The sequence below is a fragment of the Rhea pennata genome, chromosome 4 (assembly GCF_028389875.1).
Source record: "Rhea pennata isolate bPtePen1 chromosome 4, bPtePen1.pri, whole genome shotgun sequence".
Taxonomy (NCBI): domain Eukaryota; kingdom Metazoa; phylum Chordata; class Aves; order Rheiformes; family Rheidae; genus Rhea; species Rhea pennata.
In genome coordinates, this window is record NC_084666.1 from 45,323,081 (window position 1) to 45,395,169 (window position 72,089).

Here is a 72,089-nt window from a genome sequence, read left to right on the forward strand (position 1 = left end):
CAAACTTTTTCTAAGAGGTTTTAATGGTATGGAAAAGGGGCTCTATGGTAAATAGCTGAACATGGAAGTCAACACATCTAAAGTTTAATAAGCGTTTGTCCAACTCTTTGTTTTTAGTTATTGATCACAGATTAGTGATGGTAATTTGAGTTTTTTATTAAGCATGTGGCTTAAAAGGAGAAAAAACAATTATTTTTTCATCCCTAGTTAACACCCCTAATGAGTTTGCAGTAAAAATGGAATTTTCTCTGCACTTTAATGTCTGGTAGATTACTTACTTATGAAAACTTGCTACCCAGAAACTCTGCTCTTTTGTGCTTCTGATTGGTATGCCTGAATGAAAGCTAAAAATAAATCTAAGCTTTTCTTTCTTCCTTCTGTTCTAACAGGCATCCTTTTATAACCGACATTCAAAGCTCAGCATCTCTGAGTAACTCTCATCACACTTCATACCTTCTCTTCATACTTGCAGAAACATAAATGCTCTTAAGCATTGTGAAATCACTGTTATAATCTGTAGAACATGACAGCAGTTTGGGGAGGAGAATTACAGAGTATTGGGGAAACAAGCACACAAGCATCTCACAAAGAAGCAACGGGTCTCTTCTGGTTCAGGTTTTCCTATTTTGAGGCATTTTTTACGAAAGAGAGAATGGGATAGTGGAACAAGGATAGTGTAATGGGCATAACTGTTGGTAGCAATAGCTCATTTTCTTCTTAGATGTCAAAGTCAAAATTGTTTTTTTTTTATTGGTGGGATGGTTTAGAATTATTTTAAAATTACAGGAAAAATGGTGCACTGCTGTATCAGTGTAAATCCAGGGAAAGTCCACGTGTAAACTAGCATAACAAGCTAATTCTCAGAAAGAGTCACTAAAAGCACAGTGAAGCTGCAAGACTGAACTAGATCTACTAGAGACGAGGAGTGGCCTTTCCGGGATGGCTCAGGCACTTGCTGAGGCTCCAGAGCTGCAGACGCACTGCAATCACAAAACTAACATTAGCGCAGACAGGATGCATGAGTCAAGGATATTGAAGTGAAATGAAAAACATGGTATTCAGGCATCTGCCACTCGCCAATTGCTGGGCACTAGTTGTGGTTCATGCTGTTGATCAGAGCATACTGGAAAAGAAACAAAAATAGTTTAAATTGGGTTGACAGCTAACGTCCACCATGTGACTTACTGAAAGAGAGAACTGTTTAGCTGCAAGGGCATGACCGAAGGGGGCAGTAAGTGAAAAGCTCACAGTAATGCATTTCTTTTCTTTCCCCAACCCCATTCCCCCCAGATACCTTCCTCTCAGCTGACAAGGTCTATCGATCTGAAATGCTGAGTATAACCTGACAAGCAAAGTTTGTGTGGTCACAAAAACTGCAGCCCAGGTTTTGCTGCTTTCTTTTAGAACAGCTTTCCTGAATTAACACCCAGAATCTGTAGGTACTCAAAACAGAGGCATCATAACATGGCTCATTTATCTGGTTTCTTCTTGGCTGGAATCAAAAGAGTCTCATAACCTTGGCCACGACTAATAATAGTCATTCCTCTTTCAGAACATGCTCTGCTTTAACAATAACCCAGGTATTTGTGCGAGTGACTTAGTCGAACAGTTCGACAGCACATGTAAAGGTTCAAGAGCATGAACCTTTACATACAACATATGCCAACTACTGCAGGTTTGCTGTGAGCTTTAGACTGACGTTATTTTAGTAGTGAGATGCAACTACTCAGGCATGAATCTATTTTGAACAACTGGTTCAGATAAACACAGTATCTCTTGCTCTCTACCTTCCTGACCCCCAATTCTCTGCCTAAGCTATAGTTCCAACTCTGATATATATATATATATATATATATATATATATATATATTCTAATTGATGTTTGAGATAATTTTATGCTCTTTGTTCAAATATCTTTGTTTCCCTGTATTTCTGGGATCCGTCAGACAAGGTATCTGACTCTGCTACATTGTTTTTATATCAAGAATAAATTCATTCATTCTTTTGCTTGTGACCTGTGTAAGCTGTTTTGGCATCTCTGGCATTTTCCAGGAGCAAGATGTTCTGGAACTCTTGCGAGATTGTTTTATTTCCGTGACATTTTTAACTTACTTAAATCCTCTTGGATATGTATGTATTTATAAAATGATAACCTGATACTCTGAATATGCTGAGGCTTGTCCATTGTTATTGAAAAGACCATGCAATGGTGAAAATGTCTTTTGTTGTGATTGAAATGTGTTCAGTTTGTATATAGAGAAGGCAGATTTCAAAAGTTTCCAAACTAGTTTGGAAAAACTCCAAAGTAAAACTGTCAGTTATTTTAAGGCCTTCTGCATGCATCTGTCTAGAAACAGTCTTTGTGTCTGCTGTCCAAAATTCTGAGTTTCCTGTTTTAGCTTTTCTAAAACCTAAAGCTATTTATAGTTTGGATTCTGAATTGTAGCATTTTCTTCTAGTTTACTTTGTTTCCCCCTTACCTTACAGTAAATGAATGCACTGCTTGCACTTATTTGGCCAACAAAACTTGAGTCTAGAGGGTAGGACCGATTGACTGTGTGTACCTGGAGACCATCTGAGTCCACGTATACTGTCTCGAATTTATACGTAGACTCATAGTTCCTCAGAGCAGCTCTGGCCTATTGGTTGTGTAGAAAAGGCTTAGCTGACCTTTGTGTTTACACAGCATAATGGATTTGCCTTTTAAGCACTGATCAGCAATGGAGGTTATCTTTGATCTCCCTAACTATAACAAATTTTTAACTTGTGAATGAATTCACCAGTTCTATTGATAAATTCCCTGACTGGGAGCATCACATTAACACACTTGTAGGGATTAACTGTCTTGGTTAAGCCAAGCAAAACTTCACAAATACTGTCTAAAAAAATGCTAACTTTTAGCAGGATCACATTTATCATGTTCACTTCATCTCAAAAACAAAATCTAATAGTGTGTGTTTGTTCCTTCTTGCATAACTCAAAGTATTTTTTTTGCCTTATAAGGTAGCTTTCAGTCAATAACTGTCCAGCACTTAAATAAAAAGTAGGTTGGTGCAGCCAAAGGGTATTGCCAAATTACAATTAGGACATCTACTGTCCAGAATATTTATTGTAGTGCAGCTCAGTTATGTGAAAAACAACTTTTAAATGATGTGACTGTGACTGTTTTATAGTGCTGTTTTACGTTTGGTAGTAGCAGTGTTTCTTTGAAGACTTCTAAGGTTTCCTTTTCATTTCTTCTAAAGGATTTTTTTTAAAGCACCCGAACATCAACCCTTCAAATGAATAAACACAGAAAATGTGTAAAACATTATCCCCTACAGTTCTTTCAATAACACAGTAATTTGTGAGACACTTCAAGGTTCTGAAGGTCTTTCTGTCTGATTTCTAGGTATAGGCAGTTGTTGCTATACACAGTAATTAATTTGCTAAATCTGAAAATAACTTTTGGGAGGATCAGTCTTCGGCTGCGTCACAGTGCGACCTGGTGCGCATGAGGAAAGCACGAAGGCAAAAGCCACGTATTCAGCTAGCCGTTCATCCCTCCAGTGAGGAGACGAGCGTGTTGTGCTGTCTGCAGCAGAGTTCAGTGGGCTCTGTACACCAGCTGACAGTCCCCAGGTAGTAGCATTGGTTCAACGTGCTTTTTTTCATTCTGAACTTGTTTCCATCTCCTATTTTGAAGGCTCCAGCTATGGACTGTTATGGAACCCTGTATTTTCTTAAATTCACAACTGACAGTGAGTTATACTGACTTTTGTTTCAGAGGGTGAAAATACACATGGGTGTCAGAGGAGAAGATCTGGAAGAAGCGTGAAATTCAGGACTACCTCTTTTTGCAGGAGAGTAAATTGAGGTAATGCAATTCACAGAGTAAGGGCTTATAGGTGTTACCCACCCTTGTCTTGTGTCAATGCTAGGCTAAAAATAGAAGCTATTGCTGCTTCACGGTTCTTCTGTGTAGCCTATGGCCACCTTAGCTGACAAGCAGATGCACCTTGGGGTTTTGACCTGTGTTTGGCGTGGACCATCTACTCTGGGTTTTATAAGTGACTACTGAAAAGGTCTCTTCCTGGATATACCTCCTCCCCTGCCAAATGCCCTCTGGGACTGTGGTGATGAGCCCAGCACAAAGCTTAGGGGCAAGTGTCAATGGCATCCTCGAGGAAGAGCTGGCTGCAGACAGTGCTGGAGCCGGTGCTGAGCTGTGCACGACACCACCGCTCTCAGAGCTGTAGCCTGAAAACACAGTCAGTGGGGCTGTACAGGAATTTCGGCCTAATACTTTGTCGCTTGTCAAATGTTTTTTTTTTTTTTTTCTTTTTTTTTCTTTGCACAGGGTGCCTATAGAAATGGTTTTGTGATTCATGTCATTAGAGGCTGTTCTTCAAAAACTACTTTTGAACTGATACTGCACTAGAAAACTTTGGGATAATGTGTGGGTTTTTTCAGTTAGCTCTGCTAGGAAAAAAAAAACAAAACAAAATTGTGCAAAGATGTGCCTGTGCTGTTATTACTACTAGTTAGTTTAATTTTAAAATCAAATTGTTTAAGGCTTACATATTTAATAAGCATTGTCTAAAAAGAAAAAGAAATTGATAGGAGGTACATATTTCAGTGAATCTGTTCAAATATTTAGAGGTCTGTTCACTATTACCATTTCAGCTGATCACTTGTATTCTTTCTTTATTTATTTATTGTTACGGAGCCAAGTTCTTTCTCAGTCTCTCTCTAATTTGGAAATGCAATATCCCTGTTTGACATTTTTTTTGCTGTAAAAGGTCTGAAGCTAATGACTCTGGCAGATTGACTAGCCAAAATGCAAAAGTGAGCATTTGCAAAGAAGAATAACAACTGGATATTTGGATTCCAAAAGTGCTACCACAGTGATTAAAAAATAAAATAAAAAGCGCAAGTCCTTCATTTGATCTGAAACATGAATACAAGTTCATTTTGAGTTTACAAAGCTGAGAACACTGGCATCCTTCAACCTTCTTTGGAAAAGCAGCCAATTCAAACTTCCTGAGAGTGAAGTTTGTGGGAAGTGGCTTAACATATTAGAAAAGTGTTTTGAACTCCAAACAGAATAAGGTATTATGTGGAAAGATGAACTTAAGCTTAGCAAAGAAAACTACAAATTGTGAAACATACAGAGTAGGGTTTGACATATGCCACTGTTGCAGCAATGTGTGCAACGCTTCAAAATATTCTCTTTGTGGGGGAATACCTCATTAAAAGATTTTTTTTTCCTGGGTAAATAAGGAAATGGGAAAGAGTTTTCAAACATTGTAGTCAAACATTCATCTTTATAGACTCTTTGCAACAAAGTAAACTTCAAGTATTGCCCTGATCAAACGAAGTCTAAAAAGAAAAGAAAAAAGTACAACTATGTATGTCCTTGAAGCCTTACACATGAGCAACATAAAGGCCTACTGTATGAAATATGCTCTACAGGGACATGTAATATATGCAGAGCTGAAGAGTAGGGCAGGCCCGAGGAGTAATTTTTACTTCAAACAAACAAGCATGAAGTGACTCCAGGGTGCCATCAATCAGACAATCAGTTTTTAATCTTGCAAGTTCTTTTCTTTTCTTTTTTTTTCTTTTTTTTTTGGGGGGGGGGGGCTTTTTAAAGGTTTGTTTTTGATTTTTGGTGGTATAAATTAGTTGTTGTTATGCAGTAAATGATTGGCCACAGATATTCTACCCACAGAAGTGCTGCTCTGAGGCTGTAGGTGTGATGTTACTATATATTTCTGCGTAGACAGACCGCCTTTCCACACTAAATCATTATAAATATCCTTAATTTGAGCTGAGTAAATCTTCAGTTAAGTCTCAGATAGTTTCGGTTCTCTTCCCCCAAAATATATTTAAAAATATATTTTAAAAGTATACTGTGGGAACGGAATTTTTGGAGTCTATTTCAAAACCAAAAATTGAGAATTCACTCAGACTTGTGCACCTGCGTATGTGCACAAACTTCTCAAGCATAGATGAGGTCTCTCATATATTTTTTTTTTTTTTGAATACTGATGGACCTTAATACATCAGGTTCATCACCAAAAGCTGTTGTCTGTTTCCATTTTTTACTTTTCTCCTGAATGACAGCTTTCATTCTGCCTCAAGTGCAGGTATGGTGTTCCACCAAGGCCCCAAGCCTGGAAGTTGGCCCGTCCCTCTCCAGCAAAGTAAGTGATGAAAGGTGTGCAGAAAATATGGGATGGCTGAGGGTGTAAGGTGTAAGGCTGCTATCAATTCTCTGTGTCGTATCAGTTTCTTTGGATATTATTGGTTCAGAAGGTGAAGCTCTATCTCACCAATGTTTGCTATTCAAAGGTGCAAAAGGCGTTTTGTATCATTCATCTGTCTATAAAAGTGTCCAAAAAGTGATGATTACAAGCAAGCATCTCATAACTAATAACAGTATTGATTTAAATGTTCAGAACCTATCATCACATGTAGCATTCAAATAGTTCTTTGCGTTGGCAATTAAAAAAAAAGTACATAAGAAAGCTAGAATGCATCCAAGTTTGTAAAGTTTTATTGGTTGTTTGGTTGACGGCTGTTTAGGTTTTGTGTTTTGTTTTGTTTTTCTTTCCAGTTCTTTGTCAGTAGCTAGGGGAGTTGTCTTTATTTTTACAACAAATTACCCAGATGATGTGTAGCAGATTTTCTTTAGTAAATACAAAAGATAGTGGAAAATAAAACTGTTCCCCCTTTTCTATAGTTAAGAGATGATGGCAGCAGGGCAAGAAATACAAATTTCTCAGCTCACTGAATGAAAGGAGGGCTCTAACGTAGTGAATGAGAATACATTCTCTGCTAGCGTGGGAGCAAGATGACCAGCATGTAAAAACGCAACCATCCCTGTCATGCTTCGCCTTCTGTATTGTGTTTTGTTCAGAATCAAATCTGTACGAGAGTTTTGATTTCTTGTTTTACTAAATCTATGAGAGGAAAATCGTTTGTTTTGTGTTCAGAGCTGTTCAAAAGAGTGTTTTTTTTTTCCTGACGCTTTCTCCTCACATTTTGTTGCTTCTACCAGCTTCACTGGAAGTGCAATGTCATTGCATGGAAAGAAATCAGATAATGGTATTTTGTACTCTGATATTTAATGGATGCAAAGGGAAGATTTACCATTGTTTTTATAACTCCCTCCACAAAAGTTCTTAAAACAAGAAAGCCCTTTCCAGCACCTCCTCTACTGAAAGCAATGTGAGTATGTTCTGTTGCTTTTCAAGTAACAGAATTTATGAGGCTTTGAATGTGGTGAAGCTTTATTGGAACAATATCAAAGTGTTCTGTGACTTTGTTTTCCATCCATGGTGTAAAGGCCCTTCATGGATATTGAGCAAGGGACTACAGCAATCCCCTACTGTATCAGAATATCAGTAATGCACTTTATCAGCTTCCCAGAATTACTTAATTATGATCTGAAATTACAGTTTAGCAGTGCTGAAAAATCTGTTGTGACAGTTTCTCATCAACACGCAGTAGATTAGCTTAGCTGTTTGTTGTTTGACTGACTTAACAGAAATAGGCTAGGAAAGAAATTTTACAGAAATCAAGAGTATTGCAAAATTACACGTTCCTTTAGCCTGAGCCACAAATGAGTGCAGAAGTTCAAGCGGAAGTTGGCAGTTCCAAGACCTTCTGAAGCACTATAACGAAGACTAAATGGATGTACTGATTAGCCAGTCTATGTTTTAGAAAATGCCGACAGCAGTAGGACTTGTGCCTGTTAAAAGGGATACGAGTTCCTCCCGCTCTCTCAGTAGCCAGGAACTCAAGAGTTGTGGCAATCCTCGCTTTGGGGAGATGCAGCTTCACCTACTCTTCTCCATAAGATCTTTCACCTTCCAGGGAAACATCTTAAGCTTTGAATGGTAAGATGCTCTAAGCTAGATGTTTTGTCAGCATCTCCTGCTGGTGATGGAAATAGCTCCTGGGATATGTATGTGTATATGATAACTATTAACTCAGTGCAGTCTTAATGCCTCCTGCTAGAAAAGTATGACTTCCCATTGAACTAATTCAGTCTTTCAGGAAATTAACTGAGAATTCAAAGACTAAATAAGAATCTAGTATTTCAAAATCAGAAGGATCTGAGCAAAAGCTGGTTGTGTGGGTGAGGTATAAGGCTTCACTTGATGTGTTTCCATCTTCCCTGCCTGGATGTGTTTGGCTCTGAATACATAAACACATTTTCTATGCGACACTTCCCTCTCCCTTTCCAGCCCCAGGGAGTCACTAGTACTTGCCTGCCCATGCCTTGCTGGCCAGGGGTTGTCGCACACTGGGAAGCCCTCAGAGCTGCTCATAGTGCATCTCTCCTCCTCCCCAAGCAGTGAGGAGGCTGGGGAAGGAAGGCACTGGACTCGCAGCCTTTCCTAGGTGTCACAGCATTAGCCAGTTCTAAGGGTGGTGTGCTCATCGCCAAATACAGTTTGTAATCTCACTTTGGGCACCCATGTGCCCATTATCAAAATCTGTCCTATTATATGCTGTAAACTGAAAGTTCAGGGTCTGTATCTGTGGCCAAACATAACAAATGAGACAGAAAAAGCCAAAGAAAGAACAACAGAAGAAACAGAATATTATTTTTGTTAAAAACTAATGCATTTAAATGCAAAAATCTTTCATTGAAAGAAATATTTATAATCCTGGCTGACACACATTCACGTAAGAGGAAGAGTATTTTCTGTATTAAACAGCAAAAAAAATTATTTCCCCCTCTGTCCCTGTTATTACAGGGGACAGATTGTTATTACAATACCAAGTAAGTCTTGAATGCAGTAAGTAGGCTGCATTTCCACTTGAAGGAATCACTTCTTGAGTGGTTCTCACAGGGTCAAATCTTCCATAGTCTAATATTTTTCTGTCTGCATATGTATACTCAAAATAACCTGTTCTGACACTTGTTTCTACTTGCTCTTGGACTATGCTGCACCTAGAAGAGTAGTGTTAAGAAAGGTGCAGCAAAACGCATTTCTACATTATCCCATAGCCCCATAACACTTAAGTCAGTCAGTCAGTCTTCCATTTCACCTGCACAAAGCCACAAACACTTCTCAAGTGGCACAGTGTCCTGATTACCACAGCCAGTGCATATACAAATATTGGCTGGGACTTTCCTCACTCACTATTTTTCTAACTTAACTATATTCTTTGTTTAAGGTTGGCTTTCCCTTATGTTATGAGCTTCATGACCAAGGTAGATATTTTAAGAAAAAAATCTTCCCAAAGAGCATCACTTCCCAAAAATCCTAGTGAGGCTGAGTGGGAAAGGGCAGCCAAGTGCCAACACAAATACCATTTGAAAAGCTGGGACTTTCAAAGGACAAAAATACCAGGCTGTAACAACATTTCTAAACAAAATTGTGATGGCAGTCACTCCTTCTTTTGGTACATCTTCCTACTCAGCACCATCTCTAATGGTCTGGATTCTTCTGCGTTTAATCCTATTTGAATAATTTGGGCTTTGTATTTCAGTAACAGTGTGAATATTTACCAATGGTGTTATTGTTAGTTGTAACAATTGCCCAGTTGCAACTATCTCTGGTTTATGCTTTCAGTGGCTAAATTAAGGCTGAAGCTTTTTCCCTTTGTCCCACTTCATGAGGTGGATGAACAAGCCTCCATTTTAGCAGCAAAACTGGCCAAACAGTAGACCACAGGTTAACGTTTTATCATATACGGTCAGAATGATCCCTAATAAATGACTGTATAGCCCTGAGGCAAGATGCAAGTGGGAGCTGAGACACATGGACTCTAGTAGAGGTTCTTCTTGTTAAACTGACATTGGATAAAAAGCACTCTCAAGAGGTGAGTGACTAGGTTGCTCACCTAATTTTTACCTGCTTTTTTTCCCCCCCTGTTCTCCCTCTCCCTTTTAATGAGAATTACACATCAGCCAAAGTCACTAATTTGCAGGGATTTCAAAGTGTATGGATGACTATTTATTTGTAGTGCTGCTGGTTTACTTGAGCTTTGATTTCAAAAAAAAAAAAAAAAGGTAGTAGCGTCATATTTTGTAGCATTGCTCATGATTATGTGTACATGTAACCAATAGCCATAATTAAATGCTGGAGGAAATGCTGCATGCACTGTTGACTGATGCACAGTTTTTATTATGCAAAGTCTACAGTAAATATGTCTGCATTTTTTTTTCTTTCCTTTAGGTGCTCATAAGACTGAATCAGTTAAGGGTTTTTTTGTGTTTTTAAGTAATTTATACATTTTAAGATAATTTTATACTTCATTTTATAGTTCTACTGTTTTATATGCTACAGAGGCTTTTTGCTCTCAGCTACATAGTGGAGCTTTCCTTTAACAAAATGTATTATAATGCCCAGTGTAAATTCATTTATCCTGGTTTCTCTTTTATTAAGTATTATGGCTTACAAACCATTAGCAGTAGTAGAAGAAAAACCTTAGAAGTGAATGAATGAAGTTTCCTAAAATATTGCTTGAGTAGGAATTACATTTAATGGTCTTCCCTCACTAGCAAAAAGATGAGAGGATTTATAATGTTTAGGCTTTAAAATTAGACTTGTTTTTCTTTTTGAATTAGTAGAATGCCGATGCACTAGTCATAGCAAAGCCAGCAACTCTGAGCAATTACTAGAGCACTTGCTGATGTGGAACTTGGGGTAGCTGCAGACTAAAGCTATGTACACACAGGGACTTAGGTGCCTTGGTACTCAGGCATCAAAGAGGGCCTCAAGCCATGCACAGCTATTTTCTGGTGCCAGAAGACCTGAGCTCCTGCCTTTATCCATCAGCAACCTGCTCCACTGCCCTCCACCACCCACCAGCAAAGGGAAGCTTCTCAGGCCGTATATGGGTGGCCAAGTACTCATGTGCTGCTTTGTCCAGTAGCCAACTGGGCTGATTTGAGCTAAGAAATGAGGGATTCTGATACCTTAGCTCTGAGCGATTTACTTAAACTCCTCAATAAGTGCCTGTCCACGGGTGCTAACATAAGGCTGTGAGTAATGCTGACAAGGGTGAGGTGGCCTAGGTACTTCTAGAGAGGAAAGGAGAGAGCCTAATCCCAAGTTAGGGGATCTGATAGCTGTATTCAGTTTAGCATGATTTTTGAGACAGCATTTTCTTTAATCCTTCTGTAAAATAAGGATCACTTCCCAGTGACTGTGAAATGTGCAGATTCTCTAGGCATGGTTGTTATCCGGCTTTCCAGACTGAAAATCCTGCCCCTCCTGGATTTCCTTTTAGAAATTTAGATGTTGGTAAGTAAGTAAGTAGAGCATAAAATTGATGCTAAACTGAGTTCCCCTTGTGGACAAGGTTTTAACAGTTCTTCTACTGTCAGTCTTGACTGTTGTTCAAAGCTGATGTAAAATTGTTACAGGTGTTAATCACACTTCTGCAGAGGGATTTAAGAACAGATATCTTCCTTCATCTAGCTTGTAATTAGACAAAGTTACCACGTTGCTCAGTAAAATACTGAGTTAATACGAATAACACGCATGTTCACAGTAGTTTTAATGCATCTATCATTAATACTAAGAATTGATTAACAACAATTACAAAAAGGACTTCAGAATAAAACGCTGGAATGCTGCTCCTTTAGAAAGAGTACCTATAATTGTATATTTACCCTGCCTCAGAGGATTGCAGTGGAGCTTGGCATACAAACAGTCTTTATTACTGAATTCAGTACCCAGGCTTCTGTAGGAGATTTTTGCTTTTGCTAATTGTTTGCCAGACCTACAATTATAAGCTAGCCATCAATTGAAACATTCATGTTTAAGAACCACTTATTTCAGAAAGAATTTAACATGCAGTAATATTGAAAGGCTATATCTAAGATGAAGACTAATTATTCTCTGCTCACCTAGCTTTCTGACAAGTAACTGCATTTTTGAGCCACAATTTTTGTTCAAACAAATTAAAAATTGACGTTAAAACTTGTAACAATGCTTTCATCACAGCTGCATTTCCCCACAAAGCACAAAAGATGTTGACTTTAATATTCAGAAGCAAGTTTGTTGTTTATTAAATACATTTATCCAGAGGAATGTGTAGTATCATATTAGGTGTTCTGGCTAACAGGACACTGTTACAAGACTTGAATTCAAGCATCTGTCCCTTCTCTTTGTGTATCAGTGAGAGAACAGGCAGAAATCCACACCTGCCTTATGCTATATTGAGGTCTGAACATGGAGAATGATTAATTCACATCATCTTTGAAAACACTCAGTTCCTGCAAATGGCTCAAAGCAAGCATGATCTAACCCACTCCAAAATACTTCATTCCAGTAAGCTAAGGAACTTTTTTTTTTCATATTAACATGGTCCTACTTATTTTCTCCTAGATTTGCAGTGGAAACAGACCTTTGGAATTGAGTTAAATCTATCTACATATCAGTACAACATTCTAATCAGAAACAGCTACTTATCTTCTAAGAATGATAGAAGTCATATTAAACATGAAATAGATTTTCTAGATGTTTTTGCAGTATGTAATGAGTCTTCTAGGAAATTGGGTCACTAGTAACTAGCAGTGTGGTTAAATTTGACTTTCCTGTTTTCTTGGGTTATTGTGTGTTACTGAAACAGAAAAGAGAAAGAGGAGTTAATTTTTGTTTGGAAAACTAACTACAGGCTATCTTTAATGCACTATGGTGATTTTCATTTAAGACAGTTATTTATAAATAAATAGTGTGTCACTTCCAAAGTGATTCAAAATAGAAGTCGTTGTTAGGTAATGAGATGACAGAACAAGGATCAGAAATGGCACTGGCTTATTTACTATCCCTAGAGCCATAAAAACATTGGATAAAAAAGAGCAGGTTCCCTGGGAAGAACACTCAGGTTCTTCTCTGGGTGAGTTTTGCCGTGTTGCTAACCATTATCCAGACTTAAATTTAGAAATAAATCCATGCCAGATTTTTTCTGTGCACATTTATCATTCTGAATAGTCATGCTGCTGATGCTAATATGACCCTCTTGAACAGTACAACTGTATAATGCTGCTCTGCAGAGAAGCCTCAGATAATGATCCCACAGTCAAGGAGTTGCCAAATATATTTAAGCCTGAGAATTAGCTAGATGATGCAGTACTCACTCTAAGGGCAGCAAGCAGCTGAATGGAGCATCTCTCTTCTCTGCTCTTCTATCTCAGGTGGTAGTAACTTCCTTCCAGTTTCTTTTTTAAAAAGAGAGAGTTTAGTCAGCATATACCATGTTCTTGTCTCTACAGCTAGTATAGTAAAAAATGCTAGCACAGCACTGAATATTTACTGCCGAAAGTAAATCCTGAGACTACCCCACTTCTCAGCTCGCCTATGGCTAAAAGAAACTATGTTAAGTGAAGAGCAGGAACAAAGGTAAGACAGAAGATAGCTTAACAAATAGAGGGTCAAAAAAACCACCCCACTACGAAGAAAATGTTCATTGAAAAACTTGATGAACAAGTATTAACAAGAGCCTGTATGCCCCAGTTCGTAATAAAGATGTCAAATCTCAGAAGACTGAGGGTTAAGCACTGCTTATAGACATCAAAAAAAGCAATAAGACCTAGAAATGTGTGCCATTTATTGCTCTTTGAATGACTGACAGATTTCTTGGGGCTTTGTGCCACTGTTCATATCCAAAGTCCAACCTAGATAATTTCTGCAGACAATAGATTATACTTTGTTCTCTTGTTCTTCTGGTCAGAGAAAAAAAGAGAGAGCGAGCTGACACAATACATAGCTAATTAACAAACCAGTGTGCAAGTACAAGCAAGTTTGAGCAATGATTACCTCAAAATAATATTTAGGTTTTGGAAATGGGCCAGCCTAGCTTCTACTGTACAACAGTCATGCTGTCACAGTGATTACTTTTCTTGCATGGCCCCATCGCTGAGGTGAGATTGGATAAGGATGCTAGTAATAAGTAAGTATCCTGAACATAACAGGAGGTTTATGTAGGATATTTTCCACTGAAGTCTCATAGCACTGAAACACCTTGAACCATAAGTTAAACTGAATGTGAAATTGTAATGCATAGGTTAAGACACTTCTCTATAAACCAAATTGTCTAGGAGTGGAAAAATGCAGAAATCCAGCAATGTTTCTGTGTGGAAAGTACTCAGCTGTGAGAATGCTAGCCAAATAGGGAGAAGATTCTTTTCCAGCTCCTGTTGTTGAGTCCAACTCGGTATCATTACTTAGCCTTGCTTGGGAAAGGAGTCATTTATTTTTATCTTCTTAACAAAACTATTTTCTACAGTATGTATGTTAGTTCCTTTTTGCATTTGGAAAACCATTTGAAATAACAAACAGCCCCTTTATCCTGCTACCCTTATGATACAGTATTTGTACCTGAACAGCAGTCAGGAGTTCAGAAATATAATTTGGAGAGAAGGCACTGAAGGAAAAGAGCAGTACATGCTGCCTACCTCCGCAGAGGGACTTGCAGGGCAGCATAATCCGGGCTAACAGAAACCAGGATCAGACAACAAGATACCTCCAGAGCAAGCCAGCTGTATGTCACTTTGTACAATACACTTATCTTTGCTATTTTTTTTTTTGAGTAAGCAATCTATTAGTATTGTGCTCATGAATACAATTTCAATTACTTTTTTCTAATTAGCTCCACACTGTTCTGCTCCTTGTCATATAAATATGCAGTACTATGCATAATGGAACTTGAGACTTGCTTTTATCCCTCTTTTATGAACCAGGTTGTACTAACTGACTAATTTATATTTTATAGTTAGATTTTACATCCTACTGTTCCCCCCACTCACCAGGCTTTTTTTGGAAATTGTTCACAGTTTGCCATTTTAACAACTGAGAGGAATTCATTTTTGATTCAGAACCATACTACCTCTGTTTAGTTCCCTTTGAGATCCCCAGTTTTTAAAAAACATCCAGCTATCCTTTGTGGAGAGCTGCTGCAAGAAATGCTATTCTGGTTCATTTGTGTATAGAAACAAAATTGTTGCCTACAAATCCTTTCATTTGAACAAAAAAAGATGGAATTAACAACCTGCCATGTTATTGATCGATTACAGTGTTAGGTGCCTTAATGAAATTAGGGCTGTGCCTTTGTGCCCTACCATTTCACTTAGATTTGTTCATGTATTAGAGGCCAGCATTCCTACTTGTTGGTCAAGCTCATACTCCCCATCAGCATTTTGAGGTGGCTCAAATATAAACACAGTATGTCTCTATTCTTTTAACATAGATAAGGGTTGAAGCTCTTGTTCATAACTAGATCACATAATCCCCCACTACTTATTAGACTTTCCAAGTGTAAAAAAAAACGGTCTGAGCCCTTTACACCCAAGCTCACTCCTATTCATCTCTCCTTACATCTTTTCAATCTTTTTTCTCCCAGTTTCCTAAAGTGGGATACAAGCAGATAGTTGTGGTGCTGACACATCCTTTCCATTTATAACTATCTGCATCATGTATTGATACTACCAGCACAGAGCAGAACTACTCCCTTTGTGTAGGGATATCTGTAATACTCATTTCTCTTGTTCTGATACCACTTGTTCTAATCGATCAGGAATATGTAATACACCATAAAAGAATTCTCTTTTAGTCCACAGTGGATGCAGGACTGTACTTACAGCTTACTGGGAGGAGATCATCTTCTATCATTCAGCCTGTATCTTCCTGTGGGTTTTGGCTGATGACCTCCATTGCTGTCGTCTGCTGGATTCTCACACCTTCGTTTCTTGTTGCATCTTCTCTTTCAGAAAGCTCTAAATGAGCAAATACTTTCCTAGCCACATAACACCATGTCATGGGGGAATGCTGGTCCGTGTCAGCAAGATTCACACATCTATCTTGTCCTTCTAGGAAGGAGGCTTTGCAGCTGGATTTCCTAACCTGTCCCAGCATATTCTGAGTTAATGTGCTGAAGAGACACCACTGCACAAAGCAGGGAGCCTTTCTGCAAAGGGAAAGGAAGGCACTGCACTCTCAGCCTGAACAGGTGCTCTTGCCATACAATGCCTGTACAAAAAGTACAGAAGTAAAGTTGGTGCTCTTTTTAACAGAAAATAGCATTTAGCTGGTAATATTAATCAAACTAGTAACAACACTAGCAATGTTAATGTAAAATAGACATGCTCAAATGATGCTTATTGAGAATGAACACTTAAAAAAAACATATTAATTCCTACTAGGAATGAAAGAGGAGCAAAGTTGGGAGCCTGCAAACAATACACATGTAAATCTAACACTGTCCTCCAGACCTATCTACATATTCTTATGGTAGAGATATAGCTCACATAGCAATTGGGCTACAATGTATGAGCATCATTTTTTGTACAAATTAGTATGAATAGCATGCATGTTTCTATTTAAAACGTTTCTGAATGTGTAACTGAATCAGCAGTTCAGAGCTCCACATTTTTGTTTTTATTTGATAAGGTACTACTATCCACAGTTCTGCCACATTTCACAGCAGTCAGTGTGATTCTTCTACAAATAATAACCAGAAGAATGGTTACTGTCTTGATAACGAACATTTCCTTAGATTATATGTTAGTAACACTGAAAAAAACCCAAATCTGATCACCATGAATAAATGACACAAATGCTCTGACATCTCAAGGTTGTTTTTAAACAGACAGTGGAGGGCCCAGAGCCCCCTTTTCACATTTTTTCTGCTCCACCTTTCTCATCTTGTTCATTCTTACTCTTTACGCTGCTTTATACAGAAGAATGCGTCTACAGAAAGACAATATACCCAGCTATGTGCGGAGTGCATTAGAGCCTTAAATGAGCAAGATAACCGTCCCTAAATAATTATCAACTACATATCAAATCATTAGTATTACAATGTGTGGATTCAATATTAACATACCAATAAGAAAAACTGTTTTCCTATCATGTACCAAAATTTAATACCCATTTAAAACTGAAAACCAGTTCCTCCTCATTCAAGAAAAACATTCTCTCTTAATTAAAGCCTAGAAACCTACCATAATTGAAAGCATATGTCCAAATTTACATATACATTTTTACATTATGTATTTACAATTAGACTGTACATTATATAGACCTCAGCTCCCTGAAATACTCAGTCATTAAGGATTAAACACATGAGATCAAACAAATGGGGGATATAGCTATAGCCATACTCAACGCTGTAGCACATGTATTCTTTTATGTTTGGCTGCCTAGTAAATGCTTTGTTCCCAATTGAGATACCTCATGCTCATCCTAACATTGAGGCAACAACCTGCTTTACAAAGAGATCTCCAAAATTAGCAAATTAAGGAGGAAAAATACCTAATTTAGCCAACTGTTAAGCTCTCTCAAAAGACAGTGCACTTAATTCAGTGTTTCTTAATGGGGACATGATTTGTTTCCCACTACTCAAGCCTGTGAGAAGCACCAAAATCAGCTCATTTTGTTATAAGGAAAATCTCAGGGAGCATAACTGGCACTGTTGTAACTAAGTCCACCCCTGAAGCTGCTGATTTGATGTCCTCAACACTCAAATTAATGGGGAACATCTATTTCTCATTCTGCCCTGTTTATCCAAGCAAGAAAGCCTCTGCTGTGGGAGCGTCAATTCTACAAAGAAAAATAGACAGTAGCTGAGATAAAGATTGTTATCGTCAAAACTCTATGTTGTGCATCAAAATGATAGATACTTGGATCCTTTGTAGATCCAGTCTGTGGCTATGGCATTCTGAGTCTTTGTCTACAAAGAGATTTTTCTTTTCCTGCACGTTTCTTTATACTATTACTGAACGTGTTCAATTTTACAGGTACTGGCAATAGTTAGAATTATGTCTTATATGAAAATCTTTATTGAAGAACTTTTGCTTTTTCCCTTTCTTTTAAGCATAAAAAGACTTAGGTACCTAAAGTGAGAGTGAAATGGAATTCAGGCATTGGAATCCAAAATCAAGATTTTCAAAAACCCCTATTACTGTGCTTTATCCTGGAACCTGAAATCCTTAAGTCTTTAGCCCTCCCCTCCAACACTTTTGTCTGAATCTTGGCTTTCAAGTATTTCCAGATGCACCTCATTTTGCACAGGGCTGAGTTTCCTAAGGGTAGCAGGGAAAATAAGAAGAAAAAGAGGAGAGATCTGAATTGCAAACTAGATAGCATATAGATACTGAATTTTAAGATGGTAAAAATAGCAGAGATGTAAAAACATAAACTAATCTTACTACGTGTTTAGGCAACCATAAGTCAAACACACACCTGTGTTTTTACTAATAGTGTTAAAATGATGACTGAAAGTAGTTCATAACCGACCATAGCCAAGAGTACTGATAGTTGAACGAGCAGCAAAACATCTTAACTATTTCACATACAAGGGGGCTTGGGATTCACAAGCAAGCTTTCCTTGAATCAAAAACCCGCAGAAAGTTTGATTTGGTGTCTGTGATTAGGCCAGGGATACTATTGCATGAAAATCAGGGCGGAGGGGCAGTGGGAAGGTTTCTCAGTTTCCGCTGTTGAGCGGCAATGGATGTGAGAAGCATATAGCTGGAGAAACAGTAAGCAACAGCAACATAGCAACGAGCTGGCATCCAGGAATAGTAGTGATACCAGTTCCAGTTCCTGCTCCCGAAGGTAAATATATTACTTCAATAACTGTTTAATATAAAATGCTGACACAGTTTGGGACATGAGAATCAGAGACAGCTATTCTCCATCCCAGATGGATGACAACCAATAAACTAGTAAATTGTCACATACCTTCTGATGTTCATCCTCGGGGCTTACTGAATGATGTGTTTTTCCCACCTTGCATGTTGGCGTAGCTTCAAAAAAACAAAGCAGGGGGGCAGAGTGCCCACTTTCCAGGATGTCCTGCAGCCTTCTCTTCAGTCACTTTCCAGGCTTATGAGGACATTCACCAACCTGTTGGACAGGCTAGTTATTTAAAGACCAGATTTTCATTCTTCCTTCAAAAGAAAGTTTGAGATTAATCTACAAAGAGAGCTTTCTAGGCTGTGGATCTTAAGTGAAAAGAGAGGTCTAAGCTCAAGAGACAGGAAGGATTTGATGCAAAGCAATAATGAGAATAACTTATTAACTAACTTTTTAATTAGTTCTCTAATTTGCAAAGTGATGGCTGGATTCCATTTTAGTCACCAAACCCTCCCTGTGCAACCCATGGGGGGAGTCTATGCCTAATAGGTCTGAGATTAGGCTTGGAGGCCTAAAAGGGTTAGATGTTAAAATTTCTAAATTAAGAGAGCAATTCTCATGTGTTAATATTTACCACTTATTTTCTTGGAAGGCACACAAGTACTGCCCTAGATACTCTTGAGAAATCCCAATCCTTTTTCCATGTTTATGAATATTTTAGTTCATTTGTTCATGTGCTACAAAATTAGGTTTAAGAATCAAGTCTTAGGTACAGGATGCTGGCTGTTGGGGAGCTTTAAGCCTCTCCAAAAAAACCTGGAAACTTGAAATATCTACAGCAAAACAGTATATTAAACTTAGCCCAAGCAAAATACTATGGTAGAGAGAGGCAGAAACTCCGAAGCCTTTAATAGCTAATGAAATCAGCATAATTTTTCTCTAGCTTCACTTTACAATAGCCCTTTACATTCTGACATTTTTGTTTATACATACAGCTATGCTATTATTCTAGAAAAGGAAAGCTATTTTAAATGATAACATCACCACCAAAATAATACAATAAATAAAAACTAAAGAAAATTAAATGAGCTTACTACTTCAAATAGAACGTAGAGGAGAGTTCATCTTAATGCCGTTGTTACTGACAGACCTGACAGAAAGAGATCACATAAACAAGAACATTTTGGCAATAAAAGCAATACAAAATTTGCTAGCACACAACAGTTTTTTTGCTTACTGACAGTATGGGTCTAGAGAGCACAAATGAGATGCCAGAGCTGCAACTACTTGTCAGCCCATATACAATGGAAGGCTAATGCACTGCAAATTTTACCATGGGCACTTTCGCATTTTCCCATCTCTCAAAGAAAGAAAAGGGACAGAGACACACACTATAAAAAAAGCAGTCTTGTGGCTCAAATAATTAGCCAACAGTTGGTTCTTCACCTGTAAGAGAAGTTGATAAAAACAGTTCAGCTACAATCCTAATTAGAAAGAATACATCCCTTTTCATTTCCCATGAGGAACAGGTACAATAGTGGGCAGTTTCTTTACTCACAAATCAAGCTAATTCCCTGGATTGAAAAGCTCCCTCTCTTAATGCTTCCTAAGGTGGCACTAAAATGCTCCTCCAATTCTCTCCTGCATTTTTTGTGTGCTCCCAGCTGCAGGGTCCCAGCCCCTCTTTCTCCACTATCAGTATTCAATTGCTACTTCATTTTGGAAGAAAGACAACCAGCAAGCACATATATGCATGATAATATATATTAACCTGTAAAACGTAACAGATGTGAGAGGAGACAACTACTGAAAACATCATTAGACATTTACTTGGTTATAAACACATCCATAATTATAATCTGATCTATGATAAATGATCTACTAGTACTATAATTCAGTATGTTTTTTCAGTCATGTAATATATTCAATCAGGGCACATACGGTGCAGATTTCTGTTGGCAGTAAACAACCACCTGGAACCATAGCCTGTCAGATGAGATCAACACTTACCCGCAGGAATGGAGCCTCCCATTTCCACTGGTAATTTAAAATGAGCTGGCCAACTGCAAACATTGGTCTCAGCTGAAAGGCAGCAAGCAGCAGCAACCAAAGCCTGTTGTTGACAGTTAAGCACCTTGCTGAAGCTTGAGAAGTAAAGAAAGAACTTGCCCAAGACATTCATTAGTGCTTTTTGAGATGTGACGGTTAGCAGTCTTGCTATCTTCTAATCGAGATGGGTGTTGTCTCCTCCATTATGTTGTACTTCACCAACAGGTTATGGTAAGTTGTTGACTTCAGAACAGCACAGGTGGGAAGCAGGAATGTGCTTCCCAGCAGAGAATGGAGTCCAGTTGTAACGGGAGCAGGAACACTCAGGCATCACAGCCGAGACCTGTGCTAGGCTGCCTCCAAGAAAAGAGGTGGAAGAGGAGCACTCAGCAATCAACCAAAGTCTGACCTGGGAAGCAGAAAAAGGGAGGGCAAGACAGAAAGAGAGCAGAGTTAAGAGCAGCTTCCCAGATTACTTCTCAGCTGCTAACATGCTAGAAATCCAGACTAAGGTTTCCAACATGCATCAAGACACAAAATCTAGTGAGCTGCACTGGGCAGCTAATAATGTGCATGGTAGGAGATAGAGGCCACAGAACTGGTTTCACATAAGAAACAAGTAAAAAGCTTAAACAAGCTCTGACTCTTAGCCTATATAGTTTAGGATTGAGAGCAGAGTTTCAGGTGCAGTGTTGGAAGCAAGTGTTTTAAGACTCAAAGGCTACTTTAATTTTGGATGAAGGAGTCATCTGCAGACAAGCCACTATAAGTACCCAGGCATGAAGTAGAGCAGAATTACTTTTGTGTAGTCTCTTGAAGGTCACAGACTGTTCAGTAGGCCACCTGTAAGTGGAAGAGGGATTTGGAACTCAGTAAGTTGGAAAACATACCATTTTCAGACCTTTTTTCCCCTCTCCCATATATATGTTTGCAAGATGGAATTGATTCTAAGCTATTATAGCCTTTCTTTCCTCCCTAACGCTCCAGGTCAGTTGTCCAAGTTCCAAAATCCTTGTTTCAGGGATAAAAGAAATTGTTTCCATTTTGCCTAAGTATATTTACCATAATAAATTTAGTTATACTTTTTCATGGGTGTAAATAATAGGACTTAGCATCTTTGCAAGCACAGAGAAGGCTGGGAAATGGTTAGATGGTGCAAGCAGGCACACACAAGCACCCCAGCACAGTGTTACCAACATGCATCTAACCGCCATCTGTCTCTCTGCTGTTCTAATACAGAGATTATCTTGAGTGACCAAAATGTACAACTGTTTGTGCAGCAACAACATACACAAATTATTTTTAGTTCAAACATGTGGCATTACTCACTGTGCAGCTGCTTTCCTGCATTAATGCATTGTGATACAAAGCCCTAACTGCAAGAACCCAAATTAATTGCAAGCAACGAGACATTTTGGACTGAAAACCCCTTTTGGCTACACTGGAATTGAATTGTTGACTTTTCAAGCTAAGAGAGATATGAATCATGGAAAATATTTCATTCTTAACCCCTCAAAGTACTCAATATTCCTGAAGTAATGCAAAATGCAGTTGTGCGTTGGCTTAGAAATTACAACTTCTCTGCCAAAGGTTAATTTAGACTGTTCATCCAAGATTAGTTGCAAGTTTTTAAAAGTGTAAATAAATTCTTGTTCCTAAACAGCACAGGTTTTCAAAGCAGGGAGTATAACCCTCAGCCTATAAAAGGAAAAGATTTAAAGCAGAAATGGGACATTTGACTTCTGCATATTTGGAACATTTAATCACCCTCTTGGTTGTATGGAATAAGTTAGACTGGCAGCTTTTTCTTCAGCTCCTTCGTAAAAGTACATTTCTTTAATAGAGCCTTAATGCTTTGTAGGATGATTTAGAATCTAGTCCCGCATCTTTAACAGACAATTATAGAACTCCTGTTCGTTTCAGTAGAGAAGAGGCTCGAAGATTTTAAACGTCTAAAATCTATGTACCATAACTTTTTCTCCTGTTTTGTACAATACTGTATATCTTTTCACATTCACATAAGATTTTAAGCAAAATATTGTATGCATAAAGACAATACTACCAGAACTAGAAGGATTTAGTTTCTCATTATATTAGATGGAAAGAACTATACAAAATTCTACTTTTTTAGCTGTAAGTATAGGAAAAAAACATACAAAATGACTTTCTCAGTACTTATACTGGTATAAGAAAAGCAGCTAGGGATGCAAAAAGAAATTGCTATGTCTCAGATAGACAAGCTTTGGCAGATTTAGCTGTGGCACTTCAAAATGCTGATGCTACTAAATCACCTCATACTGTCCCTTTTCTGAAGGCAACTGCCCACATATAATGAACGTGCTCCCTGTCTGCCTCGCCTAATACAATCTTAACACACATTTACATTCACTGCCAGTTTAAGTCAATTGGTAATGCTCCCTATTATGATATTAAAATATAGGTATGCCTGTTATTCTGTTGTCCTTACTGTAGGACTAATTACCTGAGAAAAAGTGCATAATTGAAGACACAAAACTCTCAAAACACCCACATTCACATCCAGCACAGAATCCTGTGTAATCTCATCTCATTCTCACATTTCATTTCTGCCTCTGAAATTTCTGTGGATGCATATGGTAGCACAAAATTTTAATCCTGCTTAGATAATAAGCAAAAGTAGCTTTGGTAGGTACGCCTCTGACTCAAACAGCAGCTTATTATTTACAATAAGATGTAAATTTAAAATTAGAAACAATATTATAATATTTAATATAATTCTTAACATCATTAGAGCAGACTCTTCAAAGTTGAGGATGGCACCCTTATGAAGGTGTGGGTGAATCCAGGACCACAAGTAGTAAACAATCTACTCTGCTTTTCAGTATGTGACCCAATATGTTTTCTCTTTCAATTTGATTTGAATGCTTCTCCAGTCAAAAATAGTTTAGATAGACCTGTGTCTTCCCTCAAAATGGTGGCCTATTGCAGTCTTGTGGGTGACTTCTTAAAGAGCTGGGTGTTATAGTGCATGCAATCAAGAGCATTTCAGCCTTAGAGGCCCTTCAGGGAAGTAACTGTGCTTCCTATAATCCCGTTCCACCTCACCACATAGGAACTGGGCACTCGTGGTTTGTTCAAATGGACAACACCTCTGGCCTGTCACAGCTGGACTTTTGTCAGTAATGACAAAAGGTAAGACAACTGCCACTGATCAACTTGTCAGACTGTATCTTGCGGAGAAGGGAAACCTGGGGTTGCTATAGCAGAACTCTTCCAGCCACAGACCTACCTTCTGTCCAACGCCCAAAGACTTACCCCACATGACAACACAAGCACAAAACCTCAGCACATCTGGTAGAGAGCTTGATGCCACTCTACCACTTTCTCGTAAGGTTTCTGTTTCTCAGTAGTCACTGATCATCGGTGGTGGTCCACTCAGAAACACCCTCAAAATAGAAAGCTCTTGAACAAAGAGTTTAGTTCCACTGACTGATAGGGGCAATTAGATACTTACAGAGTTTGTCTTTTGTTACTGTTTTTCTCAGAGCAGCCTTAATTTTTCATTTGACAGCTAAATCGAGAGCTATCTGTAGAAGCATAAATCACTGTCCCACAGCTGTAAATCAGAAATTGGAGTAGATAACCTTTATGTGGCTATAATCAAAAGTTCTTATATGGTCCATTTAGCATTTTTAGAATATCTGGGGAGAATAAGCAACTTCTGGACTTCAGAAAAACCAGATAGTCTTTTTAAGTTGCCATGATCGTAACGGTATAAACAAGACTAGACAGGATTCATTCCCTGAGTTGCCCTGCCAAAAGTACCACTCTGCTGAACTTCACTTTTTACTCATGTGAAGCAGTTCTAAAAATTTATTGACATTTTGAATAGTCAAGGATTTTCTGTAAGGATGCACAGTCCAAATCAGCTTACCACAACCACCATTGTTATCAAATCAATGGAAGCTAGCAGAGTCTCAGCTTCTGTGCATCTGCTTTGCCTTGCTACAGGATTCACCATATTGCCCCTTGGGAACTTTTCAATAAAGTTTAAAACCAGCCTGCACTGGTTCTGGCATTTTGCTTTCTGCAACATGTAGAAGCAGTCTCTTGGAGGAGGAAGCTACTTACCCTAGGCTTGTCAGTGAGGATCTTTTGACCTTCTTGCTGTGTGGGCCAGGTGCCCAAATGTCACTGCATCCTTGGTCTCACACCTGATTATCAACTCATCCAAGGTCCCTTGAGAAGATACCTGCATGCCTTTGTTGACTGCAGTGCTTACACTACACACATATTTAAGATACTGCATCCAGCAATGCATTACACCCCATCATAAACCTTCTTGAATCTGATTATAAAATACAAACAGTAATCATTAGTGCATGCCTCCAATTTCCTCAGGTTTTTTATTCTATCACAAGTCTTTCATCTATGTAATCTGATTTGATTTGAAAGAAATTCTTCTGTAAATTAACTGGAGAATAACTGACAAGGTAAACTAACATACACTTTTTCCACATAAAGAGAACAGCCTTATCAATATCATGTAAAACATCCTGATTCTTCCCTAGATACAAAGCTAGTGATTCTGTCACACATGACATCCAGTTTCATAAAGTTTATCACTCTTTCTTGATACTTGCTGCTGAAAACCTCTCTTAAGTACTAACACAATACCTGTCAGTGTATTCATAGCTCCATGTAGCTTCTTCACTTTTTTTAATGTGTGCGGACTCTACCGCGTGCTTTGCATCTTTTGTACAATGCTTAAGAGCATCCTCTGGGAATAGTTCTGGGGCAATTATATGCCGAGCAGATCAGTCCCCCAAATACAACTGACACTCAAATTTGTTGCTATTGGCAAAGATGAAGTGCACCCAGGCCTCTTTTTGTTTGCTTACTGGATCATGCTATCAACAAAAGCTATTCAACGCCTGATAGCAAGCTGATAGAATAACTGTTACCAAAATGAGTCTGTAATATGCAAGGTCAAGTAGTGGCATCTCTCTCCATGGCTGCACTGAAATATTCCAGAATACTGAGAGTTCGAAGGTAGAGCTAACCTAGCCCATTGCAATAACTTTTTCAGAGCTGATGTGCAAATATTTACGGTGTCTATGTAGAGCTGTTACTAAGGAGGAAAGACATGTATAAACAATTACCTATCCCCGTCAGCCAGCTATCTGCTATAGAAAATCCAGTCTCAGCAAGAAAACACTCCTTGTCCAAGCACTTGCACTAGAAGATAGCATTACATAGCCCCACTTGGAAAGAAGGGATTACCTGCTACACCTGCTAAAATTCAGCAGAAAAGCTGGTACAGTGTATGAGTATTTATCTCAGAGTGGGTATTATTCTCTTTTTCTCTAATAGCCTTCCATTGGGCCTTATAGTTTCTGCTTCTGATGAGACAGATTTCTGAGAATATATTTTCAGATAACTGCCTCTGATTGGGGTGCAGGTTGTACGTATGAGAAATAATGTATTGTGCAGTACACTCCATCTAGCTAGCAAGATTTCAGTCAGTGTTGAACTTCCTTAGAGAACTATTTTCCCAGCAATTTCTGATTTTATTCCAGTTCTTTGTCTTTTAAGGTCTCTATTGCTACAGAAAGGGGCAACTTCAGGCTTTTTTCTTTGTTGGCTGTTTCCAACCACAAAAGGGGTGCCTATTCAGACATGATAACTTGGTTCAAATTAAGAAGGTGAACAATTTTTATTGAGCTGTTTTTAACTCTTTGCATTCAAAATGGAAAGGGAGCTCAAATCAAGGATGTCCCAGCCTTCTTCTATGTTCAGTACACAACAATCTCCTTGTAAGCGTTATGTACAGGTTAGCTAACCATAGCCTCTTCCTTTACCACTTACACTTTCCTAGCAAACCGTTGCACCTGTAGCATGTGCTGTGATACAGAGGTTATAATCACAGAGTGCACAGAACTAGCACCACTTTCTCATCCTCAATCCTGGGACTTCATTATGAGAAAAGGGCTGGCAGTAGTGATAATGGAAAAGCAGCTCTAATACCCAGAAAGACTTCAGTTTAATTTGTTTGGGTTAATATCAGCTATTGGTCTGTCAGTTGCTCTTGCCTGTGGATTAGCAATCAGCACTAATATCCCAGCTACTGCTAATCCTACATAGGCTCCTCTACTACTTTTGCTGCAAGTGATTTACAGTCAGGCTTTACTGAAAGCTTTTTTGCACATTTTATCATTTTCACTGGCTACAGTAGTTAGCTTGTAAGCTGGGCCAGCACGTGACTACCATGCAGAGCTGCAGAAGTATGAGCTTGATGCAGATGCTAAGGTCAACTACCACCCAGCTGACTGCAAAGTCCACAAGATGGACAAACTTTTTGCTGGGCTGATAAAGGGTTCCCTGTACCTTGATTTTACTATCTTAATTGCTTTGGCAATTAAGCCCTTAAGCCAAACAAGAAGGAAAGGTGAGAAGAGGAAGCTACTTCATTTCCACACTGACCTCCTTACAAATCTTTTCCTAAGATACTGCCTTTGTACTAGTTTTGTTTCTGTTCAAGTTCTTCAATGACAGTGCTACTATATTCTGTAAGCTATTATCAGTACTAGCAAAAATGAATTTTGACCTGCCCTAAAGCATCCTTATGGATATTTAATGGCACATACTGAAATTATGCTCTGACAGTTATTTGGTTAGCTGCGTTTTGTGCCTAATACTTACACATTAGTACAAAAGGCCTGGTAACCTAGTCTATAATACTGCTTTTAAATGGGAAACTGTAACAATTTCCCTTTCCTTCTTTCTTCCACACATACAATGGGAATATTTACCTGGATGGGGTCCTCCTTTCCCTTCTTAAAAATATATAAATAAATAGCTGCTGAACATCTCCAAACCTTTCTGTACCTTTAAATCTTCAATGTATTAAGTAGTGATTAAGCAGCTGTCCCCACAGTTACCTTGTAATCCTTCCATTAACCCATGCCTTCCTTCTGCTATTTACATAAAAACAACCAGCAGGCTTTGTTATATGTGCTAGATCCTGCCTTATCACATGCTTATTCCTTTAACTCTGGGCTGTATCACAGGTTGCTCAGAGAGGTTGTGGAGTCTCCTTCTCTGGAGATATTCAAAACCCGCCTGGACACGATCCTGTGAAATGTGCTCCAGGTGACTCTGCTTGAGCACGAGGGTTGGACTAGATGATCTCCAGAGGTGCCTTCCAACCTCAACCCTTCTGTGGTTCTGTGTTCACTTAGGTCTGCAAATTTCCCCCTCCCTTATTCCCTTCTATACAAATATAAGTGCTTAAATTAGAAGTAGTGTGATAATGTAAGCCACAATGGACAAAAAGGGATCACAAAGAGAACTTAACAATTAACAGCCTGATTTGTCTGCATTACTTTAGTACATCCAAGTATGTCCTAAAGCATGGGGGATATTAAAATACAAGAGACAACTATATCAATTTACATAAAACTCATTAGCAAAGGGAATTTTCATGACCAGTTATTGTGCAAATGTTGCCAGCATGTGCATTAAATAATCGATTCAAGTGTTAAATTTGTGTTTTATGAGAGTCAGCTAAAGTGGCTCAGGGCAGGCCTAATACATACCACGCTTAGTCTCATCTTCTGTGTTAACTATTTTTGCCAACTTTTAACTTAGTTGTATGATGTTGCATAGCAACAGATTATTCTGTTGTTTGTTTTCTTTCCATTTTTAAATAGATGCAACTAGCACAGTTTCTAACATTCTGATTGAAGTCTTTTATCTGACAATCTTTCAGATATTAAGAACAGAACAAAACACTTTTCCAGGCCTGTTATTTACATATTTCTTTTTGCTGAACTGTTCCTCTACAGATCTGCAATGTACTTTGTGACTTAGAAATACTAAGTATTATGTCACCATAACTGAAAAACATCAAGCAGATTTCAGGTAAGACTAAGATCTCTAAGAGAAAGTTCAGAAGTTTAGTGGAGTTTTTGTACTTCATGTAAATTTATTCTTATTCCTCTGACTGGCTGAAGGTATAAGGGTTCCAAAATGAACTCTTGTTCTTAAAGCTTTTCCCTCAGTGCTACTGTTTATATTGCACTACTTGTTATTTCCTACACAATAACAAGCTTCAATAATCTCCTACCTGCCAGGATTCTTCATTATCTATTTATTCTCTTCAATTAACAGATGCCAGGCACCAGCACATTCCTTTTCTTTTGATGAAGCATCCAGCAAGCAAGTACAGTTTTTCTGATGCACTCTAGATCCAGAATGAATGCTACAGAATGGGAAAATTAAAACTAAAAAATGACAACCCCCTGCTATTTCCAGTCTCAGTGGAAGTGGTTAAAGTTGCAGCTCCTACAGAAAGACTTGGCCCCAAGTGAGACTGGAAAAGTTGCAAGGGTTCAGGAAGAAAAGGGTTGGGGAGCAAATAGCTTCAGAGATTTTAGAGCTTAGACTTAATAGTTATCCAAGAACTGGCTATTGCTATCTATATGTTACAGAATTGTAAAGCTAAACATAAATTTTGATATTTTCTCCTGCCACCTTTCTTTCCAGAAAATTTGGACAGCTTGTAGGGAAGGCAATCAAGATGCAGGAACAGAGCATACCTCTCATTAAAACCCTTATAGCTTCTCATCCTCAATTACATATACCAGCACCAGTACGTTATATTACAACACTGACAAGAATAGACACTGGGATAGTATATGAGGTAACCATGCTTTACTCAGAATTTGAATGAACCAGATTTTCCAAATCAAGATGTTGAGTCATACTCAGAAAAACTGAGTTTGCCAGCTCCTATTTTGATACAGGCCTAAAAACAAACGATTAAAAACTTTTTCTGATTTGGCCTTAAGATATTGTAATTAATGTTCTAGAGCTAATTATGCAGCAGTATTGCTACCCACCATTTTTATCTTATTTTAAATATTTTAATATTAGGGATACCCAACAGAGCAAATATTTCCCGATATAATTTCATTTTTTGGGAAATTTAATGAAAAAATCCCAACCATTTATCAAGTTGAATGGAGTAGATTCATCATGTGAAGGAAACAAGTCCAGAATTACTTGGCAAACTGACAACAAACTCCATTACCTGGAGTCCATGTTCTTGTTCTTCCACTTTTTGTTTTAAACCAGGGGACCGGATCCACCTTCTCCTTTCAGCTCCTTTCTCAACTGTTTCCAGTCCTCCTTCCCAGTACATTCCTCCTGGGGATTTCCTCCTACTTCACTATCTGGTTTGCAGGCTGTATGACATACCTTCAGCTATCCTCTACTGCACAGAGCTTACAATGTCCTTTCACTTCTTATATTTCTGTGTCTAAAAAGTAATGTTAGTGCATCTTCCCCAGGGACTGATTCATTTTGCTTCTCCAGGAGGGGAGTAATGAGAAGTATATGGAGAAAAGAAGCATAAAATAAAAATGGGGAAAGACTGAACTGTTAAAACTAGAGTTTAAAGTACTACTATGGTGCTGACAGCATATGCTGTCAATAGACCAGCGCCATTTTTAAATGAAAAATATATGCTAGTAGAGCGTTAGGAATAGATACGGTGCTCAGGCCAGCTCTAAAATGTCAGTTATTGACAAAGCACCAGGAGAGCTAGATGGCAGAGCGGCAGAAGCAAGCAGCACTATTGTCAAAAAGAAACTCGGTTTAAGAACCAGACAGAAACAGAAAACCTGCTCCTGTTAGATTTCCTCAAAGGTCTTGTGCCAGGAATCCAGACAAAGAAGTGAGCATTTTTCAGTACTGGCTGGCTGGTGAAAAATAGGCTACTGCTGAGAGCAGTCCAAAACCCAACATACCAAATACCATGTCACAAATACTGATTGAATTCTAGTATCCTGACATACACTGAGATTTTAGCCAAACATCGCTGAAACTTTTATTTCCACTCATGCTGGTGCTGTGTGTCAAATCTTGCCATCAGGAACATTGGAACAGTCCCTCTTGGCTTCAGCTGAAAGAGGGCTTAATTGAGAGTTAGGACTAGGTTTGAATTTTCCTATGCCAGCTACTTCCTGGGGAAATCACGTTTACATATGTTCAGCCTTTCAGCATTCATCCACTCTCGGAGTTTACCTTTCGGCAATTACTTCCTTACCAGGTGACATCAGTGGAAATCCAGAGTGCAGTAACATGCATAATTCAAAACTTCAAAAGAGTGAAAGAACCAACTGTTTCTTATTCCAGTGACAAGACACATTAACACTTTCCAAAAGAATTCAAGTACACCTTGAATACAGCTTAACATGTCCATCAGGAACCTTCAGTAAATATTACCACTCATCTTTATCAGGCCACACACACAGTTTTCTCCGCCACAGATATTATTCCTTAAATAGAAGTCAAGGCTTATCTCCTCAGAAAATGCTAGTCACCTACTTCTGTCACATGAGATTGGACTCTGTGATATAAGCATCACAAACCTTAAGAAACATGGCCCTTCCAACATGCCATGTAACTACAGAGGTACTGACTAACTATTGCTAGTACCCCACAATTAAAGGATGCTTTGAACATCAGTAATTAACTGTGTAAGGGCTCTGAAGGGATTCAGGAGGTAGGTTGTCTTCGGCTTGTCATATAGCTGGTACGAGCTGTTCCTCATACCAACACATACTAAAGCTGGCTACAGCTTCCCCAAATTACAGACTTCTGTATCTGCAAATCACTGCAGAGAACAGATTTACCTTTTTACTTTTTTTTTTTTTTTTTTTTTTTTTTTTTTTTAAGAACAAACTTTTGACTCAGCTTTAGTATAGGGGACATACAAAGCGGCTTAATAAATACATGAATACTATGTACAGCGATTTGGAAACAGGAGAGCTCTGGGAATATGCAAACGGAAATGATACCTCTTTCACCATATGCATGGCCTTAAGACTCCCTCTGGTACTAAATTCTTATGTAACTGTAGACAATATCCTTTTATATAAGAATGTAGTTGTAAAACCTTAATTTACCCCCCCCCCCACCCCATGCACACATCTTAATTTTAGCATTTCTCAATACTAAGCGCCTAATGTCTGAAAGACATATACACAAAGATTTATATTCAATGTCATGACCTTGGTCCTGCAGGCTACTTAAACAGAAAAATCCTGCATCCTCATAAAATCTAACAGAGCAATTCTTTAGACTGCCTATAAAATATGCTCCACTACTTTCAGGATGAAGGTATAGTACTATCAAGTTAGTTTTTCATTTATTGTTCCTATGGGATATGATCCTCATTTAATGGCACAATGGCACAACAGTGCAGTACTTATTTATACTACCAGCAGAGCTGTCTCACTTTTACCAGCATAGAGCTATTAAACTAAGGTAAACACAGAGCAATGGCTACATCATATACTTGCATATATCCAACTATTTGTCAAATAATGTTGACACAATTCTGCTATTGTAAGATTGAACTGTGGAGTCTCAAATTGTCACTTTGTATAAAATCATTAATATAAAAGAGAACATACTGCAGAAAAATCAGAACACTTATATATCAACATAAAATTGGAGCTATTCACATGTTTCTACAAAACTAGAATTTGAGATTCCAAGCCTAAAGAGTTTTCATTGTAGAATTTTTTTCCTCCCCTCCAAGAAGCCAGGGGAGCTTTTCAGTTGAGTTGCTTAGAATAACTTGTGTGCAAGCCCCTTCCAGGTTTCCTACAAGCTTAACCACCCAGTTGCTCGGATCTTCTCCAGACAAAAGTGTGTCTGCTTTAGCTTTTGTTATAGGGATGAAGATGAGCAATTCTAGTGCAGCATCTCTTCTTGCTTCCCCAAAATGACTCTAGTTTTGAGCCCATTTAAAAAGCAGAGAGCATCTGATAGGGGTCTTTGTGAACCACAGGTCAGCACAACTATATCTTCCATGAGAAATTTAGTTTCATTCTAGTGATTCTCTTCAATTTAAGACATACTAAAATCAGAAGTTTTTTTTTTTTTTTTTTTTTTTTTTTTCCTGACTATGCAAGAGCTACTTTCTGTAGTGGTATAATAATAGGAGAACACACAAGAACTAGCTGTTTATGTATTTACCTTCATTTCAAAACAAACAAATGCAAGCTTCCCTCCCCCCCAGTAGACTCATGCATTTAAACTAAACTTTTGATGAAACTATTAGTTACATACTGAGCTTTAAGAGTTGTTTGGGTAATAAAAGTAATTTGGTTAGACACTATTTTAAAGTGTTCTCTCTAATCCGAGGAACAGTATGGGGTCACCCCTCAAGAGGTGACCATGCAATATTTTTAATACTCAGTTGTTTAGCTGAAATTGCTTACTGTGAATGTTGCCTTCTCTTGTTTTTATAGCCTCATTGCAGAGGACAATCCTGAAAGCAATACTTGAAATAATAATAATAATAAAAAAGTATTATTACTCTGAAATGTAACTGATTAATACACACTTTAATAATATGAGTGTTCTTTCATACACTCAATGAATTTGACATTGTCTACTAATTTCTGAATAGGTATCTGATTCAGAGATACTGACAGCCTTACTAAGTGTTTCCATGAAGAGGCCCAGAGTACTGAACACGCATAGTAAGCAAAATAACTTGTCCTCACACTTGATGTACTCCTTTCCAGTTACAACTGAAATGCACTGGTTGTTATTTCTGGTTTGCATCCTTTATGATCTTTGTGCCATTCTATCACTGGTTGATAGTTAGGCTGTACAACTAAAATGGCACATGATACTTATGTTCTGGCACTCATTACCTTTTCCAGAAAGATACAACCTATAGTCTTACATTTTTTAACTGAGAAATATTCCTGTGGAAATCAATGGAAGAAGGTGCCTACTTTCACACAGAGGTCTGAATTGACTGCTCTCAAGTTCATACAGTTCAGCTATGCTTATAGCTAAGAACGACCCAAACCGGCTTATTTTCTAATATCTATTTTTAAACACAAGAATATAAAATTATCCTCGTTTTCTAACAGATCATACAATCAGTCACCTGCAGGACCTGGCCCAGGCATGCCTAGAAGATGAAAATTGCAAGACTGGAAGGAGTACAAGTAAAAATCTAGCGTTAAGTGCTAACATGCCAAAGTGCAAAGAACGTCACATAAGCCCAGGCAAAAAATGTGGCTTAATTTCTAGGTCATAAGTTGAGATAGTATAATGTCATTTTTTCACACGAAATGTTCTCAGAAAAAAAGAAACTGAGTCGACGGGGCTCAATCCTCTGACTTTCATTTGTGCAATTACTTCATGAATTAGACTGGTGTGATGCATGTAGGATTTGCAAAACCTAATATTTACAAAAATATTAACTGTGTGTCATTTAACTAATGGGGCTAGAATTAGAATTCGTAATTTGTATACTCTTGCAGTTTACATGCATAAGAGTAAAAAAAAAAAACTACTAAATAACTGAGAGAGAAAGGAAATAATTATGACTCCCTCCCACCCCAAGGCAAGAATTTCTACATCAGTTCTACTTTTTAAAATAGAACTATGAACATGCAATATTCAGTCTGGAAGAATGCAAGGTTTCTCAGAAAGGAACGCAAATACACAACAGCTTAGGAATAATCCAGAAGCTGATTCTAGCTGATTCAAAGCAAGCTTTAGTCTGCTTTCTCCATTAAGCCCCATCAGACCACTTTTTTTTTAAATTGTATCTTTATTTTACTTTCCTTCAGTTAAAATAAAAGATTGCCAAAGAGAATTTATGATTTTATGAAGGTTTTATAGGCTGTAGAGAAATTCTAAGGTAGTCTCCTGAGAAGAAATCCTTTCAAAGCTAAACAGTAGACAGTATTCAATACTTTCCAGATCCATACTTAACTAATCCTTGATAAAAGAACCAGATAAAATGAATAATGGGAAGAGGAAAGAATGACAGAAATATAATTTTTTTAGTATGTCATATATAAAATTTTATCTTACCGAGTTTGGCACAGTGAGAGCTCCTTTGAGTCAGTCATATCTATACAGTTCAATATGAGTCAACAGCTCTGCATTCGTATCCCTCAGGGCAGGGCTGGAGGTTGCATAAATACTAGCCTGGCTAATTTCTTGAATATAAATAAATAAATAAATAAATAAATTGTGAATATGGAAAAATGAAAAGCAAAAATAGATATTGTACAAATTTACCAAAGATTCACTAGGGAGTATTAACCTTATACAAGTGTTTTTCAAAGAAAACAAACTGCTCTGGTATTCAGCATTTATCTTAAAAGCAGACGGTAAGTCATGGCAGATCTACAATTTGGCTGCATAGAGGCCCAAATACTGACTTTTCCTGCCTGGATGCACCTGAAAGAAATAACCAAAAGTAGGTGCTACCTCAGCATGTATGTGCTCCAGCTAATCATAACGCAGCTGCTTGTATTTCCTGACCACATAGGGAAAACCAAATTGCATTTCTGGCAGAAATTCATATATCAGGTGCATGTCTACTGTGTCCAAGCCAGGGCTTAGCTTTTTATTGGCTTGCCTCTTGCAGCTAGCACTGGAAGAAGTACATAATTTACTTACTTTTAACTATTACAGTAGCTACTGCTGCCCTGCTCTCTCACGGAGACACTATTTCCTTGTGAATGCCTACAGTAGAAAGGGGAGGATTTGAATCTAAGAGTGGTATAATAATTGTTCTAAATGGAAAAAATCAGTATCTTGTTCACAGTGACAGCAGAGATGAGCGTAGCAAACTAGAATGTAATATGTACACAGGGAAGGTAAAGGTTAGATGGCACTTTCTTAGTTTGCAACTGCAAGAATTCTTTTCAGTTATTTTCCTTAGAAAAAGCACAATGCACACACACTATATGCACCCCATACGTGGTAGGAAAAGTATATATAATGGTAGGTAGGTAGGAAGAGCAAAAAGCTCCAGTTACATGATTCCTGAAATAGATTTTCAGAAGTTCAATATGTGTGTGTATATATATATATATATATATATACACACTTTGTCCTTTAAAATACGTATCTGGTATATTCTGACAGTTTACCATTAATTCAGATGACATAGGATGTCAGAACACTACAAATACTTGATGTTCACACTGAATTTTTCTTAAAAGTCAAGGGATTTTTTTTTTGGTATAATTACAGAAACATATAATCAGTATATAATAAGGCACATTGTTGGAACCCAAAAAACTAATGAACTCCTCTGATCATGACTCTATCAGCTTTGACAAAGCACTAGTTTGCATTTCTAGAGTCATCAGTACTGATGAAAATTAATAAATAACCTTCACAACAGGATTTATTTAACATGATAGGACTGCAAACATAGGTGTTCAAAGCTGAGATTTCCTTTCTCATCTGGAGCAGAACAAGCTACTGATTAGCAGGAGAATCAGAAGTGCTATAACTTTAGAATATTTATCTTCTCACTTTCAAAGATGAAGCATCCAATTATAAAGTTGGAGTATAAAGAACAAGTTGAAATTCAGGTTTTCAAAGCGGCCTAGTGAAGGTAGATGTCATGGTAGTTGCTTGCGGTTGAGTGCCTTACTCCTTTTGGGCCTTAATAAATACAATCTAGATGTCGTATAAAACTCAGAGAAAGTGGGTTTTGTTTGGTCTCAGTCACTTGGAGGCAAGCTGGTCTTTGAAGGACAATTTATGAGTGACTTTTTGGAATAATGGCCTACATATACAATCCCATGTTAGGAACTTATTCTCACTCTCCTACCCAGTGAAACAATGAGAAATAGTTCAGCAAGATGAGGTTTATCCGTATTTCTATGCAGGAGGGAAACTACCCGTTCACTTTGAAATTAGCAGCAAATAATGGGAATTTACCATACAGCAGGAACTCCACTGGCCACAATTCTTTCCTTCTTGTCATGCTGCTATATTTATACTCACAGAATTTTTTTTCTTTTCAATAGAAAGCAGTACAGCGTGAAAGAGGTGTGGTTCTTACTAAATAACGCTAACCTGAGGGCACTGCATAGTGCAGGCAGAATCCTGTGCTGCTCGTCCTTTCAGGTCCAAGGATAGGAGTATTTCAGGATAAGTTGAGAGCACGTAGAGTTTAATTTCTTTATAGTATTAAATTTTGCTTTTTGACAATATAAACGGTAAAGACGTCACAGATTACTACTTCTGTTGCATTCAAAACTCTGTAAAATCTGCTTTCAAGAGAGGCAGCGTTTAAAAATTTTGTCCTAGCAGGGCAGTGCTGAGTAAGACAAATGCTTGCCCTCCTCTGAAACAACTTAATGAGGAATCTGCAATAGTTGCACACTATTTCAGATTACATCATTTTCTGGCCTGATCACAAGCAAGTAGAAATAAAGAAGTCTGCTTTTTAATTTTCTTACTCTTTCATCTTTTAGAGGTTTCAATTCTAATTAATTCTCATTCTAATTATAAAAGAAAAAAGATAGTATTTTTTCCATCTTAGTGAATATTCAAGCATTTCAGTTCTTTTTTTAGCTGTGCTCTAGTAGAAGGAACACCATCCCACCATCGGAAAGGAGAGAATAACTTTGGGTTTAACTGAACTGAATTGCTAAAGGAGAGAAGTCAAATAAGATTATACTGAGATATAATTTTAAGGTGAATTAGAAAAGGAGTGAGAGTTTCAACATGTTTCTGCAAATATTTTGGCCCATGTAAATAATAAATATTTCCTAATTGGAAAGTAAATTGCATAATGTGCTTCATTATAGCAGTTTTATGCCAAACTACATCAGGATTATCCTTTGAAGCACCTTTCCTAAATGGAGTCAGCTCATTTATACCAGTTTGAAACGATTCTTACACGTCATGCTGTTTACGGCACTGTTGTCGAAAAATTAAAATATCTAACTTCATTCTGATATGGAATCACATCCTGTTAAACTTGTCCTTGTAAAAAGACTCATTGCATTGACTTATGTAAATAAAGAATATATATATATATATATATATAAAATCTTATATATATATATAATAAAATAAAATCTTATATATAAAATCTTATATATAATATAAAATCTTATATATAATCTCCCCTCTTCTCTCAAAGTGCTTTTTAACTGCAGGTTGGAATGGTGATTGAAATTTTAATGTTCTTTACATTTGTATGTTAATTGCTTTCTCCAAACCTATTTCTATGCCTGATTCTGATTTCTTAAATTATTTAAAATAAAATTATTCCTATTTTTTTCTGAATGGTGCAGGTAGTAAAAGAGAGTAGGAAGCAAAGACATTAAAAAATAGTTTGGGCAAGTATATCAGATGAATAACTAAGCACAGTCTTTGCTCAACAGTGCAAAGAGAAGTTAATTCCTGAAAGTTTTTGCTAGGAGGCATTGTAAAGTATCTCCAAAGCACTTGGGTGAGGTGGGGGTAGGGGAAGGGAGTGATCTGGAGGGGGTTAGGGATTAGATTCCTGAGAGATTGCAAGAGTCATCTAGGGTTAATAAAACGAACAAAGTAAGGAGAAAACATTGCCTGTAATGAATCTATTGATTATGAAACTGCCTCCGAAGGGAGTGGTGTTTGCCTTTTGAGAATACAACCAACCAAAGCACTAAAGACCGGCTTGTAAAAGGACACAGCTGTACTAACAGAGAGAGGGACTGGAGAGTTTTTGCTTCCTTAACTTTTATGCATAGTACGGAATTTGTGTATGAGTACCAACAGCAATAAATGTTTTTACCTGTCTCTGCAGAAGTGCCAATGCCATTCTTCATGGCTGCCAGCTGGTACCATGGTTTCCAAGAACAAGCAACACATCCCATCTGTCAGGTTTGCCATAGGTGTAGTCCAAATTGATGTTCCAAGGGTTTTACTAAGTTGAAGTGAGAGTATTTTAGAAAGTTGTATTTTACTCTTAGCAGCAGTAAATCACTAGGAACTCCAGATGCCTGCATTTGAAGCTGTTTGTCATAGGTTTCTTTAACCAGCCTTATAAGTCATATGTTCTTATAGAAACAATCAAGTCCATTTGACTAGGGTGTTTATGTTTTTAGATCCATCTAAACCAAACCAGTTTTTATTCCAATACACACATTTCATCCACAGAAATATCTATTTAGTTCCTTCCAAAGAAATAAAAATAATTTCTTGGCCTTGCTGGGAAGTCCCAAATATTGCATTGTATCACACAATTGTGAGGGCTTCTTTTCTGTTTTAGTAAAAGCCACGTAAAGGAAGTCAAACACAAATCACGTTGTTATAAAAATTAACAGTTTTCTAAGGAGAAACAGTAATAATTCTTGTCCCTCCCTGCATCTACTTCCTCTCATCCCCAAATATTTTAAGTCAATCTACTCCTGGTCCCTCATGCTCCCAAATCAATGTTTTGGGAGCTTTTCTACAAAGACTTTGTAGGATTCTAATTCAGCAGCCATATGACCTACTCCTCAACAAGAAAGAGGATATTAGACATAGATACAAAATGGATGGAAGAAAGCAATATTTACCCTCTTGTTCTTTTTTTAGTAAGACAATAAATAAGGTTAAAGAATACATTTTGTCTCAGTTGCAAGCAATCATCAGGAAAAAAGAAAGAAAGAAGCACGTGTGGCTGCAGCTCAAGTCTCAAAGAGCTTCTCCAAGTGACAGTGCACATAGAAACCATCAGGCCCTAATTCTTCCCTGATAAACCTATGGCGACTTCGACAAAGCAGCAGATTCAATCAAAACCTGTTTACCTACCCTTGTAATTGTAAACAACTATATTTGGTTACACTAGTCTATCATCATCAATTCCAGTTGCCTTTCTATATAAGGTTTTGAGGGTGCTCTCCTTCTCTGCTTTCACTCACGCATACATTGGATTATTGATTTGCATCTAAGCTCAAAGTCAGAGGCCTACTATAACAATGTGGAAAAAAAATCTGGTTCTGAAATCACATTTAGTATGTCTCCAACTGAGCCACAGAAATGGTGACACCTTCCTACCAGAGCTCCAGAAATCGAGTCTTGCTAGAATCAAGATTTGGCACATGGACATGATGTTTCGTTGAAGGCTGAGAGAATGCAATTTAAAGAAACGTTCCTGGTCTTGCTTCTAATGAATTACGGCTGACCTTGTGGCTGAACCATGACTGTTGCAGAGCCCATCAAAGCCTAGAGAACTAGTAGGATGTGTACAGGTTGCTGAGAAAAGGCAGTCAGTGGAACAGTCCATCTGACACTCTAAGCTTACAAGGACAATGAAATAGAGCAGGTATTTCAATGAAATTATAGAAATAAGGTGATGTTAGAAAATAATTAAGAATCTGAAATCCTCCTTCAATTAAAAAAAGTACCAAAGTATCACTAGTAATTTCTGTGCTGCTAGGCAATTAACTCTTATGTCAGAGGATATTTGTATTTACCCTTAATTAAGCTTTACTTAACAGCTCCGGAGAAAATACCAGTTCTAAAATGGGAGTTACATGTAACTGAACTTGTTGCCTTCTAGTCACTCAACAACTCTCTTACAAATGTTGCATAGCACTCAGTGGGATTAGGGCAAAATAAATCATAAAAGGCATTAACCGCACAACTCTGAACGTTGCTGATCTCTCGTTATTGCTATAATCATATCAGGCCACTATTAAATTTCTGTGTTGGGAGTGCAGTTCTGACAACATTACAGTGCATATTGATTCTGGATGTTTGCTAGAGATAGAAGTGAAAGCCTTCAAGAGAGCTGGGGTGAATTAAGACCGTATGAAGTAATATGTAAACTGAAGGAGAGATATATTCATATCTCAGTTAAATGTTGTGGATATTTGCACAGTATTAATTATTACTAAATGCAGCTATTTTATATGCTATCTGAATAGAACTGTGTTGCATGGTTAACTTTTAGTTAACTTTTAGTTAATTTATACTTTGAGAAAGGGTGTCAGGACCATCACCAGATACTATCTTCCTTAAAAGTACAAAGCTCCATGATTTAGTGGTAGGTTATATGACCTGAATATTGGCTTCTGAGCTAATGGAAGAAGGAATAATGCAGTTTTAACTTCTCAAGTTACAGCTGCTGCTTTTTACCAGTTTCTCCTTTGTGACTAATACTCTAAAAAACAGAAGGACAGAGCAAATCTCCCTCTGGTCTTTACTATTTTTTCTTATCAAATAAATACAGGTGGTCACTGCTGGATTCAAACATGTTCCTACTTCAAGTCATGCACACTCTTTCTCAGACATTCTTGAGCAGATTTAAAGAGGGCTCAATACTTTAAATACTGCACCAACTGGATTACCAAGAACAACCCATCCCATATTGTCCCTAAACAACCACTACTAGAGTTTTCCCCACGTGAGGAAACCATACAAAGTTTTTTTCTTTTAAGGAGATATCAGGCTACTCATGCACAGTTGAAGGGTGAGAAAACACGATCACATTACCAGAGTGAAAACAAAAATTTTTTTGGAGCTAGTAGGTAAGTTTCTGGTGTTTTTTAGTGCTCCTGAGACAAAAAGGTGACTAGAACTCACAACACTCAACTATAGCAGAGCATGCACAGCCTCCCTCCCTCATTCTGTGGTCCTTGTAGCACCTGGCTATCCAAGAAGAGGATAATATTGCTGGAAGCAGCTGATCTTTCTCTTTGTGCCTCCATATAGGCAGACATTTTTGGAAAATTCATTCTTCAAGCAAAATTACGATTTTCTCTTTCCCCATTCTGAACACGTTCCAAGTTGAAAGGGTAGGGTAGAGAGGCAGAGAAACTCAACTTAGCAGCACCAAACTCAGGACAATAAATTAGATTTAAGTGTATGTAGTTCATTAGATGCTCAAAAGTATTTTTTCCTTTAAAAAGAGAAAACAAAAGCAAACACCCATCCAATCTAAAGAACAGGAACTCATGGTATTTCCCCCTTTTTGATTGCTCAGTGTCATACATAAGACAACCACTAGTTAAGTCAGAATTGGTAGCTGGATGAACTATGTTTGAATATTTACCTAACTTAACATTAAAAGCAAACTCTGCAGCAGCTGCAATAATTTAAGTGGTTATCCACCAGACCTTTTTCAAATATATCTTTTGAGCCTCACAGTAATTACTAGCTGTATGCAGCATACCATTTTTCTGTCTTAAGAATCCAATAGTATAATTAGATCACTCACACACACACACACCCCAGAACTGTTAATCATAACTTACAATAAAAGCTATAAAAATAAAAATAAAAAACAAAAGCTATGCCTCTGATACAAGATCAGGAAGACACATTGATAACATATTTGCATAAATGAAGACCTAATCTCATAGACACATCTGAGCCAAACAGTTTTTGACCAGATCAGTTATTTGTGTCAATAGGATCAAGTGTAGTCACTAAAGAAATCTGGTGATGGTTTAGAAATGACAAGCTCTGAAGCAACATTTGAAACACATGAAGCAACACATTCTGGAAAGTCAAAATGAACAACCCAGGTACAATCCCCATGGAGGAGAAAATCGGAGGCACTCTTAAGGACTAAACCTATCGGGCCAAAGGAAGTTCTTCACTTACTTCCCAGTACACTGGGTGTCAGCAGAGAAAAGTGAAAATTGCTGTAAGGTATCCAGCCTTTCTAGCAGTAGCTGTGAATTTTCTTCACGGCAGTATATCTGTATCCTAAAATTTACCTCCAAGGCAATACGGGGGAGTGGAATTCAGAAGTGACTGCAACTTTTGGGAGGGTGTCACTGAGCACTGAATTCCCACCATGGATGATGGGGCAGAAAGTCTAGGTTAAAGACTCCAGGCACTCACCAATCTGAATTATAAAACACAGTCGTAGCTCAAAGATTTGTAAGCTTTGTTTTCAATCCTTTACCTAAAATCCTGACCTTGAAACCCTTGCTAAACGAATCCTTTCGTTTCACTATCAAGCTACTGCAGTGCTAGGGGTGGGGAGAGGCAGGAAGATGGCAGGTGAATCAGAAGAAAACCAAACCTCTTTTCAACGTCCAGGGGCTAGGGAGTGTTTCCTGTCAAAGATCAGTCTACAACGAGCCTAGGTGGGACCGTACTGCCAGTGACAACTTTTAGGAAGACGCTCCCTAGGGCAGGTATAAATCAATACGTACTCTACTGCACAGTAAAGGTGGTTGAGAGACATACCAACAGCTCTAGATGAACTGTATGTTATTATAACCTCAGGCAAAACAAAGCTGACAAGTGATATCACTTTGCTCCTAAACGGGCGGCTAGCATCCAGAAGAGCACACTAAAATGTTAGGGACCCTAAAGGGAACGGGAACAGCACTTCAAACAAACAAACAAACAAACAAGTCTGAAATCCACCCTTCAGTGCCTACATCTAGCCACTGAATGAACATAGCTTGTATTTTCTTCAGATTAGCATTCCAGTAAGGTAGTTTATTGGCAAGAGAAGCAGTTATTAGAAACTGCATAAACTCATTTTAATATAGCACCAAAACTTGAAAAATCACAGTGGTACAGATCATTCACAATCTCTGATTATACTACTTTTGATAAAGCAATACTTGAATGAGTTAAATTCATGAATTAAAATCAGCTAGCTGAACCAGAAGATACTAGCATGCACAGGAAAGAGTTTGGAGAAGCTGGTAACATGGTGCTGTACCCTCAGGTTTTAAACCACAGAGCCAGACCATTCAATCTATAGTTTCACTGGTATTATACTCCTGCTTAACTTCTACAAAACTGTTATCAGTTTTGCTATTTGCAGTTGTTAGGAGCTACCACACCATCTAGTTGGGCACTTACAGGCAACCTTGTCAACTCGTACCAGAACTATAACAATCCTACGTATCTGCTACCATATAGCCTTTAAGAAATTCCAAGCTTTGCTCTGCTATTTTGTACATGTTATCAACATGATGACTGTATTCCCTTTCAATCTCAGTAACAGTATCTCTAAAGAAATATTAACAAAAAATTAAAAAAATCACGTGCAAGTTCCCTGACTTTTTCTTCCAGGTGGTCAAAGGTCTGGCCCAGAAGATCACGCAAGCTGTCAGGAAGCAGATTCTAGCCTGAAGATACCAGCGCTTCCTCATATCAACAACTACCACAAAGAACGTCTCGTCTGAACTGAACTCGTATACTTCGGCCTTGCTTCCTTTAACATACGCACAGCAGTCTGTATACGTAAGCACTTTCACATTATTTACATCATTCTCTCCTTGGAGAGAAAAGGAGCACGTGACAAGTATCAGTCACCTTGCTTAAACTAATACTAGCAGATGCTCAGCACGGTAAAGACGATAATTGTACACATTATAGAAAACAGTATGAATACAACTTTCTGTCTGAAATATGGCTTTGAAAAAGGACTAATTTTCCGTGTAAAAACTGCTCATATGGAACACAGTTCTTTAAAAAGCCTGACTCAGAGTAGTGCTATATTCTTTGCTAAAGTACCTTCACAAGAAAACTCTCTTGCAACAGATGTGAAAGCCTTTAGAACAGCTATTAGTACAAAAGCAGCAATTTTTCAAATTTTAACACTACTAGAAATGCAATGATAGTGGAACAACAAAATACTAAGCATTCTTGTATCTGATTCGATCAGAACATACCTTGCATTTTGCTTATCAGGTAATCACAAGTTGTCCTACTGCTTTATAGAAAACTGTAAATCAGTTCAGCTGTAAATGCAACATTCATAATAGAATTCCCATGCAGTCAGGGTGGGGGGGGGGGGGGGGGGGGGAAGAATCTCAAGTTATGAGCAAGTCCCCAAATAATTCTGCACCACATAAACATACAGTAAAACTTACTCCTGACTTAGTAGGAAGTCCAAATATATCTGTTGCTCAGTAGGTTCTGACTAGGCTGTAGATCAAGCTGGAACTGACTAGTCTTTGTCTCCCATCTGAAAAAAAATAATAATTTTTTTCTTTAATTTAAACATTTAAACACAAGAAATCTTTGTAAAGTTTGCATGGCAGTCAGAATAAATGGGAACTAACAACATTACATAAGGTAGGTCTTTTGTTTGTTTTTTAAAACATCACTAGCAACATGGAAAAAAATTCTAGGGCTAACTCAGATTCTGGTATACGTTATATGTGAAACCCCACTGTCAGTCACTTACCAGTTTTCTTAAATAATTCTAAGTAATTTACTATTACTCTCTGCAGGTCTCCAGATGAATTTATTGGATTGACACTGATGTTCTCTACTTAGTGGCATGTTATCACTTAAAGAAGCAAACATGCTGAACTGAATGCAGAACTGTAGATAAGCATGCATATACAAAACAAAAATCTCCTTTTCCTCCCTCTGTTCGATATATTGCATATGCCCTCTGATATTTCAGTGGTTACTCCTGCTTGTACCTCACTTTTCTTCCACTGCCCTTCTGCTTTTAAGTTCAGGCTTCACATCTTCACTTTTAAGGCTCCATAAATCTCTGCCCTGCCTAAATCCATCCTCATTGCTTCATATACCATGTACCTTGCTCCACTTCATTAAACCTTTCATCTCCTTTTCTTCACATGCTCTTTCATGCTACTATTCCTATTCTTGAAAATAACCAGTGCACCTATTTACTCATTCTCCCACTCAACCCCTTCCTAAAAACGCTTTGAAACAAGACCAGCAAGATACAGGAAACACTGAATTCAACACACTTTTTTCAGTGTGAACACCAGCCTGAGCCTACATCTGTGCCCTATGGAGTTCTGTGGGCCCCTGCGAGGGTTTGCTCTTTGATGGACATGAGTTAGGAAAAATTACTGGGAAGTGAGTACTTGGTTCAGCCTCAGGGATGTTCTGCCTCCCTCTTCTTCCTATACTGTAACTGGAAAATATCAGTCACACACAAATTCAAAAACCTGCTAATGAAGTACTCTTTAAATGTGCCATACTTTACGCCATGCAAACATGATGTGCAGATGGAGTTTTCCTAGCTGCACGTACAGCATGTATAGAAAATCTTAACGCAGACACCTTTAACTCCCCCGGTATTGTACGCTACGTTCCAGGGCATCATATTCTGAAGCTGAAAATGGAGAGCAACAACACTGTTTATCCTTTAGGATACAGATGCAAGAAACATACAAAAGGTAAAAAATAATTGCTGTAGATGCTGATTTTGTGCAAAGTAACTTATTCTCTGAGTAGTCTCCTGTGCTTGCTGCCATAGTAATGCTTCCAGGCTGGCCAAAGTGTGCTCCTAGCATGACACCCGGTGGCCAGAGAGCTGAACAGCAAGACCTTCTCCTGCTTCCCTCTGGCTCCCTGCGCTCGGGGCTAGGGATCATCACTCCGTTCCGGCTGAGTTTTCAGCTGGAGACTCTCTATATGAATCTGCAAGACACAGGAATATCCTGTGCTGAAATTCATATTCATACACACGCACATATTATCTAACCAACATAGTGTTTGGGACAATTGTATCTCATTTTATGTTTAATAAACCTGTAAAAAGTGGTACCTGATGGTTTTAGAATTCTCCATGTTCTCAACGTTTGCTTTGTTCCTTGGTGCTTCGTTTTGGCAGCGGCTTCAAGTGGGTGAGAGGCACTTCCACAGTACAGTCATCTAGGGTTAGGATTCAGCCATAAGCCATTTTTCCAAGGTGAGGAAGATAAGTTCATCTATTTTCAAAAGTTATGGGACCAAAATGTATTTTTCAATGCCCAAGTCATAGGACGAAGAGATCCAAACTAGACTTGAACATCACTGTGTTTAAAACAGCATTGAACAAAATATAACAGCAACTGTGTTTAAATAAATCATTGAATAGTAAATCTGGCATCAAGCTCTTAAAAAAAATCGATTATTGAACATCAGTGAGAGTTAAGAGTTTCTGGCTACATGATTTTTATTCAAAAAAGGTACAAAATGCCCTGTTTTCAGAGAAAGAAGCAAGAGCAGCTCAGCAGTGAGTTTCAGTGTTGATATTCCTTGATCTTTCGGCAAGTTAAAGGGAAAGGGAACCGTTACTGCTTGCCAGTTTGTCTTACTTCTCATGTTATAGTCAGAATTCCTGGTGACTGAACCTCTCGACAGTAACTAAGGATATCACACGAGACCATTGCCTTCTCTTTTTTTTGGTTGTAGAATATCTGTTTTTTTTTTCCAGTTAGTGCAAAGCTAAAGTAAATAAAGCTTCCCAACATCCTTGCACAATGGAAATTCGTAAGGTAGTGGCAACTCTGTGCTTTCTTTGGTGATTTTGCACCATCACCCTCACTGGGCATAAGTGTGATGGAGATGGCTCGTGCACATGTAGCCATGGTGACTCTGAACCCTGAAAACCAATTTACTCTTTTCTCATCTCAACTGTAACTTAACAACTCTGCTTAGAAAGATAATGGTTAAAATAACAAAGATGTTTATAATCATAATGTATTATTCAGGTACTCTGTCTGAAGTAATAGCCTGTTAATACACATTAGCAGACGATATATGAAAGAGGTTACTACTGAACACAAAGCGACACACACAAGCGTAACAAACTACATCAGTCTGGAAACAATGACAAAAATGTGTCACTTATCAGTAAGTTAAACGTAAGTACATACTGGCCAAGCAAGTACACAAGAATCTAAAGCTTGTGGCAGATCCAACAACTGACCAAACCTAAACAAATAAGCAGCACTGCAATGGGAAGAACGACCTCCCACCGTATTAAGTTTAAAGCTGGATATTGCCAAGAGACAAACAAAGCTGTTGGAGTATGCACAGAGCTAATCCTTGCGATACCACGGAGCCAGACCAAAGATAGCGCTGGGAAGGCAGTTGGAGGGTTAAACCCCAGCCACATAATCCGCTGACAGATTCAAAGCTCTGTTTGAACAAGCAAGGTTCAGAGGCAGCAACCTTCAGGGACTAGTCCATGCACCTCTTTTGAACTTACTCCTCACTGGATGCAGCCATGTTGCTGCAGTAGAAAAAGTTTAAAATGCTTTTCACTTGCTTTTCAGTTCACTTTTCTTCACTGAAGAAGAAAAAAATAGCTCAGGATCAACTGGAAAGTATAAACACTACTTGCCAAACCACTATTATGTTTTTGCACTCTCTCTTCTACTTGCTCCCTCATGCTGGACTTCTGTGTTTGGCCAAATTATGATTTAAATGTACTGGACTCAGATGTGGAAAAACATTTTAATAGACTGGTGCAAGCCAGATACAAAGCTCTGAAAGGCTAATCACATAGGATGATACCATACACTACTGTATTTACACACATGCATACTAAAACTGCACATGTACTACCATATTTAGACATCTCTGAATATATGCATTTATAGTATAATAGGGTTAACTATGGTCTGATTGTGGACAGACAATCTGAACTGAGAAGGATGTGCAATCCCGTACAGAATCAAGAACAATCTCTATTATAGCATTTCTGAATGGCACTTCCTTTTCTGCATCAACACTAAGCCTTCTCTTGAGTAAAATTTGTTCCAAGTGACAGATATTTCTCCTGCATGTTACTGTAAGCTCTACCTTTCCATCTCCCTCACTATCCTCTGTGAATTTTGGAAGTCAGATCCGTATTTTAGAGGAGAAAATGAAAGACACGTGTGCCCATATATATGCAAAAAGCTAAGCAAAATACTTCTGGAACCTGGAAGTCTGTTTTCGGAAAGTTGAGGAAGCACAAACAAGCACCACCCTCAAATCCATTAGAGGCAGGCAAATGCAAAAATCAAACCAGTCACTTCCCCACTACGTTCTTAACTTCCAAATAACCAGGGAAGGTATCACAACAAATCATTTAGTGACAAACACCCAAGGTAAGATTTTTATTGATGTTCAGTTGCTTGCTCTTTAGATTGTCTTTAACTAAATGCTTATTTTCAGCTGAACATTTACCTTCCTCGAGTAGTCTGAACAGTCACAACTTTCACACTGTATAAGGATACCTCACAATGAGTTATTCTGGTATAACTTTATGAAGTATCTAAATGAACTTTTATGGAGTTTTGGCAACAGTGAAATTTCTTACTCTTTATTGAAGATTTCTTCATTTTGGCATGGTATTTACGTTCTGAAACTCAACAGCAATAGCTGGTCTTGGCATTCACTGTTGTATGACTCTGGCTCATATGTTCATTCACGCGCTCTGTTTTGAAGAATAGCCTCTGGCTGTTACTGCTTTGCACATTTTGCTTTTAACTATTGTTTACCACCTTTTGCCTGTTTCTGTGGAAAGGAATGGTTGATGCCAGAACCCAAAATATTTTATTACAGAGGTGTGAAAGCAATGTCTTTTGATATCTCACAGGATAATTCAGTAGCAGTTGATTAGATTTATGAATTCAGAAAATCTTTTTCTTTCCTTCATTTTTCTGTCCTCTTCTCTTCCGTTGACTTCCACGTCTTTTCTCATGTGATCACATTCACCTGGAACCCCACTTCTGATCTATGCACTCACCATCTTCTGCCCATTATAATATTTTTACTAGCAGGTCCATAAACTCATTCATAATTCCAAGAGGCACATAACCGCCACCCTTCATTCTTCCCCACAGTACTCATAGAAGATCTGCCTTTGTAGGACTGTTTTGTCCACTATATGCTCTTCCTTTTATTCAGTGCTGAGCTGACCACATTACACCCATAACTATTGACTAAAAAACAACAATTCTTTTAAAAGAAGGGGGAAAAAAAGAAAAAAATATTGATCAAGTATGCATAACAAAGCAGAAGTTCTCAAGGTCAAAGAAAAGCAATTGTATCAAATCCTGAATCAAATGCCCTTCCTCACTCCATACAGATGAGAGCTGCCATACATAGTTACTGTAAAACTTGCAGGCAGCTCTTTGTACTCATTTCTTTGAAGAGTCCTAAGGACAAGAAAGATGCAAGTTGTGCAAAGCTAATGACAAGCAGATAGAAAACTAGAAGTAAATTCCCTCCACTATGGCAGACTCTACAATTTGAAAACCTCACATTCACTTCTGGGAATGACAAGAATACTAATTTGTGTATCGCTTCATTCTACCATCCTGTTCCAGATCATTTTCCGGTATCATCCATTCCTACAAGTCAGTCAGAAATGAATACCTTACATTTGTTGAACAGAACTCAAGGCACTAAGTGCTTCTGATGGCTATTAATTACTTTAATACTAAATTTTGTCAAAATTGTACTATTGGGTAAGCGTGTGGTAGTTATTGTACTATAAACAGTAGCATCCACTTGCAAATCCAATTATAAAAGAAAGAACATATACTACTTTTGAATTATTAAATTCAAAGACACTATAATTATTCATTGCAGAGAAAGAAGTCAAAGCCCATTTAAAATTTTATAGCAATTTCAAAAAAACAAAATGAATACACAAATATATATTTTAATACAAAAGCTAGATGCAAATGAGATTGTCTTTTTTTCCTTAGTCTATCCCACCTTCACAATCTTTTTGAATTTAGAGGAGATAAAAGAAAAAAAAAACTACTACAGTAGAAGTAACTTATTCCTTGGCCCCTTAGTCCCCCTGGGAAAAATAATAAGTTTTTTTTTGTTTTTGTTTTTTAAACAGCACTTCAGTAACACATTCTAAAAAGCAAAGTTCAGTCCAAATGTTAAAAGACACAATGCTGCTAACAACTGTGAAGTCTCATTTTCAACTGTTTGGTTCAAGAAACCCATCTCTTCATTTTTAAGGAGAAGGGAGAACAGAATCAAAGATTTTCTTCTTTTCTCTCTCCCTAAAAAATTCAGGGAAAAGTAATATTTTCCTAAATATCTCATTTATCACACTTCAGAAAAGTGGCCCATATTTATTTTCTTGCTGGGTAATTATATAACTTTTTGGAATACTACTTGTTTTGACATTTCAGTCATCATGTTATATTTGAGGACAGCACAGAGGAGAAAGGTGATATTGCAAATGTGCTGAGCAAAACTAGTCATCAACAAAACCATGCCAAGTTCTCCATGCTAAAGGTGAAATAGGTTTTGTATCTTCTGAGGAGAGTAATTCCACAGAACAGTAACTCTTTATACAGCCACTTGCACTGCTAGTGCTCTGGAAAACAAGCATGTAAAAAAGTCTCTCTTCAACTTTAACAAATTAGCAGAACAAGTCAAATGGAAAATTACAAGAGTCAAGAAGTATTAGTAACACAGGAAATCATGTTCTGTTGAGCATGTGGATTGTGTAAATGGAGGTTTCCTTCAGTGCATATATTTGTCTCCCTTCTACCAGTAGCTCAAAAGACTTTATAAATAGCTACTATTGGTAACTGCGCCTAGCACTTTTACAAACACCATCATCAGTGTTACCATGAGGATAACACTGGGTGCTGGTGGTGGAAATCACGTGAAGTCATGAGTAAGCAAGACAGGAAAAGCAGTTTTAAATTATGCTAGTTTTTCATGGTAGAAGATAGATAGTACCTGCACTGTGCCATTTGCAAATAAGCTAGAAACACACCTTGGAGTAGGGAGGAAAACTCCCCAGTAACAACAGGTTGCTCTGTTTGCAACTACAGTGTATAATCCAAACAAGCTAGTGATGGCAAAATCTTTCAGCTGTTATTGCTGGCATATGTTCCAAGAACCAACAAGAAAAGCAAAGCTTAGGATAAATTAAGTATAGGATTCTAGGATGAGACTGTTCAAACAGCGAACTGCTATCTGGGTTGAACTGTGAATGAATTTTGTTCTGGGACATCAGCTAAGACAAGATGCATCACCTCTGACGTTCCTCCACAAGGCTTCAGTCCTGTTTCAGGACAGACACGGCGCACCGGGTTAGCTCCTCAGTAGCATCCAGGCCCCAGCTAGCTCCGCAGACCTGCAGCAAATACCTTGTTTCCTGATGGGCAGAAAATTTATTCAGTGTCTTGCCTTGTTCCCAGCACTTCAAGAAGAGAGACAACAAGCCTCAAGCTCAGCTTTCCTGAAAGATCAATTGAAATCAAAAGGTTGTTTCCTTGAGGTGGACATTAGATGCCTTTTAAAGTCCATAGCCCTAAGTAATACAACACTCCATATTGCAACGTTCAGTTCTCTGGTGTCTTAAGTAAAATCAAATTTCTCAGCCAACTTCTCAGACAAACACTAGAGCTGTCCATAAAATACACGGGACAGCAACTATGTTTATATAGAAAAATCCCTGAAACAGATGATCTGGGAACCACAAATGATGATCAGCAACTTGGCACAAAAGAATGCAGCAGTACTCATATACACAAACTCAAACATGCCTACATTTACGCTTTTCTATAGCTTTGTCTCAAGAATATTCAATACCCTACGATTAGAATAGCTCCAGAGGTGGGATATTAATATCCCAGAATGCTGGCAAATACTTTAACAGACCCTCTGCAGCAGGACGAACTCTGCCTATTCCTCTTCATCTATCAAAAGGATGGTTGTCCAGACCATCCCCACCACCACATCCCGTGAGGTATGAGGCCTAGGCGTATTGCAGCAGCTCCCCTTTCAAGCTAAGAGATAAGAACATTACTTAAACAGTTTGTCACTTGGCTACTTACAGGCCACAAAGGCACAGATATTTAGGCATGGCATAACGAGATGGATGTCTCTGCAACTCCTTTGAGAATGCTGGCACAGATATCTAAACAGTGGCTTCCTTCATTCGAATTCCCTTGTTGACTTCTTAAATGATCAAACCAACTCTACAGTGAAGTCATTCACATGTAACTTCAGAAAAACTACACTAGAAGTCAGAGTTAACATGATCCATACTTATGCTGCTTGCACCTGACAGAATCACCTGGATTTGTTCCAAGTGACTAAAACCACGATCAGGCTGATGCTGGACTTCCTTCTATTTTCAAAAAGGCACAACAGTTCTATTCCCAAAAGGGAATAACATATTGAACACAGATAAAACTACCTCGTGATGTTGATATAGCATCTTAAATGAATAAAACCAGAAAAGTTGATTTTACTGAATAAAAAAGGCTGCCTCCACAAATATCTTCCCTGATGAAATAAGGCCCTTAGTAAAGCCTATGCATACCAATCACTTTGATCAGGTTGCATTAATATGAAAATGCATACTTGGACCTGCTCAAAGCCTGGTCTTTGAAGCTTTAAATCTACCTTTTCCCTATAAAAACGCCAACCCCCAATTCTGCACATTTTCTCTAATAACGTGCCAACTGTATTCCAAGGCTAATTAAAAAAAAAATAGAGAAAAAAAAAGAAGAAAACCACACCTTGCTTCATTCTTGTTACAAATTCTCACTAGCCATTTCCAAAAACATTTAGAACATGTTTAGAAACGTTTTGGCAAATACTGACAGGGAATGATAGTCACTTAATAATAAGCCTCCATGTAAATGGAGTCTTTCTCACTATCAGGACATGAGCATGCTTGTCTGAAGTCAGAAAAGGCCTACACACCATGAATTACTTCTTAAGCTTTGTGATAGTTTACTCATTAAAATATATATTATATATAAAAAAATATATATTAAGATATATAAAATGTAATTTGAGCAAAAAAAATGCCTTAGTATTTCTAATCAAAACAAAACCTGATTCCTTGGAACACTGTTAGCTTTAGCATGGTGCTTTGACTATTTATTAAAGCCAACGGCTCTAAAATGGAAAGAAAATACATGAAAGGTACAAGATTGGTAGATCTGTTTAGACACTAGGAAGTGTCACTCTGGATAGACAGGGTTTTATTCTCCATAAATATTCTATGAGGGAGGAGACACAAACACTTGCAGGACTGTCTCCCTTCGCTTTTCAAAGAAAGAGATATTTCCTCCTGGTAAGAGAGACTTGTAACTTAGTAATAAAAATGTGCTCAACTGACAAAAATTCTGCCAACTTTTAAGTTCTTTTTAATGACACTTTTTCTTTGATGGGAAAATGATTTTCTTAGAATGAGATTTTCTCTGAAATTTGATTGTCAGAACACATGTAAAGATAATCAAGCATTACATTAAACAATATTAGTCTGAGGTGTTGTCATACCTCCCAGAGGTTTAACATGGCTGAGGATGACCAATGCGTGATGGAAAACGGTGCAACCAACAGGACTGAAGTCATCTGAATTGAAAATCCTATGCAAAAATGCAATCATATTTCCAAAGTGACAATTCAGGTTTATAAAACTGCTGAGTCTTACTTGCTAAGCAGGCATGGAAGACACTAATCTGTAGCTTAGTATTGCTCTAGGTAAAACTTGTACATTGACTTTTAATAGCTGCTACTTGCCAGCTGATGTTGACTTCTATCCCACTTGAATCAACAGAACAAAGGCTTCTAGAGAAAACAAAGCAAACCAAAACAACCTCTTGTAGAACAATCAAATTATCCGGTGCTAAACTATTACCTTTCTTTGGCAAAAGCTTGTAAATAAGCCTCTCTCCTTCAATAAGGGCAACACTGTTATAGTTACCACACTGCTCATTTAGTTCCTTATTAAGATCAACATATTAAAGAGAAGAATTAGGAACGGTGTCCTAAAGATAACATCCTGAGAGGGAAGCAAAGAAGATTGGATTTCTTCCCAGGTAATTTTGGTGACAATAGACTAAGGCAAATGTGACAAATCTAAAAGCTTTACCCCAGCAATGTCATGCCATCTTACATTTGACTTTTATTGAAGTTGTCTTCCTGGAAATGGAGCAAAAGATTGCACTGGTTCACAAGAAATTATAATCCTGCAGAGAAGAATATAATTAACTTTACTTTCACTTCTAAAATTAGGTCTTATGGCCTTTCAAATTAAAATAGACTGAAATGCACACAACTACTAATTAATGGAGACTATGTGCTAGTAAAGGGTATAGCCTCAGAGAATTTTTAATTTAAATTAAAAAAAACCTAGACATTATTTAAGGATGTGTCATATTAAGCAGGTAAGCAATGAGGTAAATATGCAAGGAACATGAATTTCATACATTCTTAGCACATGACTAAATTAAGAAGTTAAAGTATTTCTCTTTAAATAAATTCCTATGAGATTAGAGTTCCACATATGGGAGACAAGTGGAGAAGCAATGATATTATGTCAAGGGCTGCCTATTGTTCAGGTTATTTAAAACACAAAATGTTAGAAAATATATGGAAACATTATGCTTTTAAGCATAATATTTCCTTAATAGTTATAGTTTGGTCATTTCAATCCAGTGGATTTGACAGAGGCCAAATATCTTTGGAAACTCATTGCATCATAAAGTATTTAGTAATTTAACAGATGTTTCCATCAATTTGGGAACATTCCAGAGGAGTAAGTCTTTTATATTCCTCCAATCCTTTGATTAAAATCCAACCAACGCTCTAAAACTACAGATTAAAGATATCATGTTAAACTGGTAAATTAATTTCTATAGAACACACACATGAAAAAACTAGCATCTCAGACTTCTGCAATAAACACAGCATCCCTTACTAAAATCAGATTTTGGCAGTCCTACTTCATTTTTCCAAGTTTAAATGATCAAATAAATGCTTCTGTTACTGACTAAAAAATATTTTGACAGTCAATCAGAACCTTCAGAGGGACAAAATTTGCCCTGTGAATTGATCTTCAGATTCAACAATCAGGGTTAAACAGTTGGTATTACCACAACACGTTACACAAAGCTACTTCTCTCCGTTTCTGTCTCACTCTCTCTCTCAACACCCAGGAGTCGTACAGGAACATTTTAGCCAAATTATTTCCCATCCAAATTTGTTCAGCCTCATAATGATGTCTTTTTAGGTATCAAGTCATTCTGGTTTCATGGACTTTAATTAGTCTTCCACATCGATTTTTATACCAGTTCCAGTGCCATCAGTTGAATTATTCGCAGTTCATAGTTTTACATCGAGCCTCAAGTAACTTCAAGTCAGATCAATGATTCAACAACGTAAGTCAGTCAGTTACACTGAGGATTGTGCAGAAAATCTGTCTTTTGTGTTTCACTTTAGCTGTGAAAACTATTTGAATAAAAGAAGGACGCAGTTATATTAGGATACCTTTGTCTTCTGTTCAAACCATTGAAAAACAACACATAATATTGACCATCTCCTATAGGATGACAAACATCTCGAATGCAAACTGCGTTCTTCTGGTATTTTAGGTCGGGTGAATTCATACAACTTCACTGCCTTCCATGTTGGGGGTTAGGTAAGTTCAGACTCACACAAGAGAAACTGTAGGAAAGGTGCTTTAGTTTGATATCAAAGATTTTGATTACCAGGTAGCTTTGATGTTAAGCTCTATTAACTAAGTGGGTTGTCTAACATTTCTTTTTCTACACCCTGACATTATTTTCAGCTATGTATGAAGCTTCTGTACGTGAATGTTACTACATTCAGGGATCTCTTTGAACGTAACCAACCAACATCCATTTCTGTACGCTGAAACATCGAAAGAGAAAAATAGCTTAGAAATAGTTTCCAGTGCGTATGATGGACTTGTATATGCACACATAAAAACATACACATACATTCTCCTCCCTCCCTTCCCCACTGTCTCCTACGCAAATCTAGTGATTAGAAATTACAAAAACATGATATCCCTGCTTCTCTCTATTGCTTCTCCTGGAAAGCAAATCTTAAACTCAATCTGCTTGGCTACTGAGCTTTTGACTTCTTCGTCAATTCGACATAAGATGCCAGAATAATCGGGCACACATCCACCCACAGCAAAGTGTTCTGAACGAGGAAGGACTCCCAAGTCTTTCAAAAAGGGTAGATTTGCAAGTGACATATGCACCCAGATTCATTGCCCATCCAAGTAATGAGCACAAGCGCTATGATTAAATAAAATAACACTGGAGCATAGAGTAAAGAATATTCTTAGATAACTGTAGCTTACTTTATTGCAAATGGACAAACTTACCAGTTCACATTTCTCATTGCATATCTGACAAGAAAAGAATTAATCTTCATTTAATGTGGTTTCTGTTAGAAAAGAACTCTACATCAGTTCTGACGTGCCATATGTAGGTATCAGCATTTCTATCTGGCATGATAAAAGCAAGAGAGAGAAACTAATATCAATGACAAAAATTATCTTGTTATGGAACCACGCCATTTTCACTGTATAGCTTCAAAGTTTAGGAACAGATCCTAGGTACATTTTTACAGAAAGTGTTTTTTTCTTTAGAAAGGAGACATTAATAATTAAGGGAAAACCCCACTTCCCACAGTTATTACAGTTTATGTCTGTACTAGAAAGTATTTCAATTAATCAGTGTTCTGCTACGAACTAAAATTGGACATACACATTTTTTTTTTGCCAGTCATCACTTCAAAAGGTTATCATAAATCCTCATCCCCAATATCAACTTAGCAGATACTTTTAAAGAAACTTTTAATAAAGCAAGTTTTATGCAAGTAAATCTAGAGGTACAATGCTTGAGTGCCTTAATCCACACACGGGCCAAGTACTAGGACACAGGAGACATCCAATTCGTTATTTGCTTTGCATTAGAGCTTTGCTAGAAGGCTGCCATGCATCCTGACCATGCTGTCAGCACAGAGAGACAGCTCCAGAAAAATTCATAGTCTAAAAATAAGATGTCACTATGCAGGCAAACAGATTACTGAACACAACAGGAACAGGGGATCAGAGGCCTAGACACCTCCGCTAGCTAATCACAGTCAAAACCACACTCAGACATGGAAAGTTAATTAACTTCATTTGAAATGTATGGAGCTATTTGGTCCTTTAGCTAAATCCTCAAGGACCAAGGATGTTTTTCAATACAATTTACATACACTACTACACACTATTTGTTGACCTAATAAACAATATAAATTAATTCTAATTTTTTAAAAAAATATGAATTTGGGGTAAAACTAATGGGCTAAACACTGTCACTGAAGAAAAAGGGTAGTGAAACAGCGCCTTTTCATGCTTTTTCTTCATTTTATGGGCAGAGAGAAAGACTCTATTAGGACACAGGATGTGATACAGAAACTGGGGACCTCAAAGTATAACAACAGACTAAGACAAACTACATCAAATAACAGAAGAAGGATGCACTTCAGGCAGAAAAAGAACACTTAACAACAAGGAATGGAGAAATCACCAGGGTCATAACAGAAGACCTCCAACTAGAGCTCTTGAATGTTTAACTCAATACATTTTTATGTTAATATATTTGCGGTTATTACATTCATTTTACTGCTGCAGCAATAATTGGTATCTAGAGGAAAAAATACTAGAAGAATGCGTAAATACTAATATATTACCTGGTCCTGAGATATCAAAAATAATCTTTCAACTTTTTAAGGGAGATGATATCAGAAAGGTACCTGCAGTGAGCAAGACCATTAGACATGCTAGAAACAAACATTTTGCCATAGACAGCAACAGAAAGTTCAACCACATTCTTCTGAATATTGATAATATTACTTGATAGGAAGCACTGATTTACAGAGATTTATGTTACATTCAAAGAATGAGTCTGTGATAAACAGGTAGGTCATCTGTTTATGGAGCAAGACATGTCAGGGGAAAGAAATCCTTTACAGCTTGCACAGCAAGGGTAAAGAGTTCAACGTCTTCTCAGTATCCAATCTGCTTTTTGTAAAACTCATTATTAAAGAGAAAAATAGTGTACTCCACTATCTGAGTAGTTTCAAAAAAGCCCTTAGTCCAGACAAATGTCTTCCTGAAAGTACTGCATTCATGATTTTGCAATGGTGCTTAAATTTATTAAGAATGAACTGAATAAAACTGAAGCAGCCTGCCCTCTAAACTGAAAATTAATTACAAGAGAGAGACATTAATATTTCTGTATCAAGTATAACCTCTTACGGTAGCAAAACAGATTAGACAGCAAAATTCAAGGACAAGAATATAAATGAATTAATTCAGAAAAGATATCCTGAAAGCCAGTTATAATTCAAAACACAGATATGATCATAAAGAATTCATTCTGACAAACAGATAAATAAGATACAGTACATGTCATGTATCCTATCTGCATAATTCACATTCGTGGTTACGAACGTGTGTGTCCACATGGAATATGTAGAATTAAGATCAATATAACAGTACGCTTCAGTCATAGAATGAATTATTTTTCATTTTTGCTATATAGTTGTCTTCAGGTTAAGCATACCTTCTACGAAACATTCCAAATAGTATTTCTTGGCAGCATCTCATGCTAGTATATCTAATGTGGCCCCTCTACTCCATGTGCCAATTGGCAAGAACAGAGACGTTCTGTATCTATTGGGACCAGGGAGACGGGTATGCAACATGAATAGTTATTTTGCATAAATGGAGTCTGGAAAACTAAAAACATTTGCTTTGCAGACTTCTCCATAATTTAGGTAGGAAGAGACATAGCAGTCCCTTCCTGCCTCCTTCCATTCGCAACTCCAGACAAGAAATCTCTCGTATTTCCCAGCCATGTGCAAGAGCACCTTAGGGATGGCCTTGAGAGCTTCAGCGACCGCAGAAGGGCCTCCATTTCCACAGAGACTGAGTGCGTAGGACTTGGTAAAACACATGAATCATTGGCATGGCAGGAACGAGAAATTTAATACAGGTAAAGGTCCAGTCAAAGCATTCTGCATTTCATGATGTATATTTGCCAAAAACATTACAATAGGTAAATTGAGGTTTCCAGAGGGACAGAGGTGGTGTCATAATACAAAGTGCACAACAACAACAAAGGAGATGCTGATCAGTATATATATTTAATGGTGTGTTTTGATTGGACCTTGGTGGGGGAAAGAAAGGAAAAAAGAATAGTCTCAGAGCAGGTAAAAAAAGCACATCTGTATCATGCCTCTGGAAGGTCCCAGAAAAGAGTAATCTAAACTGCAGCAAAGTGAGTAAATACTCTTGGATCAAGGTTTAGCCAGAAAGCAACATATGGTAAAACCAATTTGTTTTGCAGTAACATTACAGACTCGCTGAGATCAAATGCCACGGTGCACCTGTGAGAGAGCCTGCAGCCACAAAGCCGAGTCCCTGAGGGGAAAACAACTAACAATTTCCTTCCACAAGATGACACGCTCTAGAGGGAAGCATGGATTAATATTCAACCAATCCAGGAGAAAAAGCACATGTGTCAATTTAGCAAGATAAGGCTCAAATATGGCCTTTTTAGGTCTTGACAATGGCAGGATGCTAACTAAATCTTAAGAGGAAAAAAAAGCAAACCTTTGCATCCTCATTTGGGACAGACCTTGTGCTGAGCATGACCAGTTACCAGCGACAGAGGCTCCACGTTCATCGCAGCTCCGTCAGCAACCCTTGCAGCATGTGCAGCAGTAACTTCTAATAAAGCATTTGTACGGTCGCTATGTTTTTTCTACTACTATATTACAGTCAGTTTGCCTACTACTCCTCCCAAAATTAGTAATACTGTCAGTATAGTAACAATTTAAAGAAAGTAACTATTCACAAAAATCCAGCAGGAAGATAAGGAATATTCTTTTCCTGGTTACAGGATAACGAAGAATGAATTTCAAGAGTATTGCATCTGCCATTTCTCTGCTCAATCAACCATTCAGCCTTTCACCCTTTATTTGGATCTTAAATTTCATACTCTCCTTTAAGTCTTATGCCACAGAAGTTTAAACAGAAAAAAACCCAAGGGAATCAAGAGTTTCTCCATCTTGACACAGGCTGAGAGTGACATCTTCTGAGTCTGCCATTCTCATCTCCAGCTTTCCACCTAGCCAAAAGTACAACCAGAATAAAAGTGCCTCAGCATTTTTATAAAATGTTAATCTATTATCTTCTACAATAAACACAATCAAACTGATTTTTGAATGCACAACTGAGATTATTTGCATTGCCATTGCCCTACCATTTCCCCCCTTTCCAATTTAAAGCTCCCAGGGTCTCACATTCCTTACAGCTTGCTCCAGAACTTCTATTATTCCTGCAGCAACAAGTCTTCCTCATCACAAGGAAGGAATATGGTATGAAGATCCAATAAACATCATACGCATAGCTTCACATGTTGGCCTACCAAAAGGTAAGCTGTATTCTCCCTAAATTAAAAATCACAATAAAACATCCTCTTTCTACCTGGAAACACATTTTTTCTCTAGTTGGCAATAAACTCATCACTTTGTATCAAATTCTGAACACCAAGAGCAGAACCACTTTTTTCTTATTATCATTCATAGACTCCATTCTCACCCTTTATGGTTGTTACAAAGTGATCCTATGTGCCCAGTGAAAAGTTATAGGATATTGCAGACTTCCACCCAACTTATCGCATGAAATTCCATAAATCTCACCCTAACAGCACAGGATCCTCTTACTTGCACACGTTTTTTCTCTATGCCCATTGGAACTTCTCCAGATTTATTTCCTCTAACTTTTTGCGATGCCTACCTGAAATTCAGATTTGCTTATTCAAAAATAAAACAGAATTTATACCCTCAAATGGTTTGCTTAGCTTTATAATTGTTGCTGAGTTTAGTTAACATTATGAGTTCAGATAAAATATATGAAGATACAAAGAAATTACGATCTTGTATTAAAATAGGTTGTTTAAGATTACAGAAAATGAGAGTCAGGTGTCAGTTACTTCCTGGAAGATGTCAAGGGAACACTCAGAGCAGTACTACAGAACAAACCCAAAGAACACTGCAATTTATTTCACCTAATTAGAACTTTTCTGGCTACTGAGAAGATTGTTTCTGCTCATCTATAGAATGATCCTGCTACAGTTACTAATGACCAAATATACAGCCAGGTTCTTCTCACATTCCCACATATTTTCTTTCTCTTGAGAATACAAACAGAATTTCAGATATTAATCTCACAAAGATTAATATATCTTCATTATAAATCTACCTCCTGAACTACAAAGTGAGTTACTTAAACTCTCCATGATCTAAATGTAAGTATAAATTGCAACCATTTAATTCAAGGTGCAAAACTGGAGAACAGACTGCAAAAATCCTTCCACAGATTTCAAAACTATAGCTTTCAGATTCACCTGCTATACAACGGGTCACACTACAGAGTTCAGATTTAGATTTGTGCTTATGTGCACTCAGAAGTTTTGCTTCTCAGTTTTTTCTTTAGCAAAGCCTTGTAGTCTCAACTTAATTTAGACACAGAGGACAAGTTTTTCAGACATTTGTTTTTTCTTATCCTTTCATCCAAGGCTCTGCCTGTTCAGAAAAGGATTCTCATTCCAAAAATACTTAAAACATCACATAGTTTCCTTAAAATTATAGCTGTGCTTCTGGAAATCATGCTAAAGCACACATAGGAGGACTTTATGCTAATGTACTTTATTCAGAAAGCACCTATTCCATGTCAGGGATTTTTATTTCCTCCTCTAATCACATGGAGAGATTTATTAAAGGGTCATACCTAGGTGAGCATAAAAATATCGCCTCTGTATGTGAAATTAATCCTACAGTTTTCAAATTTTGTTTCTTGGTAAAGTTAACTGCCAAATCTCAGTACTTCAAAGCCATTAGAAGTTTCATTAGGATTAGTAGTTTTTGTTTCAAACAATGCTTACGAGCAGCCCTTAAGCAACCAAAGCAGTTGTCCACTGACAAATGCTGCTTGATAAATTATTTATCCTGAAGCATTTTAAGGTCAGCAGAAAGTCCACCAATATCAACCAGGACTGGGTCAGGCCCCAAACTCACAACAAACTAGTTGCGTCCTTACAGAAGGAGCCCATTGCAGTATTTAGTCCAAAGTCCTGGTGCCTGGACGTTATTCAGCTTACTTTACCTCCGAACTTTGCAGAAAACCATTCCTTAGGACAGAAGTGATGCAGACAGGCCTGACGCAGAGCCACCAGGCTGGTGAAGAAAGTACAGTGCCATCAGATATGTTGGCCCTGAGCCTTTTCCCAGGGAGAGGGAAAGACAGCTCATCTGTCAGTGCTGCAACTCAGTGCCGATGCAAAAATTTCTGCAAGTATTTCTCTCCCCCTTCCAGGGGACATTACCAAGCTGTGTGCCTGGTGCCTTCTGGAAAACCACTGGAGAGAGCTACGCAGTCTCAGCGACATACATCTAGCACAGCCCCTACTGCCCCATGAAGGGGGACCACTACAGTTGTGTCATGTTCCAGGACGATCTAACACCGAAAGACTGGGAGATGATCTGAATATTCAGTTCTGTGACAACTGAAACCAGAAGTTTTGCCTTGGATTCAAGTAGGGCAAAAATAACGTAATTCATCAAAAAGAAAGGCATTTTTTTTCTTTCATGAAAGTGATTTTTAAGTGCAAGTGGTCAGCTTCCAGGCTGGAGTTTATAGCCATTAACAAAAATACAATAAAAATGGAAAAAGAACCCCATAGAATTAAAATCCTTGTATTTTGTTATTGCCAAATGTAAAGAAATAAACAGTAAGTTTAACAGAATGGCATAGTAAAATGCTGGCCACAGGACGAAGACAGTGTCGATCTATACTGAAACAACCCTTAGAAATCAGGATTGAAACTTAAACTAATCTGTTACAAAAAATAAATCTGGAAGGAAGGAACATTTTTCATATGTTTCAGAGTATTTGTTTTGACATGCTTTTAATTCTCCTTTGCTCCCCCTGACTGTCCATAAGAATACAGGCTTACATTGTCCTGCACAGCCTTTTAGATTTTTCCACTCCTTACATGTTTCACAGGTTTATTTTTAACTTGTTTTTACATCATACTCTACGCACTGAAGCCCTTTCATCATTACACGATTTTCCTGTGAGTGCTGCAGTGTGAACGTTGTAAATGTGACCACATCCAGACACTGCAGCGTAAGTAGCATGTGGCGACTTTAGCTACTGTATACACGACATTTCAGAAAAATCTTTCTAGCAGGGTGCACGCAGTTTGTCTCCAGCTTCCAGACAACCTATCACATAGCACTCACAGCAGCCAGGGCTTTTATGTGAAACACATGGTAAGCAAAAGTCACGACCTACTTAGTAACCAGAACACAAAGCAACTTTAAAAATAGTGGGCCCAGCTCCTTTTTCGGTTCCCCTGAGCAGCAGAAGTCATGCCACTGAAGACAGGGGAACTGACTGTAAGTCAGCTGTGAAAAGTGGAAGCCCAACATTCACCCCAGAATTCAGAGTGCTGCACTGCCTTGATAGTGATCTACAACGAAGGAAAACGTGCTCTGATTCAGTGTGCTGTCATGCAAACAAACCGCTTTGCAAAGGCGCTATCTGCAAACTCGACAATATTCGTCTCCCTCTTCACAGATTCATGTCACTGAAGTTTCAGCGAAGAGATGGGAGAGCGAATGGAACAGGCAGAAAGAACAGGTTTACAGTATGTGTCTTTGTAATCTAATATTTAATAAAAGCAACTGACTGGAAAAAAAAAAAAAAAAAAAAAAAAAAAAGACTGGTCAGAAACCTGACTCAAAACATTCCCGCTGTCTAGTGATGATGAAACCCCCTCGCCCTGACCTATGGGCACGTTCTGCAAGGAAGTAGAATTCTAAACTACTACAGACTAAATATCAGCTGTGTGCCAGCAGAACACATCATAAACATTTCCAGCTCTGCACAGCATACAGTCAGAGCAGTCTCTAAGAGTAAGTAATCCACATTACTTGTGAAAAGAAACTTCAGTGAACCACAGTAACATGCCTGCCACAATACAAAACCCATTAAACTGGAGCACTTCATGGAATATGTCTAAATCTGGTATAAAACATGCTTTGATTTCCACCAACGTTTGGAATCTGTAGTCCAGCATCACCAGTACAGTGCTGGGGATCTATAATGGCAATATTGTGGCCTTGGTAATAACATATGAAAAACAACATAGCGAGATAGGTAGCATTTCCTAGCAAAGAACAACCAGGCTGGTGTTATCACTCAAAAGATCTCTCTGTATCTCACAAAGAACATAGGACATATTCCTGGTGGCAATCCCAAAAATTAGCATTTTCCAGTAATCCATGATGTCACTGGCAATTGTAGTAAGAAAACCTAACAGCTGACTTAGTTTAAAGAACTCCCTGGCCAGCCAGTGCCAGAATACAGGAACAGAGAAACAACATTTGCAGTATTCTCTCCAACTACAGCAGTGATTTGATCTAGCTGTTATTTTTTTTTCCCCTAGAACTTGTATTGTAAGCATTTCATGCAGAAGATGATTTCTAAAATACCAAGCAGGCAACATCTTATTGCAAGGAATAAGAGTCAGGCTTTAGTTTAAACATTATGTTAAATAACCACTAAATATAGCTTGAATCTCAAATTCCAGGTTGCGGTACCTTTTTGCAGATAAGGGGCCCAGTGTTTCACAGCCCTTTGCACTCAGAAAACTACTTTAGAAATATTAGAAGGATGTGCTTTGTAATTAATAGCTGAGCACATACAGTGACATACAGGACAATATGTTGTAGACTAATTATCAAAGGCTTTTATGATGAATTCCAGCATAGTAAAAAAAAAAAAAAATGATGTTTGGTACAGAAGGTTTGGCTTTTGGTTTTGTTTTCATAAAGAAAACCAGTGCAACAAAGACAGAAACAAATAGTTGCCTACTTTAGGCTGATAGAAAGGCGAATCAATGAGGATGACTATTGGGATATGAAAAGGTACAGGTTTTCCAGTTAAACATTAATATTAAAAACAATATACAAACATTAAAATTAAACCAAAGATATTTGTATTTTTCACTTTGCTGTGGGGTAGGAGATGGGAAAGATGTCTACTTAATTTTGCAATGGCCATATATTCAGAACATATATGACTTCAGCCTCTTACCCTTAGGAAAAACAAAACAAACAAACAAACAAAAAAAAAAAACAAAAAGCAATTCCTCAGAAGCAAAAGTAGTTAATTGTCAAAGGTCCATCTTACAGTAACATTTGCCTCTTCTTCAATCAAACAACTTGATTCTAAAAGGATTCCTGTCATGTCAACTTGGATCAGGCATTTCATACACTGTGTTCTTTTTTTTTTTTTTTTTTTAACAGATGAAATAACAAATCTTCAAAACATGACTCGTGGTCAGCAATGGACCATCTGACCAAAACAAATTTCAGTTACTACCTTTGTCCTAGAAGCCAGTTGATAGTCAGACCTGTGTTTGTGCTATAGGTTGACAGAATGTTATTTTTTGTTCTTAGAGAAAATACAGCAGACAGTACATCTTTTAGACTCTCTTAAAGGAAGCATGATATTACTTAATCTTTATTTTAGAGATTTAAGAATGTCTTTAATGAAGAGCTATAAAGATGACAATTTGTAGAATAAGATACTTCTGCTAGTTTATAATTAAAAAAAATCTAGCGTGAATCATCTGCAAGCCTGTGTTAGGTTACAACATTGTCATAACACAGGTGCTCTCGTAACAAGTGGAAGAACAGAAGGGAACATGGACAAGCTAACTCCCCAAGCAGAGGATAGCTCCTTATTCTCCCTTCTTTGCTGTATCTTGTACTCCTGACTGCCTCTGAAAACTTAGATAAAAACTGGAAAAGGTCACAAATTGCATTTGTTCATTCTGGGGGAGTAGGAAGCTTTTTACATCCTTTTCTGATAGGAGAAAAGAACATATGCCTTATTTTGACTCAAGAGATTGAAGTCTCCATCCTTGGAGATATTCAAAACCAAAGCCAACACATGGTTGTGGGCAAGTTTCCAGCTGATCCTGCTTGAGCAGCTGGTTGGACCAGATGATCTCTAGAGGTCCCTTCCTTCCTCAACTGTTCTATGATATACTCACTCCAAATCACCACCACCTACTTCCCACCTACAGAAAAGAAAAATCACTTCCAAATGTAAGATTAATTTTGGCATAGCAGAGCTTACACAAGGTAATACTTTGCAGAAGTGAAAAAACAGTAAAAAAAAAAAAAAAAAAATGGGTGCCAGTAACACAATAAATCTGAAAATGCCTGAAGCTTAAAACAGATTTATTCATCTTCCCATCTTTATTCCCTGTACACAGGCTACACATTGAAGATTTGCATTTGAAAAGGACTCGCTCATCCTCCCCATGGGATCAAAGCAGAAGGAAATCTTACTGTTGACTTTAGAACTTCATTAGTTCCCACAGCAACTGGCAGATGACACGCAGGCACGGGGCTGACAGCTCCGCAAAGCCTTGCAAGCAACCGAGAGCGGAGGTTTGTAGTAGCTGCATACTTCAAAGAAAAAAAGCTGCACTTCACATAGGGCCGCAGGGCAAGACCAATTCCTTTGGAAAATTTCATACTCTGCAGTATCTTTCCTTAACTCAAGTAGTATACATTCATCTCACTCCAAATCTTACAGCGTAAGATTCTCTATATGCAAAAGGGTATTCCCTGCAAAACTACTTCTAAATAAACGTAAAGATCCCATAACCTCTGTTCTCTGCAGCTGTTGGCTCTCCCTTTTCCTCTCCACCATATAGGTGGGACTCTGGAGGCCTTTGCTGAGATGTATGAACCAAGTGTAACTAATGATATTATATTTTAATAGAAATTTATAGATGTATTTACCCAAAGACAAGGCTTACTTCCATAGGCAAAAAATTACAACACAGCAGCTTGCCTTTTAACAGCATTACAGAAAAGATCATAGTTGATAGCATCTGGAACTCAGCTTTTTTTTTTTTTTTTTTTTTTTTTGTCAAAGAAAACAAATATGCATAAATTTGGCTTTGCAGCAAATAATGTAAATGGCCCCTAAGGAAAAAAGTTTCTCCCCTAGACACTCCATAGAACTTGCATTTCAAATGAGAATGAAACACACAGACAAAAAAAAAGGGGGGGAGGGGGACTTCCTTTGGACTTAATTCTATCAATCCTGTTGATTACAAATATCCTTCGGAGCTGAATGTCTTGGGCAGCAATCACATCTATTGAGCACTACAAGAATGGAGACTCCCAGTGAGGCAGTTTGAGAGCACAGGAAGGAAGAAGGCACGTCTTCTCCAGCTTAGCTTCTCTAAGGGGAAGCACTGGAAATTGTCCCCCATGGGAAGTCACTGAATACTTGCTGCTCTGAGCAAAATGGTTTCCTGGGATGCCACACATGAAAGATTTCAGGGAAACAGAGGGGAGTAATATATATATATATATATATATATATATATATACACATACACACACACACACATATAACATTTTTATATATATATTTATGTATACAAATATATATAAATTTCAACAACATTTCCCTCCCTCCCCATACACACCAAGATCTACATTTCCAAATGGAAACCAGTGTCTTTGTTTTGTCCTTACAGATGATGCAGATTTTTCTGAAGTCACATTAGGAGGTACATACAATACCAATATAATGTAATTTGGTCTTAAACTTCATTTCAGTTGCTGATTAGTGGTATCTTGAGGAAGAATAGATCAGATCTACCCTGGGACAAAGCAATACATGCAAATAAAAATACAGATAGCATGTTTGATATACACACTTCTCCTTGCTGAACTATGTTGAGCCAAGTACTGTAGATCACGAAAAGATAGATGTTTTTACCAAAAGAGCTCATCCTGTGACAGGAGCCCTGCCTGAAAAGTCCTGTAATATGGAATACCATCATAATTCAGATCAGCTCAAGACAGGCAAGTTCAAAAAGTAAGGAGGAGATGAGGGGAAAGAAAGATTCCCTGAGAGATGGAGCCATATTTCAATTTTTATCCCACTGCCAACATATCTGTTGAAGTATTTTGTCCTTCATGCGCAGAGTGCATCTCTCAATTGCTTCAAGCAGTGCTTCTTCTTCCTGTCCTGATTGAGTAGGAGGAAAAAACATGTTGCTTTCCAGTGATTTCAAAAACGAATGTCAGTTAGCAAGTGGGTTCTGTTTCTAGAGTCAAGTATGTTTACAACTATATTCATATTGTATAATATCGAGATACTCTTCTAACACTGGATAACTCATTATAATTAGCTCAAGTATTTCTGTATTACAGTCTAAAATGAAGATGTACTTTGTTTTTTCACAGAAACAGCACTAGGCTAATTTTTATTAACAAGGGAAAGAGCCAAATAACCTGTGATATACAGCAAATCAGTATATGTTTTCAGTTCCTCCAAGTTCCTGGATGAGGTACAATTCACCAAAGCACTATGTATGCAAAAAATGCTAACTTAATGGGATTTTTATCTGCATCAGATGTAGAAGGGTCATTGACTTAAAGATATGTCTTCCACCTGATACTTAGTCTCAGGTGTAGTGCATTTGGGCTCATGACATCTGGACTATCTCAGACATGTCCTAAGAAACATTGTCCTATATGAACTTCCGAGACTCGTGAAAACCAATTCTTGGACTGCAACGTCTGCAAAAGCACCAAATAGTTTTAAAGTCTGCAGTTGCTTTTTGTTATTCTACATAGAGTTTGAGGTATCTGCATCTGCCATTCAGTGGGAACCACTTGGATGAAATCACAGATCACTTCCCACCCCCGGCCCTCTGAAATTAAGAGTTTCTTTATGGCAGTTAGTCTCCACCTTGCAGACTGCAAGGAAGAGGACAAGGGCAAGGGTGGCAATCTAGAATAACAGTCAGAGCAAGTACAGCTACTAGCTTAAACACTGGTACCTTTACAAAAGGATCTGTCAGTAATTTGTATTTTCCTCTCAGAGTAACTTGCCTCTCTTTACCTGATTAAAGGTGATCCAAGAGTACCTCATGACTGAGCTTGTGCTCTCTGATAAAGCGCTAGGAACCGACAGTGATGCCTCTTCTATAATACAGTAAGGATAATACTTCCTGTGGCCTGAATTTTTATCTTAAACTTCATGTTAGGTTTGTTAATCTGTTCATCTAGAAAGCATCTCAAGCTCTCTTGAATGGCTAATTACACTACCTGCACTTACTTACAATTACTTTGCAATTGCTATAGACACAATATCAGCCCCAGTCTGTTTCCTAAGTCACTTAAACAAAACAAAACAACAACAACAACAAAAAAACCCTCTCCACACACAGAGGTAACCTTATTCTCCACAGTTTAAGCAAGTAAAGCCACATGTAGCTTAAATGAAATTAATGTTACTCTCAAAGAATTTTATATGCACAAATCGGGTTATGTGGAATACACCAGCAGACTCTGTTTGGACAGAGTGGTGGCAACAAAGAATTCAGGAGGAACATGAAAACCCTGCTTTCCAGTGCAAATTGATTTGGACATACTAAAAACCAACATCTGTTGCCATCATTGAATATCCACAAGGATACACAGGTGTTTCTCAAATGTTCCTTACTGCCTTCCTTTCAATTTTATGTTTGAGTCTCATTCTCTAAGTTGCATTTATTTTCAGTTGCTTTTGGCGTAGAAGGTCTAATTATCAGAAGTTGACTTTCCTCCCTTAAAATCACTAACAAAAGTGTCTAAAGTTCTGCTAAAATATTCAGACTGCCCTTCCTTCTCAAAGAATAATTTTAATTATTTTCTTCCTGTCACAGACCCAGACTTCTAATCACAGTGTGATTTGCTGCTTAAATGTTTATAGGGCTGCATAATATTATTGAACCTTTAAGAATTTATTGGCTCTGTGGGAACTAAAGCACTTCAAATAGGACAGATCAATGACTACAGCAGTGTAACTTAGATTTCTTGGTCTCATTCAGCAATTTTCATTTACTTTCCTCTGCAGAATATGGGCATACCTCACTAATCACTAGAGTTATTTAAAACCCAGCAAATAGAATTTTGCTAATTCTGTATTGGCCTTTTTCCATCTCTTATAGCCTGCAGATGGTGTACTGGAAAAAATATATTTTTGATTGTTATATCAATTTTGCTTATATTTATCCTTTAAGGTTGTTTATGACAAACAGTTCTCAGTATCTTCTGTTAAACCAAAAAAAAAAAAAAAAATCCTGTTTTTTCTGTCACACAGAGATTTTACAGCAACTGCAATTTTGTTTGGTGACTAGTCTGCAAGTCTGAAATCTGAAGTCACTTATCCTTAAAACACCTTGCCTGAAAGCCATTGCAAGCCATTCCAAAAAATAGGCTTGGTTTACTTTGAACACACGTGTTTAAACTGGACAAACAAGATGACAGGACAGCGATGAGTCCTGCTGGCCAAGACTTTACTACTTGCAAAGTTGTGGTTGTTCTACCCTGCGCACCTTTCCGTTTTCCTCAAAAGCTTGAGGCCTCCAAAAATATTTCTGGGGCAACAGGGATTTTCTTTCCGTTAGAGTTGGCCACCAGCGTATCTGTTGGTAAGTCTAGCCTCTTCCTAAAAGTTCAGCTCTGAAGGTCAGTAGCATTAAACCCATTCTCAATTCTGCATAGAAATTACCATGGTTCTGATCAATGATTAAAATGCCTGTATTCAGCAACATACTCAAAAGTTTCTCTCATTTTAAAAATTTATAATGATTGGAGTAGGCAATTCTTACAAAGCCAAGTTGTGATATACTTGGCACTTTTACCATTCAGACTCAGTTTGACTTCCAAGCTCTCTGCACCAGTTTAATGAAAATCTTGGACAAGGTTGATGCAGTAATTTGTAATACTGAAATGACGTACTACAGATCTCGACAGACTGTCACCTCTCTTCCTGCTTAGGTTTCTTGTCTTGTTTGGTTTTGGGGGGCATGTACCGTGACAGGGATTCGTCTAGAATTCAGGAAAAAGGTCGCCCTCTTCAGTGTTAAACAACAGTTTTATCATACAGAATCGCAACAGAGTTATTTCTGTGTACTGATTTGACAGCCCTGGCATTTATTTTTCATAATGATCTGCTTCCACACACTAAGCCCACTGAGACTGACACTGCCCAATGTTCTAACATTACAAAGGAAAAATTATTGCAAAGTGCAATCCTGTAAGGACATCTGCCACTGTTGTGACAGGTTAATTCATTCTGTTGAAATTCTTTAAAAAGCTGAAGAAGAAAATGTGCAACTGGTTGGTTCTTATATGCTGCCACAAACGTTTAGACAGCATGACAATTTTTGAGACTGTTCCACACCTAAATCCACATATACAGCATTTGACCCAAGACTGTTATTTGAGAAAGTTCTTACAAACTTCCAAATATGCCCTATACCATATTTATATTTGCTTTTCACAGGTAACCTTATTATTCCACTGGTTCCTTCCATCAAATGGTGTAAGTATTAACCATACTTGCCCATCTGCAGAAAATCCAGTATTGCTATATGCAATATAGCAACATATGCAATATATATCTATCCACATGTATCCACAGTTCTCCAGCCTCTGGTCAGGTACCCAGTCAGGTATATGTGACAGCCTAAAACATCTTCTCATGGGCCAGCAAGAGATGTAAAAACCCGATAGACTCTCATGGCCCTGAGATGACTCAGGTCAAAGCAACGCAGCAAATGCCAGCTACAAAACCAGCTCACATGCAGCACAGAACCCTCAGATTACCTTGGTATAACCAAACTAAGATCACAGAAATCAAGAAGGAGACCTAAAATCACTTTCAAAGTGCGTCCCCAGCTCCTGAGCTGCCCTGCACTCTCCCCTCTGCGAGCGCGAAGGCCCGGGAGCGCCCGCAAGCAGCAACACCCAGCAGCGGGAACGCGTGCAACGAAACAGGGCCGATTTCAACTGACCCAAACCAGGCTGCCTGGACAACTCCCTGGCAGCAAAATGGAGAGCGGCTTTGGAAATAAATACATTAGGAAGGAATTTCTAGCAGGTGCCTTAATTTACCAGCAACTCAAATTCCATCCAGTCACCATGGCACGCAGACAGAAGGAAGCCAGGACG

The 72,089-nt window shown here is 37.9% G+C and overlaps 2 long non-coding RNA genes across 3 annotated transcripts; one reads left to right on the plus strand and one right to left on the minus strand.

Annotated features, from left to right (window-relative positions):
- Positions 1 to 1,010: 1,010 nt before the first annotated feature.
- Positions 1,011 to 15,878, minus strand: LOC134139938 (uncharacterized). Of its 2 annotated transcripts, none has more exons than XR_009958289.1 (3): positions 15,593 to 15,878; positions 13,094 to 13,174; positions 1,011 to 1,123 (listed from the first exon to the last, which is right to left on the minus strand). It is a non-coding gene; the product is annotated as an uncharacterized LOC134139938 (long non-coding RNA). The 2 variants fall into 2 exon arrangements; XR_009958290.1 differs by lacking the exon at positions 1,011 to 1,123 and adding an exon at positions 12,534 to 12,576.
- LOC134139940 (uncharacterized) lies at positions 3,773 to 43,798 on the plus strand. Its single transcript, XR_009958291.1, has 3 exons — positions 3,773 to 3,856; positions 6,127 to 6,188; positions 43,494 to 43,798. It is a non-coding gene; the product is annotated as an uncharacterized LOC134139940 (long non-coding RNA).
- Positions 43,799 to 72,089: the final 28,291 nt, after the last annotated feature.